The sequence below is a fragment of the Vombatus ursinus genome, unplaced genomic scaffold (genome assembly GCF_900497805.2).
Source record: "Vombatus ursinus unplaced genomic scaffold, bare-nosed wombat genome assembly UNPS02014886.1, whole genome shotgun sequence".
Lineage (NCBI taxonomy): Eukaryota > Metazoa > Chordata > Mammalia > Diprotodontia > Vombatidae > Vombatus > Vombatus ursinus.
This window is the reverse complement of record NW_020954664.1, coordinates 20,407-92,495: the sequence shown is the minus strand read 5'-3', so window position 1 is coordinate 92,495 and position 72,089 is coordinate 20,407. Positions and strand designations below refer to the sequence as shown.

General features: G+C 37.4%; 1 pseudogene; it reads left to right on the top strand.

The window, feature by feature from the left end:
- Positions 1–29,066: 29,066 nt before the first annotated feature.
- On the top strand, positions 29,067–59,954 carry LOC114028552 (annotated as a pseudogene).
- The last annotated feature ends 12,135 nt before the right edge of the window (positions 59,955–72,089 follow it).

Genomic DNA, 72,089 nt, shown 5'->3' with positions numbered 1-72,089 from the left:
AGACATGCGAGGGGGGCGCTGGGCCAATGGGGAGGGTCGGGGCCCAATCCCCGGGCCTGCCCAGGGCAATGGATACCTGGAGCCAGGGGCAGTCACCATAGAGACGGGACGCTACTGTACCTGGGCTGAGGAGCACGCATGCATAGCATCACTGGCCCTAGGTGCGCCCCCTCCAAGGTAGGTACACACCCACACCTTGTACCTGGCCTGTTCAGCTCCCTCAGAGCTTCCAGGTGTCCGTCGTGTCCTAGGAAATAGCCATCAATGGCCTTTCTGAGGGGTGTCTGAGCAAGCCCCGCCTCTCCCACAGTGACGGTGTGGTGACTAGAGATCACGCAGGAGGATTCGTGACCGCCTGGAAAAACTCCTTCAGAAGCACCCCATAGCAAGGCTGCCCCCCCCCCCCCCCGCATCCATCCTCAAAGCATCTATACCAAAGCATCTATCTATCTAAACTATAGATTCATGCATGGTCTAGAGTGAACAGGTCTTGTCCTGGACACCTTTCCTGCTGACTGACTGACTCCTCTCAGAGACTGTGTCAGAGAAATCAGGGACATCTGCTATGTTTTTTGGTTCTTCAGTCTTTTCAGTAAGGTCCCACTCTTCCTGATCTCATGTGGGGTTTTCTTGGTAGGGATACTGGAGTGGTTTGCCATTTCCTTCTCCACTTCATTTTACAGATGAGGAAAATGAGGAAAACAGGGTGAAGTGACTTGCCAGGGTCACACAGCTAGTAAGTGTCTGAGGCCACATTGGAACTCAGGTCTTCCTGACTCCAGGCCTGGCACTCTATCTACTGTGCCACCTAGCTGCCATCTTTTGGCCCACTAAGAATAAATAATAACGTTAAACCTTCTAATATATATTTTCCATTCTGTGGACCCTCCCAGACCTAATGATTTATCCTCTCAAGACCTCCCAGCAATGATATACCCTGGTATTGAGGACATACCTATTTCTGATATGTTGGATTCTAAGGGTTCTCCTTGCTCTGATATCCCTTCTCCTAAATGTTTTCCTAAATCTCTCCTTCTTTTCTCCATGGCTACCTTCTGTGTCCTAAAATCTTCCTGCTTCTGACAATTTCCATTCTCAACCTCTGAACATCTCCATCTCTCTCTGTTCTAGTCTCTCTCAAGACTGACATTCCAGCTTCTACAGCCTCATTCAGCTCAGGATTCTGGATCTGAAATTTCCTTCAAGCCCAGACATTCTGCATTCTAAGCACCTTCCTGGATCTCATCTTCTGGCTTTATTTTCCTTTTCAATTTGGGACATTCAGAGAGGAGACTTACTTCCCTAGTTAGGAAATTCTGTATTCTAAACTCTCAGCCCCCTCCAACATTCCCCCTTGAAAGGTAACTGGGAAGATTCCATAACATTCATTGTTTTAAGGACTTTCCTAACTCTGATATGTTTTGTTTGAAAGCCACACCTGGCTATGGTCAAGAAGGGTTTTTTTCCTTTAATTTTTCATTTATTTGTATATTACTACACTGTACATGTGTCTTCAAGATATAAGGATTTGAAATTTAAATTGAATCCCTTTTCAATCTTCCATATGGAACATCTGATTTATTTGCCATTACTAGTAATTACATTAGCAGCCTTTACCAAAGAAAGAACCTTTTGGTATTACATTTGTTGTAGAAAGAAGGCTTTTTTGTTTTTCTGGGGTTTTTTGGACAAAAAGTATGCAGTATTTTCATCATACCCTTTCTCTCTTTGTGACTGAGGATGTGATTATTTTTTAAAAGTGTCCCCACTGTGTAATATGACTTAGTTGGAATAAATGAGTGATATCAGACATAAAATCTATCTTCTTATTTTTTAAATTACCTAGATCTGGCCAATATTGGGGTCTATTTAATATATGTATGTATGTATGTATGTATATATATGTACATATATATATATACATATATGAAAAGAAGTCCTTGCCATTGATGCCATTTTCCATTCTAAGGACCCCTCCAGAGCAGAGGATTTATGTTTTCACAGCCATTCCAGGTATGGCATATGGAAGTATTTAGGATCCTGTAGGTCTGACCTGTGTTCTGAGACCTCTCCTTGCCCTGATATACCTTTTTCTTTTTTTTTCTCTATTTTTTTTTATTTTTTGGTGAGGCAATTGGGGTTAATGACTTGCCCAGAGTCATGCAGCTAATGAGTGTTATGTGTCTGAGACCAGATTTGAACTCAGGCCCTCCTGACTTCAGGGCCAGTGCTCTATCCACTGATATCCCTTCTTCTGAAAGCTCTCTCTCTCTCTCATTCTCTTTCCCAGTAGCTACTCCCAAGCTTGACATTCAGTGTGCTAAAATCCTCCTGCTTCTCATATTTTCTATTTTCAGCCTCTGAACATCTCCAGCTCTCTCTGTTCTTGATCAGATATCCCTTTTTCTAAAGTCCCCATTCTAGTCCCTCACAATTTTGACACTGCAGTTTCTAAAGCGTAATTCAGGTCAGGATTCTGGTTTCAAAATTTCTTTCAAACTCAGACACTTTAGGTTCTAAGCTCAGACTCTTTAGGTTCTAAGTCCCTTCCCTTCTTTGATATTCTGAATTCACTTTCCATTTTCATATTGGAACATTCAGAGCTGAGACTTCTGGTGTGAGGGCTGCTGAGCCCTTTTCAGGGCTGCTTTCCACCTTTGGTGTCCACCTGCCACGCAAATCTCCCCTGTGGCTCAATGAAGCTGTACCATGCTCAGTAGCCTCACCTGGCTAAACCTTTTTGGTAGATGGGCTAAACCAAGTGGAGGGTAACTGAAGAGCCTTAACACATTGGTGAGTATGAGGGGTGTCTACCCCAAGACTCCTCTAGCAGAATAGGCAGATGTGAACAATTAGTTCCAAGGGGCCGTGAGGGTGACCAGCCAGAACTGCACTATCCATATGTGGAACCATCGCTTACAGCAAATGGAGAAATTCTGAATGCTGTGGATAAGTTCACTTACCCTGGTAATGGACTTTTCAGGGATGTCCACATAGATGATGAAATTGACTCATGCATTGCCAGAGCTAGCTTAGTGCTTGGAAAGCTCTGAAGGAAAGTGTGGGAGAGAATAAGTGTTAGGTAAACTGAAGGTCTACAGAGTTGTTCTGTTGATCTCATTGTTGTATGCCTGTGAAACCTGGACAGTCTACCAGCACCATGCCAGAAAACTGAATCCATTTGAATTGTTTTAGGAAAATTCTGAAGATCACCTGGCAAGATAAGGTACCAGACAATGAGGTCCTTTCTCCAGCTGAACTGACAAGCATTCAAACTCTATTGCAGGGAGCAAAACTCCGATGAACTGACCACGTAGCCAGTACACCAAACGTGTTTGTCTAAAATGCTGTTTTACAGAGAACTCACAAAAGGCAAATGCTCACATGGAGATCAAAAGAAGTGAATGATACACTCAGGTTCTTTCTGAGGATCTTTGGAATCGATTGTGAGACATGGGACACATTGACACAAGACTTCTCAGAATGATGTACCCACATGAAAGATGATGCTTTGGTCTATGAGCAAAACAGAATTGCAGTAGTTCAAAGGAATCCTGACGTGCAAATTGAAAGACATCTCCACTCCAAATGTTCATATGGACTATTTGTACCTGATCTGTGGTAGAGCCTTCCGAGTTTGCATTGGTCTGATCAGCCACAATTGGACACACTGTATCTTGACCCCAACATAGCAATGTCATTTGTTCTTCTTCAAATGTGAAGGACAACAGCCAACCAACCAGTAACACCCTGTTTTTATGTCCTCCAAATACTCTACATTCCTTATCAGTAATAGTAATATCAATAGCAGTCTTTACAAAAAAACTAAACTTCATGGAATTGTATTTATTTTGGTGTGCAGGTGTTTTTTCGTTTGGTTTTTGTTTTGTGTTTTGCTAGCCAAAAAATAGAGAGTAATTTTACCCTTTTAGCTGTGTAGTTAAGTATCTGAGAATTTTTTTAGGCATCACCACTCTATAAAATAAATTACATTGGAATAAATGATTGATCTCATATGAAAAATCTAAATCCTTCTTATTTTTTAAATGACTAGAACAGGCTAATATTTGGATCTACTAAGAATACATATGAAAATAAATCTTTGTCATTTGCGATATTTTCCATTCTAAGGTGCCTTCAACAGCAGATGATTTATGTTCTCAGAGCCCTCCCAGGTCTCACATATGGTAATTTTTAGTACATTCCAAGGTCTGATCTCTCTCTGATGTCCCTTCTTCTAAGCGGTCTCCTACCTGTCTCATTGTCCTCTCCATGGCTACTCCAAAGGTTCACATTCTATGTGCTAAAATTCTCTTGCTCCTGAAAATTTCCATTCTCAGCCCCTAAACATCTCTGACTCTCACTGTTCTAGTCCTTCCCAACACTGACATTCCAGCTTCTCCAGCATCAATCAGCTCATGATTCTGGATTTGAAATTTCCTTCAAGTTCTAGGTTCTAGGTGTTCTCTCCAAAATAAAGTTATAGCTTCATCTTCCACTTCAAATTGGGACATTCAGAGAAAAGACTTCCTTTCTAGTTAGGAGATTATGTATTCTAAGCTTTTGGCAACTTCCACCTTTCCCCCCGAATGGTACCTAGAGGGCCTCACATTCAGTGTTCTATGGACCTTTCAAGAAAACACCCTCTGGCAAAAAATATAAGGTTTTCTCCACCTCCACACTCCCCTCGCCCCAGCCAAGTTTTTATTTATTGTATTATTATTACAATGCATAAGTCTTTCTGATATAACGTTTCTGAAAAACTAATCTTCTACTTTATAAGTCATCTGTATGTAACACCTTTTTTGTGGCCCAAAATAGTCTATATTCAGTATCATTAATAGTAATAGCAATAGTAGTCTTTACAAAGAAGGAACTACATGAAATTAGATTTATTTTGGTGTTCTAAATATTTTGGGGTTTTGGGGAGATTCTTTGAATATCTAAAAAATTGACCGTACTTTAACCTTACAATTTTGGCCGTTTGATTCAAGATAGGATTTTTTTAAAGCATCACTGCTGGACTAATATATATTAAATTTTATTAAAATATTAATGTCATAAAATCTATTTTCTTCCTGTTCCTTCAAATTAACTAGTTTTGGCCAATATTTTTCCCCACCAAGAATATATATGAAAACAAATCCTTAGCTTTTATGATATTTTCCATTCTAAGGGCCCTTTCAGAGGAGATGATTTATATTCTCAGATCCCACCCAGTTATAGCATATGGAAGTTTTTCAGACATACCCAGTCAGATCTTTTATATTCTCTCCTTTTTGTAAAGGCTCTCCTAAATCTCTCATTCTCTTCTCCATGGTTATTTCCATCCCTGACATTCTGAGTGTAAAATCCTATTACTTCTAACAATTTACATTCTTTGCCATTGAAAATTTCCCAATCTCTCTGTTCTGGTCTCTCTCAATACTGACATTCCTCTTTCTACAGTCTCATCCAGTTTAGGTTCTAGATGAGAAATTTCCATCAAGCTCAGATACTCTAGGTTCTCAGTCATCTACCTGTTCAAGAATTCTGGCTTCACATTCTCAACCAAATTGTTTCACTCACAGGCAGACCTTACTGCCAAGCTGGGAAATTCTGTATTCTAAGCTCTCACCCACCTCCATCTTGTCCCAGTCAACGGGAGCTGGAACCCCAGACGTTCAGCGTTTGAAGGACGTTCCCAGAGAGGACATTTAACAATCTAAAGGAACATCCTCCTGAGATCTCTAACATGTTTAGGGGTTGGTTTTTTTAACTTAGTTTTTAAATGATCTATTTTAACAGTGCATTTGACACTTCCTAATATACTGATTTTCAAACATAAGTCTTCTACTCTTATAAATCCTAAGTAGGTAAGACCATTTTTAGTGGCCAAAACCATTCATTATTCATTATGATTAATAGTCATAGCAACAGCAGTTTTTACCAAAGAGGAACTTCATGGAATTACAGTTCTTTGCATTGTACAGGTTTTTTGGGGTTTGGTGAGGTTTTAATGGCTGGCCAAAAAATAAACAGTATTTTCCCCATACATTTTTGTCTATGTGGTTTTGGATGTGAGATTTTTTAATGTATAATATACATTACGTTGGAACAAATGATTGATCTTACGGGAAAAAGTCCACCTTCTAGTTTTTTTAAATTACCTAGAAATGACCAATATAAGGGCCCACTAGGAATAGAAATAAAAATAATTCTTTGACATTAGTGATATTTTTCATTTTAAGGTCCCTTCCAGCAGAGATGATTTCCGTTCTCAGAGCTCTACCAGGTATCACACAGGGTGATTTCTGAGACATTCCGAGATTTGACCTTCTGTTGTAAGACCTCTCCTGTATCTGACATCCTTTCTTCTAAGAGCTCTCCTAACTCTCTCCTCTTCTCCATGGCTACAGATCCATGCCTGCCCTTCTGTGTAGTGAAATCCTTTTGCTTCTGACAGTTTCCATTCGCAGCCTCTGAAACATCTCTCACTTTTTCTGTTCCAATTCCTGCTAGGATTGACATTCCTGCTCATACAACCTCTTCTGTTCAGGACTCTGGATCCCAAACTTCCTGCAAGCTCAGACAGTCTTGGTTCTAAGTGTCCTCCCTGATCTAATATTCTAGCTTCCCTTTCCACTTCAAATTAGGATGCTCAAAGGCAGGAATTTACCCCCAGCTAGAAATTCTGAATGCTAAGCTCTTGGCCACTTCCAATGTTCCCCTTCAAGGTGCCTGGAAATCTTACAGAATTTTCAATGGTGTAAAGATTTCCACCCCGGAGACATTGCGTTCTAAGGCTGAACCTTGCTCTGATTGTGAAGATTCCCTTTTTCAATGTTTTATTTATTTGGATATCATTACAATGCACATATAACCTGAAGCTGTGATGCTTTGGAAATATCAGTATTATCCCATTCAAATACTCTATGTGGAACAATCTGATTTTACTAAAAAAAAAAGTCTTTACATTGATTTTAATGAATAGTAATAACAATTAAATTATATCCTGTGGGAAGTTTTATATATATAGCAATGGGGGATTATTTTGGAAGCCACAAAATAAATAAGACTTTCACCATACTTTTGGCTGAGTGGTTGAGGATGTCAGCTTTTTTTTTTTAAAGCTTTACCATTAGGCTAATATATAATAAACTGCAATAAATTATTCATCTCAGATAAAAATCCTCCTTTCTTCTGATTTTTTAAATTAAATAGAACTGGTCAAAATTTTGGTACAATAAGATTATAGATGAAAATGAATCCTTTCTTTTCACGATATTTTTTCATTCTAAAGCCTGTTCCAGAACAAATGATCTCTTCTCTCAGCCCTCCCAGCAATGTCCTGGGGCAGTTTTTAGGACACACCAGGTCTGATCATTTGTCTTCTAATGGCTCTCCTTGTTCTGATACCCCTTCTTCTAAGTCTTCTCCTAACTCTCTCTTTCTTATCCAGGGCTACTCTCAGGCCTGGCATTCTGTAGGCTTAAATCCCACTGGATCTATAAATTTTCATTCTCAGCCTCTGAATATCTGTCCCCCTCTTTGTTTTGGATCCTCTTAATACTGACATTCCAGCTTCTGCAGCCACTTCCCCCTCAGGATTCTGGGTTTGAAATCTACTTCAAGCCCATCCATTCTCAGTTCTAGGAGCCATCCCTGATCTAAAATTCTAGTTTCTTTCCTTTTTTTTGTGAGGCAATTGGGTTTAAGTGACTTGCCCAGAGTCACACAGCTAATGAGTGTTATGTATCTAAGGCCAGATTAGAACTCAGGTCCTCCTGACTGCAGGGCCAGTGCTCTATCCACTGCACCACCTAGCTGCCCCTAGTTTCACTTTTCATTCCAAATTAGGAAGTTTACCTCTTAGCTAGGAAGTTCTGTATTCTAAATTCTTGGCCACCTCCAAAGGAAGTCCCTGAAAGGTACCTGGAAGCCCACATAGTCAATGTTCCAAAGACTTTCTAAGACCTGAAATTTGTGGTTCAGGCTATCCCTTCCTATGATCTAAAAGGTTGGGTTTTTTTTTCTGTTTTGGGTAGTTATTATAAGATACATGTGTTTTACGGATATGCTAAAATTGAAAAAATAAGCAATGTCCCTTCAAATTCTTCAAAACCTAACAGCTTTTTTTCATTTGGTGAAATTATCATTATCATTAATTATCATTAATAATAATATGTATTTCAGCTTTCACTAAAGAAGAACCTGTTTGGAATAGTATTTGGTTTTTTTATTTGTTTTATTATTATTATTATTATTTTGAAGGGCTAGCTAAAAATAGCTACTATCACATTATCCTGTTGGAGCTGTGGTTGAGGATGTGAAAAAAAATTAAGCATCACTATTGTATATTATAAATTAATTTGGAATAAATGATTGACCTTATAGGAAAAATCAACTTATTTTTTAAATTAGTTCTAAATGGGCAATATTTGGGCCCAGGTGGTGTGTGCATGTAAATAAATTTTTTTTTTCCATTTCCAGTTTCCTACTCTAAGGCCCCTTCCCCAGCAGATGCTTTCTGTGCTCTGAACCTTCCCACCTATAGCCTTGGAGTATACTGCAAGAGCTGGTCTTTTCTGCCCTAAGCACTCTCTTTGTTCATACGTCCCCTTTTCTATGGGCACTGCCAGCTCTCGCAATTTTGTTTCCATGGCAACTCCCAGGCCTGACACTCGGTGTGCTCAAATCTTCCTGTTTCTGAAAATGTCCCTTCCCAGACCCTGTACGTCTCCCCCTCTCTCTTCTCTAGGCTGTCACAGTTATGGCCTTGCAGATTCAACAGTCTCATCCAGCTGATGATGCTGAATTCCAAATTTCTTCAAGTTCATACTTTCTATGTGCCATCAGCCATCCCACATCTCATAGACTCTCTAAGGTTTTCACTCAATATCTGGAGATTCAGGGGCAGAACTTATCCCCTAGCTTGGAAATTCTGTATTCTCAGCTTCAGGACCCCTCCAACATAGATCCTTGAAAGATCCAGGGAGCAGCCCCGATATTCAGTATTCCAAGGGGTTACCAAGAACTGAAACTTTTGGTTCTAAGGCCTCACACTGCAATGGTTGACAAAGTTATTTTTGAATTATTTTTTATTAATTGGATTATCATTACTATGCATGAGTCTGATATCCTGATTTTGAAACATCAGTCTCGTCCCTTCTATGTCTTAGCTTTGTAAATCTTATCTTATTGTCCAGAACTATCCTACATTCAATATCATGAATAATCATATCAATAGCAGTCTTTACCAAAGAAGGAACTGCAAAGAATTACATTTGTTTCAGTGTACAAGTTTTTTGGGGGCTTTTTCAGCTAGCTAATATATATATATATATATGTATATATATAGTACTCTCATTATGCCCTTTTCGCAGTGTATTTATAGATATGAGTGTAATATAAATTAAACTGGACTACACTATTGATCTCCTATGAAAAAATCTTGTTTAAATTACCTAGAAATGGCCCAATATTCAGGCCCATTAGGAATATAAATGAAAATAAATCCTTGCCATTTATGAGATTTTCCACTGTAAGACCTCTTCAGAGCCAATGATTTAGGTTCTCAGACACCTCCAAGCTATCCAATATCTTGGGTTTTCTGGGACCTCTGAAATATGACCCTTGTGCTACAATAGATCTCTTTGCTCTGTTATCCCTTCTTCCAAGGGCTTTCCTTCCTCTCTCATGCCTTTTTCCATGGCGTCTACAATTTTTGTCATTCTATGTCCTAAACTCCCCCTGCTTCTGACAATTTCCATTCTCAGCTCCTGAACACCTCCACTCTGTCTGCTCTAATCCCTCTCAGCACTGACATTCCAGCTTCTCCAGCCTCAACCAGCTCAGGATTCGGGATTTGAAATTTCCTTCAAGCTTAGCTAGACTAGGTCATATATGTCTTTTGTTGTTGTTGCTCAGTCATTGCAGACTCTTCATGACACCATTTGGGATTTTCATGGCAGAGATACTGGAATGACTTGCCACTTCCTTCTCCAATTTATCTTACAGATGAGGAAACTGAGGCAAACAGATTTAAGAGACTTGCTCAGGGTCACACAACTGGTGTCTCAAGCCAGATTTGAACTAAGGAACGTGAGTCTTCTCAACTCCAGGCTCTATCCACTGTGCCATCTAGTTGCTCATATATGTCTTACCCAATCTAATATGTCAGTTTTACTTTCCAGTTCAAATTGGGACATTCAGAAGTGGGACTCATCTCTTAGAAAGGGAATTCTGTATTTTGCTCTCAGCCACCTCCAACTTTGCCCCTTGAATGGTTCCTGGAAGCCAAGACATTCGGTCATCTAAGGACCTCCAAGAACTTACACCCTACTGGGAAGTATATGTTTTTTCCAGTTTTTTATCTATCAGATTATTAAAATGCAAATGAATATTATTGATAAAATGATTTAGAAACACAAGTCCCCTCCTTTATAAGTTCTCTGTATGTAACAGTTTGTTTTTGTAACCAAAAATACTCTATATTCAATATCACTAATTGTACTATCAATAGTAATCTTTACCCAAGAAGGAACTGCATAGAGATGAAATTATTTTCAAGTTCAGTTGTTTTGGTTTTGGGGGAATTCTTTAGATAGTCACATACTGTACCGGCCGCACGCCCACCTTCTGCCAGCCGTGCGCCAGTACCCACTCCTTCTATAAGGAGTACACTACCAGAGTCTTACCCACACCTGGGTCTTCGGTGCTCAGCCGGATCACCACACAGAGACGAGCCATCGGGAGGTGCCAACACCAGAGCTTTATTCAGAGGCCAACACAGCAAGCCATCATAGCAAGCCCAAGCAGCAAGGCCAGAGCAACAGGGCAGGAGCCAGGAGAGCGCACGTGTGATCTGACCACGCTTGTTCCTAAGTACCTACCTAGCCCCTCCTCCCCAGCCCGCTACTAGCCAATGATTGTAGGGTCAGATACCGGAAGGGGCTGTCTGAGTTTAGCACACCAAGGGGGAGGGAGTGATGTAGGAGGCTAGGATTGGATACAGGAAGGAGGCATCTGGGATTGACGCATAGACAAGAGTACGTGACCTAGGAAGTCAGGCTCAGACACTGGGAGGAGGGGTCTGGGTCAGTGCTGCACAAAGGGACCCAGGAAGTCAGGAAGGTCACAAGAGGCATCTGGGGATGACGTTGCATATAGGGAGGGGACTAAGCAGAGGGAACTCAGTCCTCTGCCATCCCACTCCCACGTGGCACCGCCCCTTGCCTCAGGAGCTCAAGCTCGGCTACTTCCTTGCACCCAGCTTATCTCATAGCACTGCCCAATTGCCTCAGGGCTTCTCCGATCCAGCCCATCCCAGTACACACGACTCTGCCTACCACAGCCCCTGCCTCGACTTCCAAAATACCCAGATCTTACCCTACTCTTGCCACAGCGCCCAACCTGGTAGCTGCCAACATCAGACAGTCCCTCACAACATACTCTTTTTGCTTTGTGATTTAAGATGTGAGTTTTTTTAAACCATCATGATAATATATATCAAATTTGAATAAATTACTATTCATATGAAAAATCTACTTCCTTCTTATTTTTCAAATTAACTAGAATTGGCCCTAAATTTGGCCTACTAAGAATGTATATGAAAATGAATCATTGACCTTTATGATGTTTTCCATTCCAAGGTCCCTCCAGATGATACATGTTCTCAGAGACTTCTTTTTAAAATTGAATTCTTATGATGAGCAAGATGCTCTCAGAAAAACCTGGAAAGACTTTCATGGACTGATACAAAGTGACATGTACTGTGTACAAAGTAACAGCAATATTGTAAGATGACAAATTGTGAATGACTTAGCTATTCTCAGTAATACAATGATCCAAGACGACTCTGAAGGACTCATGATATAAATGCTAGCCAGCCCCAGAGAAAGAACTGATGGTGTCTGAATACAAACTGAGGCATACTTTTTTAAACTTTCTTTATTTTTCTCGAGTTTTTTTTTTGGTTTATATTTTCTTTAACACCATTACTATTATGGAAATGTTTTGCATGACGACACATGTATAACCTATATCGAATTGCTTGCCTTCTCCATGGGTGTGGGGAGGGAGGGAGGGAGGGAGAGAATTTGGAACTCAAAGTTTTGAGATCGAATGTTAAAAATTGTTTTTGCATGTAACTGGAGAAAAATATTCAATAAGAAATTGTAAAAAGTTGTTGAAATTTAAAAAATAGATTCTTACTACAATGCATATGGTTCTGACTGATATGATTTTGAATTAGAAGTCATGTCCTTTATAAGTCTACAGAATGAAACACCTTTTTTCTTGTCAAAAAATTCTCTATATACATTTTCATTAAAATAACTTCATTAGCAATCTTTACCCAAGAAGGAACTCCCTGGAATTGTCTTTGTCATAATGAGCCAGGTTTTGTTTTGTTTTGTTTTGTTTTCATTTTTGTGGTGGTTTTTAGCAAAAAAAAAAATCAGTACTTTCACCACACCCTTTTGGATATATATGTATCTTTGAGATTTGAGGTTTTTTGTTTTTTAATTAATTTATTTTCATTTAGCAACAATCACTTCCATATGCTTTTGAGTTTAAAATTTTTCTCCCCCTCCCTCCCCACCACCCTTCCCAAGATGGCGCACAATCTGATATAGGCTATACACATACATTCCTATTAAACATATTTTCACATTAGTGATGTTGTAAGTAAGAATTAGAACCAATAGGAGGAACCACCAGAAAGAGGAAACAAAACTCAACAGAAGAAAAAAATAGCAAATAGTATGCTTCGATCTGCATTCAAACTCTATAGTTCTTTCTTTGGAGTGGATAGCATTTTCCATCATGAGGCCTTTGGAGATGTCTTAGATCCTTGTATTGCTGGGAAGGGTTAAGTTTATCAATATTAGTCATCTCACAGTGTAGCTGTTATTGTGTACAAAATTCTCCTGGTTCTGCTCACTTCACTCAGCATCAGACCATACAAGTCTTTCCAGGTTTTTCTGAAGTCAGTCTGTTCATCATTTCTTATAGCACAATAGTATTCCATTACATTCATATACCACAACTTGTTCAGCCATTCCCCAATTGATGGGCATCCTCTCAATTTCCAATTCTTTGCCACCACAAAAAGAGCTGCTATAAATGTTTTGTATATGTGGGTCCTTTTCCCATTTGTATGAAGTGCTATTGCTGGGTCAAAGGGTATGCACATTTTTGTTTTGTTTTGTTTTTTTGTTTTTGGCTAGGCAATGGGGTTAGGTGACTTGCCCAGGGTCACACAGCTAGTAAGTGTTATGTGTCTGAGGCCGGATTTGAACTCAGGTCCTCCTGAATCCAGGGCCGGTGCTCTATCCACTGAGCCACCAAGCTGCCCCCCAGTATGCACATTTTGATAACCCCTTTGGGCATAGTTCCAAATTGCTCTCCAAAATGGTTGGATCATTTCACAACTCCACCAACAATGCATTAGTGTTCCAATTTTCCCACATCTTCGCCAACATTTATCATTTTCTTGTTTTGTCATCTTGGCGAGTTTTTTTTGTTTTTAAAGCATCACCACTACGTTACTATATATTAAATTGGAATAAATTATCAATCTCATAAGAAAAATCTATTTTCTTATTGTGTTTTAAATTATTTAGAAATGGCCAATATTTTGCCCACTAAGAATTTATGTGAAAATAAATTCTTGCTATTTGTGAGATTTTCCATTCTAAGTTCCTTTCTAGAATAAATGATTTATATTCTCAGAGCCTTCCCAGCTATCAGATGTGGTTGTTTTACTGCAAGATCTTACCTGTTGTGTTCTAAAGGCTCTACTCAGTCTAATATCTTTTTTTTTCTCAGTGCTCTCCTGCCTCTCTCATTCTTTTCTCTATGGCCACATCTAGTCCTGTCCTGTTGTTTGGTCAAATCCTCCTGCTTCTGACAATTTTCATTCCCAGCCCCTGAACATCTCCCACTCTCTGCGTTCTAGTTCCTCCCAACACTGACATCCTAGCTCCTAAAACCTCATCCAGTTCCGGATTTTAGATTCCAAATTTCCTTCAAGCTTAGATATTATAGGTTCTAAGTGCCCTCCCTGATCCAATACTCTGGCTTCATTTTCCACTGCTAATTGGGACAGTCAGTGGCCAGACCTAACTTCTAGCTAGGAAAATCTGTGTTCTAAGCTCTAGGCTACCTCAAATATACCTCCTTGAAAGGCACCTGAAAGCCTAGACATGCAGTGTTCTAAAGACCATCTAATATTTGACAGTGAGATCTAAAGGAACACTCTCCAATTATCGATAAGGTTTTTTAAAAAAAAAGTTTTTTAAGTGGTTTTTTATTGTAATGCATAAGTCTTATTGATATGATGATTGCACAACATGTCATGTTTCTTATAAATTAGCAGAACATAACACCTTGTTTTTGAGGGCCAAAAATACTTTATATTCATTATCACTGATAGTAATTTCAATAACAGTCTTTACCAAAGAAGGATCTATAAGGAATTTCATTTTTTGATTGTGCAGTTTTTTGGGGATTTTGGGGGGTCATTTTGGCTAGCCAAAAAATAGTCAGCACTTTTACCAAACCCTTCTAGCTACGTGATTGAGGAGGTGAGTTTTTTTTTTAAAGCTTTGTCACTTTGTAATATTAAGGTCGAATTGATGAATATCATAGGAGAAATCTAAATTCTTCTTGTTTTTAAATTTACCTAGAACTGGTCAATATTTTGGCTCACACTAAATAGACATGAAAATAAATCCTTTCCATTTCTGACAATTTCTATTTTAAAGTCCCTTCCCAAACAGAGGATTTATATTCTCAGAGCCCTCCAAGTTATGGCACCTAGAAGTGTTTAGGATGCTCCCAGTCTGATCTTTCTTGTTCTTCAAGTGGTCCTTGATCTGATACCTCCTTTTCTAAATGCTCTACTAAATCTCTCTTTCTATTCTCCTTGGCTACTCCCAGGCCTAATTGCGCTCTATGCTAAAATCCACCTGCTTCTGACAATTTCCATTCTTAGTCTCTAATCATTTACCATTGTCTTGGTTCCAGGGTTTCTTAACACTAACAGTCCAGATTCTATAGCCTCATCCAGCTACAGGTTCATGATTAGAAATTTCCATCAGTATCAGATATTCTAGGCTCTAGGTGCCCTCCACAATCAATTATTTCAGCTTTATTTTCCACTCTAATTGGGGACATTCAGAGGCAGGACTACCTCTTATCTGGAAAATTTGGTATTCTTTACTCATGGCTACCTTCAACTCTCCCCCTTGAATGGTCTTTGGAAAGCAAGACATTCAGTGTTCTAAGGACCTTCCCAGCTCTGACATTTTTGGTTTTAAGGTCACTTCCTCCTGTGATCTATAAGGGTTTTTATTTATTGGATTATTATTACAATGTACATATCTTTTACTGTAATAATGATTTCAAAACCTAAGTCTTTTCCTTTATGAATCCTCAGTACATAACACCTTGGTGGTTTTTTTTTGCCAAAATACTCAATATTCATTATGATTAAAAGTAGTATTAATTGTAATTTTTTACCAAAGAAGGATTCATAGGGAATTATTTTTAATTCTTTATTTATTTGCTTATTATTATAATATACATGTCTTTCTGATATAATTTTGAAATATAAGTTGTATCCCTTTGAAATCCTCTGTACTGGATGCATTGTTTATTTCCCCAAAAGAGTCTCTAATGATTATCATTACTAGTAATAATACCAGTGATCTTTATTAAAGAACTGCATGGAATTACATCTGTTTGGTGTAAAGGCTTTTTTTTGGCGGGGGGAGCAGGTTGGAAGGCCAAACAATACACAGCACTTTTTCCAGACCCTTTAGGATGTGGGATGTGGTTTTTTTCATGCTTGAATACAGTGTAATAAAATTTAATTTATAATTAGTCTCCTATGAAGAATTAACATTCTTATTTTTTAAATTAACTAGAACTGGGTCAGATTTTTGCCTATTAAGATTTATGATTATAAATCCTTGCCATTTATGGTATTTTCCATTCTAAGGCTCATCCACAGCAGATGATTATGTTCTCAGAGCCTTCCCAGCAGACCTATAGAGGGGTTTCTAGGATCCTGCAAAGTCTGACCTTTGGTTCCAAGGACATCTCCTTGCCATTTATGAGATTTTCCATTCTAAGGCTCTTTCCAGAGCAAGTGATATATGTTCCCACAGCCCTCCTATCTATCACATTGGGTGGTTTTTAGCATATTCCATGATCTGAACTTTTCATTTGTAAGCTTTTTCTTTGCTCTGATATCCATTCTTCTAAGTACTCTCTTTGCTCTCTCATTCTCTTCTTCAAGGCAAATCCCAAGCCTGATGTGCTACGTGCTAAAATCCTTTTACCTCTGACAATTTTCATTCTCAGCCCCTGAATATCTCCCACTTTTTCTATTCTAATCCCTTCCAACACTGACATTCCAGCTTCTATAACTGAGGTCAGATTTAAACTTGGGTCTTCCTGACTCTAAGTGCCAGGCTCTATCCACTGCCCCATCTAGCTGCTTCCATAATATAAATTAAATTGGAATAAATAATTGATCTCCTGTGAAAAATCTATCTTCTTGCTTCTAAGACATGACATTTTGTGATCTAAAGAAAACCCTCCTATGATATATAAGGTTTTTTTCCCCCCTAAGTTCTTTTAAATTGATTCCTTATTACAATGCACAGAGGTGTTACTAAAACAATGATTTTGATGCTTAAGTTCTTGAGAGATATAACGAAAATGTTTGTTCCCATAAATTTGGAGCAAACAGCTAGAGAAGTAACTAAGTAAAACAGGATATAGTAAGTCTTCTCTCGTTTTGCTGATAGAAGTTAGTTAATCAGAACAAAAGATTCCATAAAATTGAAACAACTGCTAAAAGTAACTAGGTAAAATAGGATAAAGCTAGTCTTATCTTGTTTTGCTGATAGAAGTTAGTAAGTAGGAGGAAGGTTAAGCTTTGCTTAGAGTGTGCATGCTTAATAGGCTTATAAATATTAGCTTCTCCACCTCCAGGAGGGGCTAAGACACCATTTTCTGAACATGGGATGTATGAAGAAGGAGGGATGACATGTCAAGCAGTAGATGAGTAGATAGGCTTACCAGAAAGTTGTACACTCAGCCAATGAGGAAACAGAGGAGGGACTTGCGGCCAGGATTAGAGATAAACAGTGAAATCCTGCTTTGGTACAATGTGTGCTAGAACATAGGACCCTCGTGGTTGCAACTGTGTAATAAACTGGGCTTTTAACTTCATCCCTCCTGAGCCTGAATGCGTTATTTCTCACGTTCATGTTATTTAAATGACCTACAACAGTTCCATATCTGGACCAACCACGAATATATCGGAGAATACATCCTTGCCATTTATGATATTTACCGTTCCAAGGACCATTAAGAGGTAATCATTTACATTCTCAGACAATACATTGCAATCAAACATGGTGGTTTTCAGGACTTATAAGATTTGCCCTTTGGAGTCTCAGGGCATTCTCTGCTTCCTGATATTCATTCATATCTCTTCTTCAAAGTGCTCTCAACCTCCTTCCTTCTCTTGACCATGGTTACTCTATGCTATGTGCTGAAACTCTCCTGTTTCTGACAATGTCCATTCTCAGCCCTTGAACACTCACAGGCCCATTCCAGAGCAGTTGATTGATGTTCTTAGATCCCTCCCAGCTGTCCCTTACATTGGTTTCTAGGACACTCCAAGTTTTGACCTTTGGAATTCTAAGAAATCTTCTCTCTCTCTAAGATCTCTCCTTCTAAGTGTTTCCTACCTCTCACATTCTCTTCTCCATGGTTATACCAAGTCCTATCATTCTGTGTGGTCAAATCTCACTGCTTCTGACCATTTTATTTATCAACCTAGGAACAACTCCTTCTCTCTGTTCTAATAAGTCTGAACACTGACTTTCTGGCTTCTATACCACATCTGCTTCAGGATTCTGGATTCAGTACTCCTGCAAGCTCAGATATTCTAGATTCAAAGTCAAAGACCTGTTCAAGAATTCTGGTTTCACAATCCATTCCTAATTGTTCTATTCAAAGGTGAGAGTTATTTTTTTGCTGGGAAATTTTGTGTTCTCAGCTCTAGAATACCACCAACTTGTCTAATAATTTACCTTGTCCTTGTTTTTTTCAATGACCTACAACAGGGCAATATTTGGGCAAAGTAAGAATATATGTTTTTGCCATACATGATATTTTCCATTCATAGGCCCATTCAGAGCTAATCATTTCTGTTCTGAAGGATTGCCTAGCTATCGACCATGGTGATATTCAGGACATTCCAAGATCTGCCCTTTGGAATCTCAGGGCACTCTCTGCTCTTATATCCTATCTCCTAACTCCTTCCTTCTCTTCACCATGGCTGCACCATTCCATGTACTAAACATTTTTGTTTCTGACCATTTCCATTCTCAGCTCCTGAACATCTCCTAGTCTCCCACTTCTAGTCCCTCTGAACAATGTCATAATAGATTTCATAGCCAGGATTCTGGATTCAAAGTTTTCCTCAAGCCTACACAATCTGGGTTGCCACTTCCCTTAAAACATTCAGAGGCAGTTTTTAAATCCTGTCTCAGAAATTCTCTTTGCTCTCAACTATTTCCAACATTCCCACATGAAAGATAACTGGAATCCTAAACTTTAGTGCAGTACAGAACATTGAAGACATGAACCTTTTGGTTCTAAAGCCATATCATGATAATTTCTGTCAAGTTAGTATTTTAATTATATTAATTAGATTATTATTACAAAGTACATTGATGTTACTGTTATAACTTCCAAATAGAAATCTTCTTTGTAAAAAGCTTTCTATACTGAACATTTGCTTTTTTGTCCAAAATTGCTGAAAATACATTTTTTTCATAGTAATGGAAACAACAGTTATTACTAAAGAAAGGAATACACGCAACTGCACATGTTCTGCTGTTCAGGTTTTTTGTGATTTGGGGATTTTTTTTGCTACCCCCAAAATGTACAGTAATCACACCAAAAACTTTTGGTGATTTATTTAATATGTGTGGGGTTTTTGTTTATGGTTTTTGTTTTTGGCTTTTTGCTTCTAGTTTGCATCAAAAATGCATAACATATTTGATGTTGAAATAAATGAATGATCTCACATGAAAAATCTACCTTCTTACATTAAAAATTAATTAGTAATAGCCAATATTTGGGCTTATTAAGAATATTTGTTGTTCTGCAGTCCGTCAGTCACTTTTTACTCTTCCTGACTCTTTGTGACACCATGGATGGTATCATGCCAGGCCCTTCCCTTCTATTCATCACTTTCCTTCAAAGTCTCTCCAAGTTATATTAGTTGTTTCCATGACACTATCAATACATCTCTTCTTCTAAAGCTTCAGCTTTAGTATTTGGCCTTCCAGTGAATATCCCTAATTAATTTCTTTAAGTATTGGCTAATTTGATTCCCCTGCATTCCAATGGACTAAGAATAGAGATGAAAATTAATTCTTGGCAAGTGTGAGATATTTGACACTCAGGACCATTCCAGGGCAGGTGATTGATGGTCTTAGAGTTCTCCTAGCAATCACATACAGTTCTAGGACACTCTACATTCTGAACTTTGATGTTATAAGAGATCTCTTCTCCCTCCAATATCCCTTGTTCTTAATGTTCTGCCTCTCTCCTTCTCTTTTCCATGGCTCCTCCAAGTCCTGTCATTCTGGGTAGTCAAATCCCACTGCTTCCGACCATTTCCTTGATCCGTTGCAGAACTACTCCTTCTCTCTCTTTTCTAGTAAATCCAAACAATGACTTCCCGGGTTCTACACCTCATTTGTTTCAAGATTCCATTTTCAGTATTTCCTTTGACTCAGACACTCTAAGTTCAATTTGGGTGTTTTTCCTGATCTAATCCTTTGGTTTCACTTTCTATTCAAAATCAGGAACTCCAGAGGGAGGAATTGACCCTGAGAAAGAAAATTCTAGAGTCTAAGCTCTCAGCCACCTCCAACATACTTCCTTGAAAGATAATTGGGAGTCCAGGCATTAAGTGTTCTTAGGACCTTCCAAGACCTGAAATTTTGGGGTCAAAGGCCACACCCTCCAACGATCTTTAAGGTTTTTTAATTTTTCAAAAATGTTATCATGATTACTATACTGAACAGGAACATTATTAATATCCTGATTTTGCAATGTAAAATATTGTCCCTTATTGGTCCTCAGTGGATCACATTTTTTTTAGCATAAAAAAACTCTACATTCATTAGAATGAATAGTAATATCAATAATAGTCTTTACCAAATAAGGAAGGACTTAGAATTGCATTTGTTTCAATGTGCAGGTTTTTAGGGTTGTTGATGGTGTTTTTTTGGGCAGGAGGTAGTCATAAAATAGATATTACTTTCATGATATCCTTTGCTTTGTGTTTAAAGATGTGAGATTTTTCTTAAGCTTAATATAAATTCAATTAGAATAAAAGGCTGATCCCATATGAAAAATCTAAAATTACCTTGTTTCTTCATTTCCTTCAAACTGGCCAACATTTAAGCCAAAGGTATATATGATCATCAATCCTGGAATTAATGCTGTTTTCCATTCTAAGGCCCCCTTCAGACCACATGATTTGTTTTCTCAGAACCCTCCTATGTTTGGTGTATGGAAATTTTTAGGACACTCCAGATCTGACTTTTTATGTTTTAAGAGATCTCCTTGCTCTGATCTAGCTTCTTCCAAGTGGTCCTACTTCTCTCATTCTCTTCTCTCAAGCCTAACATTCTATGTACTAAAATTGCACTGTTTTGAAAAATTGCATTCTCAGCCTTTGAACGTCTTCCACTTTTTTTTTTGAGACAATCAGGGTTAAGTGACGTGCCTAAAATCATATATCTAGAAAGTATCTGAAATTGCATTTTAATTCAGGTCTTCCTGATTCCAGGGCTGGTGCTCTATCCACTGTGCCACATATCTGACTTTCGCTGTTCTAGTGTCTTTTAATACAGATTTTCCAATTTTGATAGCCCAAAAAAGCCTCACATTCAGGGTTTTAAAAGTCCAACAGTGTCAAATGTTCTAGGTATTAAGTGTCCTCTCATCACAAAATCTAACTTCTGTCTCCATTCCCTTGTTGTACATTCAGAGCTCAGACATTCTGTATCCATATTATCAACAACTTCCAATGTTCCTTCAGGAAGGGTACCTGGAAGCCTCAAGCTTTAGTATTACAGGGACCATCTAAGATACCACATTTTGGGTTCTAAAGCCATATCATGCTAAATTGGGTCAATTTTTTTTTATTTATTTGATTATGATTTCAATGTACATGGGTCTTACCAATATGATTTTGAAATACAAGTTGTCTTTCTTAGCAGTTCTTTATAGTTCAAATGATGTTTTCCTGTCAAAAATTTCTTGATGGTCATTTTTATTAATAGCCATAGAAACAAGAGTCTTTACTAAAGAAAGAAATACAAGAAACTGCATTTTTTTTATTTTTTGCTGTGCAAGAATTTTGGTTTGCAGGGGAGAGGAGAGCTTAATAGCCAAAAAATTGACAGTAATCTCATTCTGTTAAAAGTCTGATTGGAGATGCAAGGGCTTTTTGGTTTGGTTTTCTTTTCATTTTTCTATTTGTTTTTTCTTATCCATCTGAGTGGGATGCTGAAATAGTGAAGCCTCCTCAGGGAAGGATAGGACTTGGCCTTGCTGAGACAACATTCCTCCTAGAGTTCTCAGAAACTGCCTTGCTAAAAGAAACAGAATGTTACTCAAGATAAGGGAGTACATCAGGCGATGTCCCCCAAAGTATCTTCTTTGTCCAGGCTTTCCAGCTCTCCCTTCCTTTTATCTTACTTTCCTGCTGAACCAACAGTTCCTTGTTTTGCGCCTTCTTGCAACCTGGTTGCTGGGGGAAAGTTTCCTCACTTAGACTGTGAGCTCTGAAGCCCAGCCAATGGGAAGAGGAGCTGGTGGGTGGGTGGGGGTTCCGAGTTAGGGTCTATACAAACTGGCTTTGAGCTGCACTCCCTTGCACACCCTGGCTGGAGCCATCTTGAGCGATGCTGGATGTGTCCTTTCTCATGAGAAAGCAATAAAACTCCTTTTTTGCCTTTCTTAAGAAAAAGTCTCTGATTTGATTATTTTTGGGGTCACAAACACCCCACACACATCTTAGATTGGAATAAGTGAATGAGCTCCAATGAAAAATCTGCTTTCTTATTTTTTTAAATTAGTAAAAAATGGTCAATACTTGTGCCCACACAGTATATATTTGAAAATAAATCTTTGTGAGTTGTGACATTTTCCACTGGGAGGCCCCTTCCCCAGCAGATCATTTGTGTTTTCTGAACTCTGCCCCACCACCCCCCATCTATAGCATATCCTGTTTTCCTGGACACTGCAAGATTTGATCTTTGCTACCCTAAGGGCTCTCTTTGCTCTGAGCTCCCCTGATCTATGGGCATTGATAGCTCTCTCATTTTTGTCTCCATGGCAACTCCCAGGCCTGACACTCTATGTGCGCAAATCCTGTTTTTTCTGAAAATGTCCCTTCCCAGACCCCGTTCTTCTCCCTTTTTCTCTTCTCTAGGCCCTCACAATTCTGGTCTAGCAGATTCGACAGTCTCAGGCAGCTAATGATCCTGAATTCCAAATTTTTTTCAAGCTTGTACATTCCATCTTCCATTAGCCATTCCATATCTCACAGTTTTTCTAAGCTTTTCACTCCAAATCTCTACCTTTAGAGTCAGGACTGATCCCTTAGCTAGGAAATTCTGTATTCTCACCACTGGGACCCCAAAAACAAAGATCTTTGAAAGGGCTTGGAAAGCCCCAATAGTCAATGTTCCAAGGGTCTGATATTTGGGATTCTAAGGCTGGACCCATCTAGGATGCATAACTTTTTCTTTTTCTGTTTTTTATTGGAGCATTATTACAATGCACATGAATTTTTACTACATACAAACTTCTAAAATTAACCAATGTCTCTTCTAAGTTCTTAGTATGCTCCACCTTATTTACCTGCAAGTGGAAAATATTTTTGCCTTCTCAGAATTTATTTAAAGTAAGCCTTAAAACTGAGGACAGTTAGCATTTGAAAGCCCATTCCACAGCAGACCATGTGGGTTCTCAGAGCCCTCACAGCCATGACACATGGAAAATTGGAGGACAGTCCAGTGCTGACCTTTGGTGTCCTCTCCTTGTTATCTGTATCCCTTCTTCTAGAGGCTCTCCCCAATCTCTCATTTTTTCTATGGTTCCTCCCAAACCTGAAAGTGTCAGTTCTCAAAAAAACTAAAAAACCAAAAAAACCTAAAATTGCCTTGTTTACAAGTTTCCTTCAAACTGGACAATATTTTAGCCAAGAGTGTGTATGATCATAAATCCTGAAATGAATGATTTTTTTTTTCAATTCCAATACCCCTTCCAGACTACATGATTTCTATTCTTAGGATCCTTCTACATTTGCTATATGGAAGTTATTAGTGTTAAGGGCTGTTAAGGGGTCCCCTGAAGTCGTCTTTTTGAGTTTCCATGTTTTCCAGAAACACTGAACCCAGAGCATGCAGGAGGCCCTTTGATCTGACATAATTTGTTGAGTTTTTTTCCCCCACCTAATAGTATTTTATTTTTACCAATTACGTGTAAAGATAGTTTCCAACATTCACTTTTATAAGATTTTGAGTTCCAAATTTTTTTCTCCCTCACCTCCTTTCCCCTCCCCAAGAAGGCCTGCAATCTGATATAGGCTATGTATGTACAATCCTATTAGACATATTTCAACATTAGTCATGTTGTGAAGGAAGAATTAGAACAAAAGGGGAAAAAAACCTCAAGAAAGAAAAAGAGAGAGAGAGAGAGAGAGAGAGAGAGAGAAAATAGTATCTTTCGATCTGCATTGAGACTCCATGGTTGGTTCTTTCTCTGAATGTGGATAGCATTTTCCATCCTGACTCTTTTGGAATTGTCTTATATCATTGCATTGCTGAGAAGAGCTAAGTCTATCAAATCTGGTCATCACACAGTGTTGCTATTGCTGTGTAAAGTGTTCCCATGGTTCTGTTCACTTTACACAGCATCAGTTCATGTAAGTCTTACCAGGTTTTATTCTAAAATCTTCCTGTTCATCATTTCAATAGTATTCTATTATATTCATATACCATAGCTTGTTCAGTCATTCCCCAATTGAGGGGTATCCCCTCAATTTCAAATTCTTTGCCACTAGAAAAAGAGCTACTATAAATATTTTTGTACATATGGGTCCTTTTCCCTTTTTTAAGACCTCTTTGGGATACGGACTTAGTAGTGGTATTGCTGGATCAAAAGGTAGGCACAGTTTTATAGCCCTTTGGGCATAGTTCCAAATTGCTCTCCAGAATGGCTGGATAAGTTCACAACTCCACCAACAATGCATTAGTGTTCCAATTTTCCCACATATTCTCCAACATTTATTTTCATTTTTTGCCATATTAGCCAATGTGATAGGTGTGATGTGGAACCTCAAAGTTGTTTGAATTTCCATTTCCCTAATCAATAATGAGTTACAGCATTTTTTCATTTTATTATAAATAGTTTTAATTTCTTCATCTGAAAACTGCTGGTTCATATCCTTTGATCATTTATGGGGGAATGACTTGTGCTCTTATAGATTTGACACAGTTTTCTATATATTTTAGAAATGAGGCCTTTATCAGAGACACTTGCTGTGAAGGTTTTTTACAACCTTTCTGCTTTCCTTCTAATCTTGGTTGCATTGGTTTTATTTTTGCAAAAAACTTTTCAATGTAATATAATCAAAATTATCCACTTTGCATTTCATAATGTTCTTTATCTCTTCTTTGGTCATAAATTCTTCCCTTCTCTATAGATCTGACAGGTAAACTATTCGTTGCTCTCCTAATTTGCTTATGATATCACCTTTTATGTCTAAATTATGTACTCATTTTCACCTTATCTTCATATACGGTATAAGATGTTTGTCTATGGCTAGTTTCTGCTATACTATTTTCCAGTTTTCCCAGCAGTTTTTGTCAGATAGTGGGTTCTTAGCCCAGAAGCTACAGTCTTTGGGTTTATCCAACAGTACATTGACTGCTGTGTTTTGTACACCTAATCTATTCCACTGATCCACCACTCTATTTCTTTGCCAGTACCAAATATTTCTGATGACTACTCCTTGATAATATAGTTTTAGATCTGGTATGGTTAGGCTACCTTCCTTTGCATTTTTTTCATTAATTTCCTTGATATTCTTGACATTTTGTTCTTCCAGATGAATTTTATCATTTTTTCTACCTCTATAAAATAATTTTTGGTAGTTTGATAGGTATGGCACTGAATAAGAAAATTAATTTAGGTAGAATTGTCATATTTTATTATATTTGCTTGGCCTACCCATGAGCAAATGATATTTTTTCTAATTATTTAACTCTGACTGATTTGTGTGAAAAGTGTTTTGTAATTGTGTTCATATAGTTTCTGGGTTTGTCATGGCAGGTAGACTCCCAAATATTTTATATTGTCTACAGTTATTTTAAATGAAATTTCTCTTTCTATCTCTTGCCACTGGGCTTTGTTAGTAATATAAAGAAATGCCATGATTTATGTGGGTTTATTTTATGTCCTGCAACTTTGCTAAAGTTGTTAATTATTTCAAATAGTTTTTTAGTTGATTCTCTAGAATTCTCTAAGTATACCATCATATCATCTGCAAAGAATTATAGCTTTGTTTTTTCTTTGTCTATTCTAATTCCTTCAATTTCTTTTTCTTCTCTTATTGCTAAAGCTAATATTTCTAGTACCATATTGAATAAGTGGTGATAATGGACATTCTTGTTTCACATCTGTTCTTACTGGGAATGCTTCTAGTTCATCCCCTTTACATATAATGATTGCTGATGGTTTTAGGAAGATGCTATTTATCATTTTAAGGAAAACTCCTTTTTTCCTATGATCTCTAGTGTTTTTACTAGGAATGGGTGCTGTATTTTGTCAAAAGCTTTGTCTGCATCTATTGAGATAATCTTATGATTTCTGTGAATTTTGTTATTGATATGGTCAATTATGCTGGTAGTTTTCCTAATATTGAACCAGCTCTGTATTCCTGGTATATAGCCCACTTGGTCATAGTGGATTATCCTTGTGATAAGTTGCTGTAATCTCTTTGCTAATATTTTCTTTAAAATTTTTGCATCAATATTCCTTAGGGAAATTGATCTATAATTTTCTTTCTATGTTTTGACTCATCCTGGAACAGGTGTCAGCACCATATGGAAATCATAAAAAGAATTTTGTAGGAGTCCTGTTTTGCCTATTTTTCCAAATAGTTTATTTACTATTGGAATTAATTGTTCTTTAAATGTTTGGTAGAATTCACTTGTAAATCCAGCTGGCCCTGGAGGTTTTTACTTAGGGAGTTCATTGATGGCTTGTTCAATTTCTTTTTCTGTAATGGGGTTATTTAAGTATTTTATTTCGTCTTCTGTTAATCTGGGCAATTTATATTTTTGTAAATATTCATACATTTCATTTAGATTGTCAGATTTATTCATATACAACTGGTCAAAATAGCTCTTAATTCTTGTTATAATTTCCTCTTTGTTGGTGGTAAATTCACCCTTTTAATTTTTGATACTGGTAATTTGGTTTTCTTCTTTCTTCCTTGTAATCAATTAACCAAAGGTGTACCTATTTTATTGATTTTTTATAAAACCAGCTCTTAGTTTTATTTATTAGTTCAATAGGGTTTTTTTACTTTCAATTTTTTTGATCTCATGTTATATTATAATAATATTATAATCTTTATTTCATTAATCACTTATTAATCATTTATAGCAAGGCTACAACATGCTATGTGCCAAAACCCTTCTGTTTCTTCCATTTCCATTCTTAGCCCCTGAACATCTCCCAGGCTTCCTCTTCTACTACATCCCTACATTGATATTAGAGATTCTAAATCTGAAAACCTCAGAATTCTGGATTCAAGCCCAGACAGTGTGGGTTTCAATTGCTCTACATGATCTCATATTCTGGTTTCACATTCCACTCTCCACTGACACATTCAGAGGCAGGAATTAACTCCTAGCTCAGATATTCTAGATCTCTGCTCTCATCTACTTCCTATATTTCCACATGAAGGGTACCTTGAATCCTACACCTTTATCATTCTAGGGACCATGGAAGATATGATGTTTTTGGTTTTAAAGCCATATCATGATAATGTGTGTCAAGTTCTCATTTTTAATTTTATTCACTGATTATTATGATCAAAATTGGTCTTATTAATATGATGACTTTGAACTAGAAGTCTACTTCCTAAAAAAGCTTCTGATTCTGATCATCTTTTTTTGTCTCAAATTGTTCAATATTTCTTTTTATTAATAGTGATATAAAAAGCAATCTTTATGAAGGAAAGAAAACCATGCAACTGCATTTGTTTTGATATGCAGGTGTTGTGATTTTGTAGTATTTATTTAGCTAGCAAAAAAAAATTGACAGTAATCTCAGCAAACTTTTGGTAGTGGCGTTAAAGATAGGATTTTTTTTTTGTTTTTTGTTTCTTGGTTTATGTTTCTTATCCTTCTCTAATGCTCAATAAAAATTTTATTGTAATAAGTGAATGATCTGTGAAAAATCTACCTCTTATTTTTTGAATGAGTAGAAAATGACCAATATTGGGGCCCACACAGTAATAAAAAAGAAATTCTTGTGAGTTGTGAGATTTTCCACTGGGAGGCTCCTTCCCCAGCAGATGATTTCTGTTCTCTGAACCCTCTCACCTATAGCATCTACTATTTTCCAGGGCACTGCAAGATCTGACCTTTTCTGCCCAAAGGGCTCTCTTTGGTCTGAGGTCCCCTCCTCTATGGGCACTGCTACTCTCTCGTTTTCATTTCCATGGCAACTCCCAGGCTTGACACTCTGTGTGCTCAAATCCTCCTGTTTCTGAAAATGTCCCTTCCCAGACCCCATACATCTTCCCCCTCTCTCTTCTCTAGGCTGTCACAGTTCTGATCTAGCAGATTCGACAGTCTCAGGCAGCTGATGATCCTGAATTCCAATTTTTTTTCAAGCTCGCACATGCTATCTTCCATGAGTCATCCCATATCTCATAGTTTCTCTAAGCTTTTCACTCCAAATCTGGACCTTTAGAGTCAGGACTGACCTCCTAGTTAGGAAATTCTGTATTCTCAGGTCTAGGACGCCAGCAACACAGACCCTTGAAAGGTCCAGGAAAGCCCTATAATCAAGGTCCCAAGGGGAGATATTTTGGATTCTAAGGCCATACCCTCCTAGGATCCATAAAGATTTTTCTTTTTCATTTTTATTGGAGAATTATTATAATGGACGTGAATCTTACCACTTATGATGTTTTAAAACTAACCAGTGTCTCTTCTAATTCCTTAGCCTGCTACTCATTATTTTACCTGCAACTGGAAAATATTGTTGCCCGCTTGGAATGTATTAGAATGAGCCTTAAAATGTAGGACATTTAGCATTTGAAAGCCTATTCCACAGCAGACCATGTGGGTTCTCAGAGCCCCCACAGCTATGGCATATGTAAATTTGGAGGACATTCCATTCCTGACCTTTGAGGTCCTCTCCTGGATATCTGCATCCCTTCCTTTGGAGGCTCTCCTCAATCTCTCCTTCTCTTCTCCATGGCTCCTCCCAGACCTGAACTTGTCTGTTCTCAAAAAAAAAAAATCTAAAATTCCCTTGTTTCCACGTTTCCTTCAAACTGGACAATATTTTAGCCAAGAGTAACTGTGATCATAAATCCTGAAATGAATGATTTTTTTTCCCAATTCTAAGACCCCTTCCAGACCACATCATTTCCATTCTCAGGATCCTCCTATGTTTGCTATACGGAAGTTATTAGTGTTAGGGTCTAACGTTAAGAGGTCGCCTGAATTTGTCTTTTTGAGTTGCCATATTTCCCCAAAACACTGGAAGGGACATTTTCAGAGACAGGAGGATTTGAGCACACAGAGTGTCAGGCCTGGGAGTTGCCATGGAAATGAAAACGAGAGAGTTAGCAGTGCCCATAGAGGAGGGGACCTCAGACCAAAGAGAGCCCTTTGGGCAGTGTTTTTGCTAGCATGTAGGAGGCCCTGAATGTGTCAAGGATGCAGCTCCCCCCTGAGCTGACAGAATTTGTTGCTGCACCCCAAGCTGGACTCCCTGTGTGTCCTTGGGAGGCAAGACAGGTACCAGCCACTCTGTGCCAGGCTGGGATAATGCTTGTGCAGCTGGGGTCCTTTACAGATAAGCAGACCCTCCTATCTTCATGGTCTAGCAGTTTCCAAGGGAAAAGGAGGCTTTTGCCATCACCTTGCTCTTTCCTGTAGGGATGGCCTTGTCTTTTTTCCCCCTTTGCTGCACTGTTCCCCTCCCCCCATGTCACACCCTTCCTGGCATCCCCTGCTCCCTTTGTCCTGCTATTATAAATATGCAAACATCTGTAAAGACTGGGAATCCTTTCAGTTCCACATGCATATTCATTTCTCCTGTAATAAACTGGGTTTTCACATAAGTATTGTGATGTCGTGATTGACTGTTGTCATTAGCACATTCCAGGTCTGATCTTTTATGTTCTAAGAGCTCACCTTGCTCTGGTCTAGCTTCTTCCAAGTGCTCCTCCTTCTCTCCATCTCTTCCCCAAGGCTGCTCTCAGGCCTAACATTCTGTGGACTAAAATCCCACTGCTTTGATAAGTTGCATTCTCAGCCTCTGAATATCTTTCACTTGTTTATTTTTTGGGGGGGGTTGGGCAATGAGGGTTAAGTGACTTGCCTAGGGTCACACAGCTAGTAAGTGTCCGAGACCAGATTTGAACTCAGGTTCTCCTGACTCAAGGGATGGTGCTCTGGCCAGTGAGCCACATCTCCAACTTTCTCTGTTTTAGTGTCTTTAAATATTAATATTACAAATTTTTCAGCCTAAAATGCCCCAGATTCTGGATGTTCATCAGTGTTAGATGTTTTAGGGACCATCCAAGAAATGCCATTTTTATTTTTAAAACCATATCATGCTAAATTGGGCCAAGGTATGATTTTTTTTCTTAATTAGATTAGTATTACAATGTATGTAGGTCTTACTAATATGATGATCTTGAAATAGAAGTTGTCTTTCACAGTAGTTCTTTATACTTCATATGATGTTTTCCTTTCAAAAATTTCTTGATAGTCAGTTTAATTAGTATCCATTAGTAAAGGCAAGAACCTTTACTAATGAAAGAACTGCAAGGAATTACATTTCTTTAGCAGTGCAGGAATTTTGGTCTGCAAGGGGAGGAGAGCTTGCTAGCCAAAAAAATTGACAGTAATCTCTCTAAATTCTGTGAAAAGTCTGGTTGAAGATACAAGAGCTTGCTTTTTGGTTTTCTTTTCCTTTCTCTATTTCTTTTTCTTATCCATCATCCATCCAATCCATAGATTAGAAAAAAGTGAATGATCTCCAATGAAAAATCTGCTTTCTTATTTTTTAGATTAGTAAAAAAATGGCCTATACTATGGCCCACACAGTATAAATTTGAAAATAAATCTTTATGAGTTGTGAGATTTTCCACTGGGAGGCCCCTTCCCTAGTAGATCATTTCTGTTCTCTGAACTGTCCCACCTATAAAATATCCTGTTTTCCAGGACACTGCATGATCTGACCTTTGCTACCCTAAGGGCTCTCTTTGTTCTGAGGTCCTTTCTTATATGTGTGCTGCTAGCTCTCTCATTTTCATCTCCATGGCAACTCTAAGGCCTGACATTCTGTGTGCTCAAATCTTCCTGTTTCTGAAAATGTCCATTCCCAGACCCCGTACATTTCCCTCTCTCTCTTCTCTAGGCTGTCACAGTTCTGGCCTTGCAGATTCAACAGTCACATCCAACTTAACATCCTGAATTTTAAATTTCCTTAAAGTTTGTCTTTTTTTATGTTCTATGAGTCATCCCTCATCTAAGATTTTCAATCAAAATCTGGTCCTTATTCTCAGCTCCAGGACCCTAGCACCATAAATTCTTGCAAGGTCCCAGGAAGCCCCTATATTCAGTGTTTCAAGGACCTACCAAGAGCTGATATTTTGGAATGTAAGGCAGTACCTTCATATGATCCAAAAATATTTTTTTCTTTTTATTTTGTTACTGGATCGTTATTACAATGCACATGAATCTTACCACATACAACGTTTTAAAACTAATCACTTTTTCTTTTAATTCCTTAGCATGCTACACTTTATTTACCTCCAATAGGAAAATATTTTTTCCCAATACGCATATATTTAACGTAATCCTTGGAATTGATAATATCTTTCGTTTGAAGGCTCATTCCATAGCAGATCATGTAGGTTCTTAGAGTCCCACCCTTCTAAAATCTGTTTGTGTTCATTTTATTATTTTAACAACATACTGTAGTATTACCCATATGTGTGTGTGTGTATATATATATCTACATCTATCTATCTATCTATCTATCTATCTATCTATCTATCTATCTATCTATCTATCTATCATCTATCTATCTATCTATCTACATAGATATAGGTATAGATGTAGATATATAGAGATATATAGATATAGATATATACCCATATTGATTTCTAAACAGAATCCTTTTCCCTTTATACATAACTCCATGTTGTAATATCCCCAAATATTGATTATTCATTATCAAAAATACTACTATCAATAGCTGTTTTTATCAATGAAACAATTGCAGAGGATTGCACTGTTTTTTCCTGAACAGATATTTGGGGATTGGAGTGTTAATTTGTGGGTCCATAAAACTGATAGTATTTTCACTTTACCCTTAAGGCTCTGAGGTTAAGAACATCAGATTTAAAAATTTTTTCTATCACCAATGCATACTAAACAGTAAATTGGAATTTAGGTGTGATCCCACTAGAATAATCTATCTTCTTCATTGAGAGATACAATGAAAATGTGTATATCCATAAATTTGGAGCAAACAGCTAGAAAAATAACTAAGTAAAATGGGATAAAGCTGGTCTTATCTTGTTTTGCAATTGAGAGATATAATGAAAATGTGTATATCCATAAATTTGGAGCAAACAGCTAGAACAATAACTAAGTAAAACAGGATACAGCCAGTCTTATCTTGTTTTACTGTTGGAAGTTAGTAAGTAGGACAAAGGTTAAGCTTTGCTCAGAGTGCACATGCGTAACAGGCATATGAATATTAATTTCTCTACCTCCAGGAGGGGCTAAGATGCCATTTTCTGAACATGGGATATATGAAGAAGGAGGAAGGACATATCAAGGGGTAGATGTATAATAGATGTACTGGAAAGCTGTACACTCTGGAGTATTCAGCCAAGTCAGAAACAGAGGAAGGACTTTGTGGCAAGGATTAGAGATAAATAGTGAATTCCTGCTTTGGTACAATGTGTCATGGTCCATAGGGTACCCTCAGTTGCAACTGTGTAATAAACTGGGCTTATAACTTCATCTCTCCTAAGTCTGAATTAGTTATTTATCACAATTCCTTGGAAGGTGTCGGGTACACCAAGCATCAAGGTGGAGAGGCGATCATCACCAAAAGGTGGGGAGGTGCACCCCATTGTGAAGATCAGTGCCCTATCTGTCCAACTGCAGGGACCTGAGACTGATTGAAAAGGAATGCTGAATGGAAAAGTGGAAAACAGGCACACAGGGCCATGACCACTGAGTAAGCTCTTATATGGGGCAAGTTAAGAAAATGTGGACTATTAAATATTACCTTGTCAGTGGGGTAATTATCCTACAGGAGTCTGAGACTGAGAGTGTGATGTGTACTTTGGAAGTACAAGAATATGGGGCTTTGCTCTGCAGGTGCAAGCCTAGACCTGCAAATTTGAACACCTAATTAAGAGGTGGGTCTTTCATGCTCAAGATATCTCAGGAAGATAGGTACAATGAGAAATAAGGGAACTAAGGTGCCAGGCAAGGAGAAAGGGAGTTCTCCGGGAAACATCCCTCTAGATAGTCCTTTAGAGAGGATGTTGAAACATTGGAGTGATGATTCTTGTACAACAGGGGAGGATAAGAAGAAGATAATAAAGTATTGCTGTTTTACTTGGCCTTGAAAGAGTATTTTACCACTGGCAGTGTTTTGGCCAAAATACAGAGCAGATGAGGATTAGGTATGTCACATATTAAATGTTTTTGTGAATTAAAAAGATCCTTTCAGCCAGGAGGAGTCTGATTATGCCTCTGCTGGAAAGGAGAGAGTTCTGTTAAATTATTTCCACTTGTGACAAAGGAAAAAGGAAAACTCTGATGCAAAAAGGAGGAAGATTCTCAGAAATGGGACCCCCTTCTTGCCCTTCTGCCCCCTTATGCTCCTTCTACACCCAGAGTTCCAGATATGAATTTGATAGATCTAGGGGATAAGGGAAAGAAAGCTGAGAACTCGAAGAAAGATCCAAAAAGTTTGGGGGCATGTAGTGCTCCCACCTTTAGTAAATTAAGAAAATAACTTAAACAATGTCAGAAGGATATCCAGAATTACCCCTTTCCTTCTAAAGAGAAAGGGGAACCTAAATTATACCCCTTAAGGGAGGTCCCAGTGGGCCAAGGGGAGATTAGACATGTAAACACTCCTTTAACAAGTACTGAAGTTAGGAATTTTAAGAAAGAAATGAAATCTCTGATAGAGGACCCAATTAGCTTAGCATATCAATTAGACCAATTTTTAGACCCCAGTTTTTATACCTGGTCTAAAATGATGGTAATTATGAATATATTGTTCTCAGGGGAAGAAAGGGGAATGATTAAGAGGGCAGGAGTAATTGCTGTCTACAAATGGATGACAATGGGCAAATAGTTAAAAATCTGGCTACAAAAATTTGTAAAGTGGCACATGTGTCAGTTCAAAAGCGGAAAGGATGGTTTGACTCAAACTGGTTTAATTGGCTGACAGGGTCATGGTGGAAACAACTTGGAATGATAATTCTGTTAGGATTAGAGGGATTATTATTTATACCCAGCTTGATTCCTTGCCTGATAAGGCTTATTTCACATATGGTAGAGGGGATGCAAATTGTTACGTTGCCTAAAAAGACAAAGCAAAGTGTCTCAATTATGGTAGTAAGAAGAAAACCCAGTCCTAGAGAAGAATGGGAGGAAAAAGAATGTTTGAAACTTCTTGAAATTTTTGAGAAAAAGGGCTAAAAAGGAAAATAAGAAATTATGGAAACAAAACCCATATTGAGAGAGAAAGGGAGAAATGAAGATATATCGAAAATGTTTGTTACCAAAAATTTGGAGTAAACCGCTAGAGAAGTAACTAAGTAAAACAGGATACAGTAGGTCTTCTTTTGTTTTGCTGATAGAAGTTAGTTAATCAGAACAAAAGATTCCATAAAATTGAAACAACTGCTAAAAGTATCTAGGTAAAATAAGATAAAGCTGGTCTTATCTTGTTTTGCAGATAGAAGTTAGTAAGTAGAACAAAGATTAAGCTTTGCTTAGAGTGTGCATGCTTAATAGGCTTATAAATATTAGCTTCTCTACCTCCAGTAGGGGCTAAGATGCCATTTTCTGAAAATAGGATGTATGAAGAAGGAGGAATGACATGTCAAGGAGTAGATGTGTAATAGGCATACCAGAAAGTTGTATACTCTAGAGTACTCAGACAATGAGGAAACAGAGGAGGGACTTTGCAGCCAGGATTAGAGATAAATAGTGAACTCTTCCTTTGGTACAATGTGTCCTAGTCTATAGGACCCTCGTGGCTGCAACTATGTAATCAACTGGGCTTTTAACTTCATCCCTCCTGTGTCTGAATGAGATATTTCTCACAATTCCATCCCTTATGAGTCCCAAGAACATAATACCAAGTTGTTGGTTTTTGCCAAAATTACTCTATATTCATTGTCATTAATAGCAATATCAATAATAGTCTTGACTAAAGAAGAAACTGCAGGGAATTACATTTGTTTCCTTGTGCTAGTGTTTTTGTTTTGTTTTGTTTTGTTTTTGAGATAATCAAAAAACTGTCAGTACTTTCACATCAAATCCTTATGGATATGTGGTTGGGGATGTCAGATTTTTTTTAAGTTTCCTCACTGTCAAATATGAATTAAATTGGAATGATATCGTATAAAAAAATCTAAATTCTTATACTTTAATTTACCTAGAACTGCTCACTAAGAATATATATGAAAATAAATCCTTGCAATGAATGATCTCTTCCCTTCTAAGGCCACTTCATGAAGAGAAGATTTATGTTCTCAGGGGGCAGCTAGGTGGTACAGTGGATAGAGCACCAGCCCTGGAGTCAGGAGGACCTGAGTTCAAATCAGGCCTCAGACACATAATACTAGCTGTATGACTTGGGGCAAGTCACTTAACCCCCCAAATGACTCATATTTGTGAGTCCAAAAAATAAACAGTATTTTCCCCATACATTTTTGTCTGTGTGGTTTTGGATGTGAGATTTTTTTTAGAGCATCACCAATGTGTAATATAAATTAAATTGGAATAAATGATTAATTTTATGGGAAAAAGTCCACCTTCTAGTTTTTTTAAATTACCTAGAAATGACCAATATAAGGGCCTACTAGGAATAGAAATGAAAATAAATCTTTGACATTAGTGATAGTTTTCATTTTAAGGTCCATTCCAGCAGAGAATGATTTCTGTTCTCAGAGCTCTACCAGTTATCACACAGGGTGAGTTCTGAGACATTCTGAGATCAGACCTTTTGTGTTTTAGGTCATATCCCCCCACTGATATTCCTTCTGCTAAGTGCTCTCTGACCTCCCACATTCTCTTTTCCATGGCCACTCCCAAGGCTGGCATATTGGGTTATCAAACCCACTGCTTCTGAGAATTTCCATTCTCAGCCCCTGAACATTTCCCACTGTCTGTGTTGTAATTCTTCCCAACTCTGACATTCCAGTTTCTAAAGTCTCATCCAGCTTAGGATTCTGGTTTCAAAGTTTCCTTCAAGCTTGGACAGTTGAGGTTCCAAGTGCCATTTCCAGATATAAAATTCTGGCTTCACTGGGACATTTAAAAGTTGGATGCCTAGCTAGGAAATTCTATATTTTAAGCTCTCAGCCACCACCAACTATCCCCCTGTAATGGTACCTTGAAGTCAAGATAGAGTGCTTTAATGACCTGCCATGTCATGACATTTTTGGATCTAAAGAGAGTCTCCCATGATCAACATGATCCCTTGTTTGTTGATTATGCAGTTGCAGCCACGAGTGTCCTATAGACTAGGACACATTGTACCAAAGGAAGAATTCACTATTTATCTCTAAATATTTCTCTCTAAAACCTTTATTTTAAGGTTTTATTTAATCAGTTTATTAATACAATGCTCATACCTCTTATTGATATAATGATTTTGAAACATAAGTGATGTCCCTTATAAGTAGAAATATAACACTGTTTTTCTGAAGGAAAATATATTAATTATCATCACATATTTAATTATTATTAATATTAATGCCAATAGCAATCTTTACCAAGGAAAGAAATGCATGGAATTGCATATGTTTTGGTGTGCCAGTGTTGTGGGGTTTTAAGGTATTCTTAGTTAACTAAAAATTAGTACTTTTACCATACCCTTTTGACTGGGTGGTTGGAAAGTTGAGTTTTGTTTTTAAACTTCAGGACTGTGTAGCATGAACTAAATTGGAATAGATGACTGATATAATATGAAAAATCTAGATGATTTCTTTTTAATTTACTTAGAACTGGTCAATATTTTGGATCACTAAGAATAGATATGAAAATAAATCTGTGCCATTTAAGATGGTTCCTACTCTAAGGCCCCTTCCAGAACAGAGGATTTATGTTTTCGGAGCCCTCCCAGCTGTGGCCTATGGACATTTTTAGCACACTCCAGGTTTGCCCTTTTGAGTTCTAAGGCCTCTCTTCTCTCTGATATGTCTTTAAGTAATCTCCTACCTCTCACATTCTCTTCTCTATGGCAACTCCCAGGCCTGACATTCTTCTGTGCTGAAATCCTCCTCCTTCAGACAATTTCCATTCTCAGCCTCTGAACATCTCCCACTGTCTCTGATCTAGTTCCTCTCAACACTGACATTGTAGATTCTATAGCCAAATGACTCTTTGTAACCCTATTTGGGGTTTTCTTGGTAAAGATGCTGGAGTAGTTTGCCATTTCTTTCTCCACTTCATTTTATAAATGAGGAAACTGAGGCATACAGAGTTAAGTGTTTTGCCCAGAGTCAAACAATTAATAAGTGTCTGAGACCACATTTGAACTCAGGAAGAGGAGTCTTCCAAAATCTAGTACCAGCACTTTATCCACTGCAGTGCCACCTAGCTGACCTATGAAAATTTTATTTTCTTCATATTTTAAAAAATCACAGCACTGGCCAATATTTTGGCCCACTAAGAATATATGTTGAAATAATTCCTTGTCATTTAGGTTATGTTCCATTCTAAGATTCTTTCTAGAGTAGATGATTTATGTTCTCAAAGTGTTGCCAGCTATGGCATATGGTGGCCTTTGTGACATTTTGGGCTCTAAGGGCTCTTCTCAATCTGATATCCTTTCTCCTAAGTGCTCTCCTAACTCTCCTTCTCTTCTCCATGGCTACAGACCCAAGCCTGACCTTCTGTGTGGCGAAATCCTCTTGCTTCTGACAATTTCCATTCCCAACCCCTGAAACATCTCTCACTTTCTCTGTCTTATCCCTCCCAATACTGACATTTCAGCTCCTACACCCTCTTCTATTCAGGATTCTGGATTCCAAACTTCCTTCAAGCTCAGATAGTCTTGGTTCTAAGTGTCCTCCCTGATCTAATATTCTAGCTTCCCTTTCCACTTCAAATTAGAATGCTCAAAGGCAGGGATTACCCTCCAGCTAGAAATTCTGAATACTAAGCTCTTGGCCACTTCCAATGTTCCCTTTCAAGGTGCTTGGAAGTCTTACAGAAATTTCAATGGTGTAAAGTTTCCCAGCCCTGAGACATTTTGTTTGATGGCTGGACCCTGCTCTGATCATGAACACTCCCTTTTTAAATGTTTTATTTATTTGGATATTAATGCAATGCATATGTACCCTGAAGCTGTGATGCTTTGAAAGTATTAGTGTTGTCCCATTCAGATACTCTATGTGGAACAACCTAATTTTGATAAAAAGTCTTTATATTGATTTTAATGAATAGTAATAACTATCCAATCTTTCCCATGGAAGGAACCACCTGAGATTGCATTGGATCTCATAGGAAGTTTTGTAATAATGGGGGGATTATTTTGGTAGCCACAAAATAAGTAAGACTTTCACCATACTTTTGGCTGAGTGGTTGAGGATGTTAGCTTTTTTTTTTTTGGAAGCTTCACCATTAGGCTAATATATAATAAACTACAATAAATTATTCATCTCACATGAAAAGTATGTTTTCTTCTGATTTTTTAAATTAAACAGAACTGGTCAATATTTTGGCTTAATAAGATGCTTTTCATGATGTTTTTTCATTCTAAAGCCCCTTCCAGAGCAGATGATCTGTGTTCTCTAAGCTCTCCCAGCAATGGTCTACGACAGTTTTTGGGACACACCAGGTCTGAGCTTTTGTCTTCTAATTGCTCTCTCTGCTCTCATACCCCTTCTTCTAAGTGCACTCCTAACTTTTCATTCTCTTCTCCAGGGTTACTCTCAGGCCTGGCATTCTGTTGGCTAAAATTCCACTGGATCTGTAAATTTACAATCTCAATCTCTGAATATCTGCCCTTTCTCTGTTCTAGACCCTCTTAACACTGACATTCCAGCTTCTGCAGCCACTTCCAGCTCAGGATTCTGGGTCCTTCAAGCTCAGCCGTTCTCAGTTCTAGGAGCCATCCCTGATCTAAAATTCTAGTTTCACTTTCCATTACAAATTGGGACATTTAGAAGCGAATCTTCTCTCTTAGCCTGGAAGTTTTGTGTTCTAAGCTCTTGGCTACCTCCAAAATAAGTCCTCAAAAGGTACCTGGAAGCCCACATAGTGTTCCAAGGACTTTCTGAGACCCTTCCCATGATCTATAAGGGTGGTTTGTTCTTGTTTTCTCTTTTGGATAGTTATTACAAGGCAATATGTTTTACAGATACGGTAAAAATAAAAAAAATAAGCAATGGCCCTTCAAATTCTTCAAAATCTAACACCTTTTTTTCATTTGGTGAAAAATTCCCTATATTCATGATCATAAATAGTAACATGTATTTCAGTTTTCATTAAAGAAGAACCTGTATGGAATTGTATTTGTTTAGGAGTACAGGTTTTGGAATTTTTTATTATTTTGAGGGGCTAGCCAAATATAAATAGTACTTTCACCTTATTCTTTTGGAGCTATGGTTGAGGATTTGAAAAAAATTAAGTATCACTACTGTATATTATAACTTAAATTAGAATAAATGATGCATTTTATATGAAAAATCTACTTATTTTTAAAATTAGTTCTAAAAGGGAAATATTTGTACCCACTCAGTATATGTATATATCTATACCTATCTATCTGAAAATAAATCCTTGCCATTTCTGAGGTTTCCCACTCTAAGGCCTCTTCCCCAGCAGATGATTTCTATTCTTTGACCTCTCCCACCTATAGCATACCGTGGTTTGGAATACACAGTAAGATCTGATCTCTTCTCCACTAGGGCTTGTTTTTCTCATATCCTTTTTCTATGGGCACTGATAGGTCTGTCATTTTTGTCTCCATGGCAACTCCCAGGCCTGACATTCTGTGTGCTCAGATCTTCCTGTTTCTGAAAATGTCCATTTCCAGACCCCATATGGTCTCCCTCATCTCTTTTCTAGGCTGTCACAGTTCTGGCCTTGCAGATTCGACAGTCTCATCCAGCTGATGATGCTGAATTCCAAATTTCTTTAAGTTCATACTTTCTATGTGCCATGAGCCATCCCACATCTCATAGACTCTTTAAGGTTTTCATTCATTATCTAGGGATTCTGGGGCAGGACTTATCCCCCAGCTTGGACATTCTGTATTTTCAGCTTCAGGACCCCTCCAGCATAGATCCTTGAAAGATCCTGGGAGCAGCCCCGATATTCAGTATTCCAAGGGGTTACCAAGAACTGAAAATTTTGGTTCTAAGGCCTCACTCTCCAATGGTTGACAAAGTTGGGTTTTCTATTTTTTATTAATTGGATTATCAATACAATGTCCTTGAGTCTAAATGATATCCTGATTTTGAAACATAAGTCTTGTCCCTTCTATGTCTTAGCTTTATAAAATCTTGTTTTATTGTCCAAAAATATTCTATATCCAATATCATTAATAATCATATCTATAGCAATCTTTACCAAAGAAGGAACTACAGAGAATCGCATCTGTTTCAATGTACAGGTTCTGGGGGTTGTTAGGGATTCTTTTGGCTAGGCAAAATATTGACAGGACGTTCACTATGCCCTTCTTGAAATATGTTTATAGATATGGGATTTTAAAAAAAGCATTGCCAATGTGTAATATAAATAAACTGGACTAACCTATTGATCTCATATGAAAAATCTGGTTTAAATTACCTAGAAATGGCCAATATTCAGGCCCTATATTCGGTATACATATGAAAATAAATCATTGCCATTTATGAAATTTTCCTTTCTATGGCGCCTTCAGAGCAGATGATTTGTGATCTCAGATATCTCCAAGCTATCCAATATCTTTTTTCTCAGTCCCTCTCAAATCTGACCTTTGTGTTATAATGGATTTCTTTGCTCTGTTATGACTTCTTCTAAGTGCTTTCTGGCCTCTCTCATTCTCTTCCCATGGCTCTTCTCCAAACCTGCCATTTTGTGTACTAAAACCCCACTGCTTCTGACAATGTCCATTCCCAGCCTCTGAACTTATTTCACTTTGTCTGTTCTAAACCCTCCCAATACTGACATTCCAGCTTCTACAGCCTCATCCAGCTCAAGATTCTGGATTTGAAATTTCCTTCAAGCTGAGACATTTTCAATTCTATATGTTCTCCCTGATCTAGCTTTGTGGCTGTACTTTCCACTAGAAACTGGAACTTTTCAGAGGAGAGACTTGCCACTCAGCTGAGCAATTCCGTATTTTAAGCTCTCAGACATCTCCAAACTCCCCCTTCAAGGATATGAGAAGTCTAGATATTCATTTTTTAAAAGACCTTGTAAGAGAAGACATTTCTGGAACTAAAGAAACACAATGCCATACTCTATAAGCTTTTTTTTGTTTTGTTTTAATTGACAATTTAACCTTTCCAGGTCTGACATCTTGGTTCTAAGGCCAAACCTTCCTAAGATTTAAATGCGTTTCCCCCCTACTTTTTATATTTATTGGATTATTATTATGATATACCTAGGTTTTACTGATACATTGGTTTTGAAAATGAGCCATGTCCCTTATAGGTCTGCTTTATGTAACACCTTTTTTGATGACCAAAGAGACTCCATATTCATTATCATTAATAGTAATATTAATAATAGTTTTTAGCAAAGAAGGAAGTGCATTGGATTGCATTTGTTTCATCAGGCCAGTGCTTTGGGTGTTTGGGGGCTAGCCAAAAAACAGTCAGTACTTTAAAAATACTTTTTTGGCTCTGTGCTTGAGGATGTGAATTTTTTTTTAAGCTTCATAAATGTTTGATACAAATTAAGTGGAAATCAATGACAGTTCTCACAAAAAACTCTAACTTCTTGTTTTTTTAATTTACTTAAAATTGGCTAATATTATGACTCACTAAGAATATATATGAAAATGAACCTTTGGCTTTTATGATCTTTTCCATTCTAGGCGTCTTCCAGAGTAGATGATTGATGTTCTTAGAGCCCTTCTAGCTACTGAATATACAGTAGTTTTGAATACAATCTGGGTTCTGATTTCTATGTTCTAAGGGCTCTTTGCTCTGTTATGCCTTCTTCTAAGGGCTCTCCTACCTCTCTCATGCCATTTTCCACAGCTTCTACAATTCCTGTCATTCTGTGTCTTAAACTCCCTTTGCTTCTGACAATTTCCATTCTCAGCCCCTGAACATCTCCCACTCTGTCTGCTCTAGTGCCTCTAAGCATTGACATTATAGCTTTTCCAACTGCATCCAGCTCAGGATTCTGGATTAGAAATTTCCTTCAAGCTTAGATAGACTAGGTTATACATCTCTTTTGTTGTTGGTGGTGTTGTTTTGTTCAATGGTTTCAGTTGTGTCTGACTCTTAGTGACCCCATTCAGGTTTTCTTAGCAGAGATACTAGAATGGCTTGCCATTTCCTTAACTTCAATTTACAGATGAGGGAACTGAGGCAAACAAGTTTAAGTGACTTGCCCAAGGCCACACAGCTGGGAAATGTCTAAGGCCAGATTTGAACTCAGGAAGATAAGGCTTCTTGAGCTCTATCTGCTGTACCACCTAGCTGTCCATATATGTCTCACCCAATCTAATATTTCAGCTTTACATTCCAATCCAATATGGGACATTCAGAAGTGGATCTCACCTCTTAGCTAGGGAATTCTGTAATTGGAGCTCTCAGCCACCTCCAACTTTGCCCCTTGAGTAGCACCTGGAAGCCAAGATACTCAACTATCTAAGGACCTCTAAGAAACCACACCCTTCTGGGAAGTATATGTTTTTTTCCCATAGTATTTTAATTTATCGATTATTAAAATGCAAATGATATTACTGATATAATGATTTTGAAACAGAAGTCCTCTCCCTTATAAGCCTTCTGTATGTAACAGTTTCTGTGGACAAAAATACTCTATATTCAAGATCATTAATAGAAATATCAATAGTAATCTTTACCAAAGAAGGAACTACATAAAATTGAATTTGTTTTCGAGTTCAGTTGTTTTGGTTTTAAGGGGAATTCTTTGGTTCTCCAGAAAATAGAAATAATTTCCTCTTAAACTTTTTGTTTTGTGATTGAAAGTGTTTTTTTTTTGTTAAATCACCATTGGGATAATATAGATTAAATTGGAATAAATTGTTATTCACATGAAAAACCTACTTTTTTCTTCTTTTTCAAATTAACTGGAATTGGCCCTAAATTTGACCCACTAAGAATGCATATGAAAGTAAATCCTGGCCCTTCATGATGGTTTCCATTCTAAGGTCCTCCAGAACAGATGTTTATGTGTTCTCAGAGCCCTCTCTACTATGCCAGATGGAAGATTTTAAGACAATCCAGGCCTAACCTCTCATGTTCTAAGAGCTCTCCTCATTCTGCTATGCCTTCTTCTTCTAAGGGCTCTCCTATTCTCTCATCTCCTTCTCCATGACTCCTCCCAGGTCTGATATTCTGTGTGCCCAAATCCTCCCACTTCTGACATTTCCTAATCCTAGCCTCTCCATATCTCCTACTCTCTCTGTTCTAGTCCCCTGCAATGCTGATATTCCAGCTTCTAAAGCCTTATTCAGCTCTGGATTCAGGATCTGATATTTCCTTCATGCTCATAAATTCTAGGTTCTAAGTGCCCTCCTTCTTTTAATATGTGATCTTCACTGTCCACCATCAATCGTGATAATGAAGCAAGACTTATCCCATTGCTAGGAAATTCTAGATTCTAAGCTCTCAACTTCCTCTGACTTTCCCTCTTGAACGTTATTTAAAAGCCCAGACATACAGTGTTCTAACAAATTCCAAGACATGAGATTTTTAGACTTAAAGGAACACCCTCCTTTGATCTATCAGGGTTTTTTGAAGGTTTTAAAAATTGGATTCTTATTACAATACACATGGTTCTGACTGATATGATTTTGAATCATAAATCATGTCCCTCATAAGTAGACAGAATGAAATAACTTTTTTGGTCCAAAAATACTCCATATACATTTTCATTAAAACAATTTCACTAGCAGTGTTGACCAAAGAAGGAACTCCTTGGAAATGTCTTTGTTATAACATGCTGGTTTTTTTTCTTTTCTGGGGTGGTTTTTAGCCAGCCAAAAAGCAACCAGTACTTTCACCATGCTCTTTTAGATGTATTTTTGAGATTGTGAGGTTTTTTGTTTTTAAAGAATTACCAGGCTCAGATTCTTAAAATCTATACACTGCTCAGATTCTCAAGATCTGGCCTGCTTGCATTAGCGATACAAATGATTAAGCAATACAAATTATTAGATTCCTTAAGAGTCTGCCCAATATGATGGATGTTCTAATAAACCTTGTCTTTGGCTGAAAGAAGGTTTGTGTCAAATTCATTCAGGCAGGACCCGAGTGTTGTGATTTTGGGGTCCCAACACCCCTAAACCTCAAAAATTTGGTGGTCTCTATGGGGAAAACTACCTAACCCCAAGTTCTTCTCTAGCCAAGACTGGAAGGTATGTAAGCCTCTCCCCACTTCTTTCTTGCCCTGCAGTTGGGGTCACTGTCCAAGCACCTAGGAAGGCTTGGAGGTGCTTTTTGGGCAGATAGTTATGAGGCTGTCTACACTTGGCCTGACGCTCTCAGGCTCTCAGTCCACTGGGTCGGTTCAAGGCCATGGATCTGGATACACCTTCCACAGCATAGAGGACAAGGACAGACGCCCTATCGAAAAATGCATGCCCAATTCTGTCAATTCTCTTGGCGCTAGGTAATTGGGAAAACTGCAGGTGCATTTTGGTTCCCTGAGGCTTACTTACTCCCTTCTTTCTACATCCCTGAATCCTCCTTCACGGAGGCTACAGGGAAAAGTTACAACAGCTAAAAACATCTTAGCAGATTCTGGAAGTTTTGTGATCAATCATTAAGGAATTTTGAAACACCTCCTTACAACCCTGGTCACTCCCTTCTCCCACTCCCTTCCCTTGAGTCCCTCCCACAGTCTTTCTGTATATAAGGTCCATCTTGTCTCCATTAAGGTGCTCAGATTCTTAAAATCTAGCCACCGCTCAGATTCTTAAGATCTGGCCCACTTGCATTAGCGATACATATGCTTAGATTCCTCAATAATCTGCCCAATATGATGGATGTTCTAATAAACCTTGTCTTTGGCTGAAAAAAAAATTACCATTGGGTTACTATATAAGAAATGGGAATAAATTATTAATCTCATAAGAAAAATCTATTCTCTTAGTGCTTTTTAAATTATTTAGAAATGGCCAACATTTGGGCCCACTAAGAATTTGTGTGAAAATAAATTCTTGCTATTTGTGGGATTTTCCATTCTAAGTTCCTTTCTAGAATGGATGATTGATGTTCTCAGAGCCTTCCCAGCTATCAGATACGGTTGGTTGTTTTTAGGACACTCCAAGATCTGACCTGTTGTGTTCTAAAGGCTCTACTCAGTCTAATATCTTTTTTCTCAGTATTCTCCTGCCTCTCTCATTCTCTTCTCCATGGCTACACATAGTCCTGGCCTCTTGTTTAGTCAAATCTTCCTGCTTCTGACAATTCTCATTCTGAGCCTCTGAACATCTCTCTGTTCTATTCCCTCCCAAAATTGACATTCCAGCTTCTACTTCTTTAATCCATTTAGGATTCTGGATAGACATTCTAGGTTCTAAGTGCCCTTCTAGATCTCAAATTCTGGCTTCACTTGCCACTCTAAACTGGAACATTTAGATGTGGAAATAATTGCCTAGCATGGAAATTCTTGATTTTAAGCACTCAGCCACCTCCAAATTTGCCCCTGGAATGGTAACTGGAAGTTGAGACATTTAGTGTTCTAAGACCCTCCAAGACATGACACTTTTGGATCTAAAGAAACACTCTACTATGATCTGAGTTTAAAATTTTGGAGAAAATACTCAGTATTCATTAACATTAATAGTATTATCAATAGCAGTCTTTACCAAAGAAAGAAATGCAAGGTATTGTATTTCAGTGTGCTGGTACTTTGAGTTTGTGAACTTTTTTTGGTTTTGTTTTAGCTAGCCAAAAAATAATCACTACTTTCACTTTTTGTTATGTGTGGTTGAGAATGTGAGATTTTTTAAAAAACATAATCACTGGGTTAATCTATAATACATCACAATAAAATTATTAAACTTATAGGAAAAGTCTACTTTCTTCTTCATTTTTTAAATTAAAATTAACTATAACCAGCCAATATTTTTGGCTAAGAATATATTTTTAAATAAGTTATTGCCGTTTATGATCTTTTCCATTAGAAGCTCCTTTCAGTGCTTATAATTTATGTTCTCAGACCTCAGACCTCTCACTCCTGTCACATATGGTATTTTTCAGACATTCCAAGTTCTGACCTTTTGTGTTCGAAGGTTTCTCCTCTCTCTGATATCCCATCTTCTTCTTTTTTCTTTTCTTTCTTTCTTTCTTCTTCTTCTTTTTTTTTTTTTGCTAGGCAATGGGGTTAAGTGACTTGCCCATGGTCACACAGCTAGTAAGTGTTAAGTATCTGAGGCCAGATTTGAACTCAGGTCTTCCTGACTCTAGGGCTGGTGCTCTATCCACTGTGCCACCTAGCTGATCCAATATCCCTTCTTCTAAGAACTCTCCTCCTTCTCTCATTCTCTTTTCCATAGCAACTCCCAAGCCTGACATTGGATGTGCTAAAATCCTATTTTTTCTGGCAATTTATTTCTCAGTCTCTGAACATCTCCCACTTTCTCAGTTCTAACCTCCCTCCTAATCCGATATTGGAGGTTAGAAGGACTTGTCCACCTCAGAATTCTGGATTCAAGTTTCCCTGAAGCTCAGATATTCTAGGCTCTAATGTCCTTCTAGATCTGTTGTTCTGATTTCTCTGTCCAGTCCACCTTTTCACATTCAGAGCCTCGACTTCCATCCTACCTAGGAAAATCTGTATTCTAAGTTCTCTGAGACCTCCAATATTCTTCCCTGAAAATCATCTTGAAGTCCAGACATGCCAGGTTCTAAGAACATTTCCAGACCTGGCTTTCTCCTTACCAAGGCCACAACCTCCTCCTTGGACCTACGAGGATTTGTTTATTCGTTTCATTTTTTAATTCTATTGATTTCAGCACACTTCACTTATTCCTGATCATTACCCTGATTTCAAAGCACAATCATTTTCCTTTTAATTCCGTAGACAAAACTACCCTAAATTTTGTCCGAAAGTCCACCACAATCATTGTCATGGGGAGGAACATTAATACTTGTCTTACCTGATGAAGGGACTACAGGGTATTAAAAGTCTTTGTTTTCTCCTTGTGGATTTCCACTAAATAAGGCGCTGTCCTTGTACCTTGACCCTTTGTTTGAAGATCTGGGTTTTCATTTAAAGCATCACTACTGTGCTAATATAAATGATATTGAGATGAATGGTTCATCTCTTCACCTTACCCTTCTTTTGGGGCTGTAGTTCAGGATGTGAGATTTTTTTTAACCACCACTATTGAGTATACAAATTAAATTTGAATAAATGTTTATTCTCAAAAGAACAATTTAGATCCTTCTTGGGTTTTTGTTTTTGTTTTTTAATTACCTACAACTGGCCAAACCCACACAGTCTATTCCAGGTGAGGCTTGGGTTGGGACCTCTTATTGGCCAGTCAGTAAGAGCCACAGTGATTTGGGTTTAAAGGGATAGTCAAGTAGCTCTATTTGAATGCCAATGGGCTTTATCAAAGCCTGGTTCACCAGAGCTCTACTTCAAGAAATCATAAATGAAATTACATGAGAAAAAAGAGTTAATTGTCCCAGTTTTTGGAAGAAAAAACCCAGCATAAATAAGTAGGGAGGAGAAAAAAATCTAGCCCCCAAACCCCAAGGTATCTAGCAAGGAGACTAAACTGTTAGTGTTCGAGGGACCATCCAAGACTTGACATTTTTGGTTTTAAAGCCACACCATTCTGTGATTTATAAAGTCTATTTTAAAAATTTTTATTAATTGGATTATTATTACAATGCACGCTGTTGTTAGCAACATACTGATTTGAAACGTCTTCTCCCTTGAAAACAGAAAAAAGAAATAAGTTCATTTTTTTTGGCTAGGCAATGGGGTTAAGTGACTTGCCCAGGGTCACACAGCTAGTAAATGTTATGTGTCTGAGGCCGGATTTGAACTCAGGTCCTCCAGAATCCAGGGCCGGTGCTCTATCCACTGAGCCACCTACCTGCCTTTATGTGAAATACCTTGTTTTTTTTTGTCCAAAATTACAATAGCAGTCTTTACCAAAGAAAGAACGGCAGGGCATTGCTTTTGTTGTGGTCAGCAGCTTTTGTGGATTTTTTTGGCTCCCCAAAGAATCGATAGTAATCTCACCAAACACTTTTGGAAATGTAGCTGAAGAAGTGAGGTTTTTGTTTGCTTGCTTTATGCATCACTGATATGTAATATAAATTATATTAGAATAAATGATCTCATAGGAAAAAATCTAGCTTCTTATTTTTAAAGTTAGTTAGAAATGGCCAATATTTGGGTCCACTCAGTATGTATATGTGTGTGTGTGTTATGTGTGTGTAAAATGTACATATGAAAGTATTTACTTTCATATAAATATTTCATATAAATGCTCTCCATTTGTGAGGTTTTGAACTCTAAGGCCCCTTCCAGAACAGATGATTGATGTTTTCAGAGCCCTACCAGCAGTCATATAGAAGAATTTCTAGGACACTGAAAGGTCTGACCTTTGGTGTTCCAAGGACTCTCTTTACTCTAGTTCTTGTCCGTCTCAACACTGACAATCTTACTTCTAGAGCCTCATCCAGCTCTAGATTATGGACTTGAAATTTTCATCAAGGTCAGACATTCTAGGTTCTAAGTGCCGTCCCTCATCAGATATTCTGTCTTCATACTGCCCTCCACATTGGGACATTTAGAGGAGGAACTTGCCTCCTAGCTAGGACATTTTGTATCCCAAGCTCTCAGCCTCCTTCAACTTTCTGCCTTGAGTGGTACCTGGAAGGCCAGGCATTCAGTGTGCTAAGGACCTTCCAAGATATGACATGTATTGTTCTAAAGTCACACCATCCTCTGTTGTACAAAGTTTTTTTTTTCCCTTTTTCTTCTTGATTGGATTATTATGACAATGCACATGGGACTTACCCATATTACTGATTTAGAAACAGAAGCCATGATTCTAACAAGTCCTCAGTATGTGAGACCTTTTTTTTCCCCTCACAAATACTCTATAGTGTTAAAAATTATTTCTCTTGGTAATCTCTGTCTTAGAGACTCAGAGCACCACTTGCAGACTTCTGCTTCAAAGTTCTTCAGAAGGACATCACTGATAATGAGAATTCATTGAATCTTCTTATCCTGGTCAAACCCAACCCAAACCTGAATTGATTTTATCTTACTCAGGCTTGGGTGGAAACAGATACTACTGCCCAGACAGATGGATACTGGGAATGGTCTGGTGGAATGATGGCAGGTTGATATGAACCCTTGTTGAAAGGGTATATAATGCTGTACCCCTAAAATCCCTGTTGAGCCAGTTCTGAACTAGCCCCCTTAGGGGGGCCCAGTTTTGGACTAAACTCCCATGCAATGCATGTCAAGCCAGCTTGAGAGAAATTAACCCATGGATACACACACCCAATTTTGTATGTCTCTTTCTTAGAATAAATAAATTGGTGTTCACATTAAAGGTGCCACAACTTGGATTTGGACTTTGATTTTTGAGATACACTTTCACCCCAACAGGGCTGGGGCTCAGCACCCATAGGACTTTTTTTCCTGAAGTCCCAGCCCTGAAGGGTGGGTAAGTCTTATCCCCAAAATCCCTGCTTCTTATCTATCAGATCTCCCGTTTTTAGGTTGCAGTCTGTTTTCTTTTTTTCTCCAAGTGGCTCTGGGGTTGGGACTTCAAAGAAAAACAAAAAAGGGTCTCCTCTGATGGATATCCTCTGTAATTGGCTAGAGGTCAGTCAGAGTAAACTGGCATGTGATAACTCTGAATTTTGACCAGTACCAGTCTAATTTTAATTCTGAATTGGTTTAAAAACAAACTGAGACTTAAAAGTCAACAAGGAAATTAGATTTGTGCACACTTTGTGTTGTCAAGCTGTTTCTATCTCTGTGTGTGTTTATAAAATGTTTTATATTTGTGGTGAAAGACTTAAAATGCAGCCAGAAAAACTTCTAAGGAATATCTAAGGTCTGTAATTAGAGAGAGAATATTAGGAAAGAACTCCCACCTTAGGCTTTCAGTGGGAGATTAAGATTTTTTTTGGGAGGAGTAATGGAATCAAAAAGCAGGGAGACACTCTCCCAGAAGTTAGTGGAAGGTGAAATCAGAGCAGCAAGCAGCCTTTACTGATAAGGATCTAGAGCATACAGCCAAGACAGCAAGGGCTGAGAAAGGGAAAAGCTAAGGGTTTGAATTCAGGTTTAATCAGATCCCAAAGCTAGAGTTTGTACTTTGTGTTTAAATTAAATCTAGAGAACTGACTTGCACCCCCTCCCACCAATATGTCAGGTATCAAGGCAATGTGTTTAAAACTGCAAAAAGAAGGGTTTTTCTGTCTTTTAAGCATTAATATTATAAAAGCTGTTTGTGAAGGGTGTGGTGAAAAAAATAGCTCTCTTGATTTGTAAAGTGTTAGGCATTAACTCCCTCCAGATTCTAACAGGTGAAGAGAAGCAGGACCAAAAGTGGGGTGAGTATAATTTTTAGTTTGGAATATAAAAGAAAGTGGAGGTAGTCTGAGTAATGGGTTTGAAAGATTAGTAAAGAGGAATAAAGGTTTGAGCGAAAACATGATGGGAAGAAAAAAATGGTTTGGGAATAGTTTGGGGTGGCATGATCTGCAGCAAGCCCATGTGCTGTAAGCCTCCCCCCACCCCCATCCTGTTCAATTAATTATTGGAACTCTGGAAGTTTATGCCTGGGGAAACTGACCACACCCTGTCAGCATTAATTCAGATTCCTCTGGTCTCATTGCCTGGGACAAACTCTTAACTAACCTGAATGATTATAGGTGAATTTAAACTGTTTGTAAAACTTATATGCATCAGCCTGAAACTCCCTGGAGGATGAAATGCTTAAGGTAGTTTTTTTTTTTTTATCTGATAAGCTTCAAAAAGGGAGACTAGACTTGAGCTCTCTTAAGGAAGTAGAGGGAACAAAAGGGGGGGTATTCAGAGCTGGGAATACACAGCCATGTGTCTTTTTTTTTTTAAGGGAATATATGAATTTGTGGATAATATTTCCTCTTAAAGGGCCAAGAGTATTGGATTTTAAAAAAAATTCTTAAATGTTTATCGTTAGCTATTATAAATACAGATTTGATTTGATTTAAGTCTATTTACCTCAGTTTACTTTTTTGTAAGGGAATAATAATGGAACTCACTTCCCAGGGATGTTGTGAGGATCATATGATTGTAAAGTCCTTAACACAATGACTGGCATATGCTAGACAAATGTAATTGTTTTATACCTGATAATTTGAAGTAGTTTTAAAGTACCAAAAGTAATAAGAGCAATAATTTCTATATGTGATAATCTGAAAGTGCAATTGATGTCATCTGAAGTATATTATTTGTGTTATTACTGTATTTCTCAATTTTTAATCTGGATTTTGTTGCATATGAATTGGGCCTTTAAAAAAAAGGATGTGATAAAATCTTTTTGAAAACTGTTAATATTTAATGAGGTATATTTGGTTATAAATAAGTAATAATAATAATACTGATATTTACTATGAGACCAGATTTTTCATTTGAAATCTTGGCTATTATGAAAATATATAAGATGGTTTCAGGTTGTAATTTCAACATATTAATGATGAGATGAATGATTCTCTGTGCAAGGTGATTTAGAAATGCATTTACCTAAATTGATAATGGGTTGTTTCAAATTTTAAACACATTATAATGAGTAGGGTACTGTTACATTTCTAAATTGTGCAATTTGGTAAACAATTGTATCACCTATGTTGTTAGAAAAGCCATTTCTCTTGTAATCTAGATGTTGTTAGATTAAGAATTGTACTGTCAGAGGAAAATAAGAATGGGTTAGGAAGATGTTAGGTCATTCTATCTGACCATGTGTCGTAATACCTTTCATAATTTAAGAAAATATAAACTTCCAAATTTGGTCTATATTTAAAAGGAAGTTTCAGCTCTCACTTAGTAAATTATGATTGTTAACTGAGCTATTTGGAGTTTTTGTTTAAGTCAAATATTTACAAAGGTATTTTTGTGAAAGGAAACTTGGTAATTATGCAAAGAAAGGACCTTGTAAAATCTCCTTGTCATTAATTTATTTTGTTACAGTAACAGAATAAAGTGTAAGCTGTTTTTAGGAAAGGAATGCTTTTATGAAGAAATGTTTTGACGGGGCAGCTAGGTGACTCAGTGGATAGAGCACCAGCCCTGAAGTCAGGAAGACTTGAGTTTAAATCCGGCCTCAGACCAAACACTTGACATTTACTAGCTGTGTGACCCCGGGCAAGTCACTTAACCTCAATTGCCAAAAAAAATGTTTTGTAAAATCTTTTGTGTGATTTCTAGAAGGCTTACTAAATTTCCATTTGCACTAATTTGTTGCAAGTAATAATTTGATATTGATGAGAATTATGTCCAAACCTACTGTGAATTTTGAGTTTCATTATGTTATTTAATCAGGAACTAGAACATGTGTAGGAATGCATGCAAACAACTTAAGGTTCACTTTAAAGATGTTCCCTAACCAATGTGAGATTATAGTCACATCTGAAACCCTGATTATGGGAATTTGCTATTCAAGACCTTATGGAACTGTTAATGGACTGTTTTCCTGAGTCTAACTCCAGGTATAGTTATCAAGGAACTGATTGAGTCGCTGACCCATGAGGCCAGCAACCCTGTGGGGGTAACTGCAGAGGGTGTTCTCATGGGAAGGTCAGGAGAACAGCTATTCTGCATGAGCTGAGAGGTAGGATTCTCCTGACTCAATTTTCCCCAATATGACACCTGCCAGACTTTAAGCCTGGCTCAACACAGTTGGCCATTATATAACTTCTGCCTGGAATTGACATGAAGTTAGGGAAACATTGTTGCCTTACTTCGGTTATGTCCCTATTCTTTTATGGCAAATTTCTATAATCAAAAGTTGTATAAGCACAATATTAAATCTATTAAATAATAGATTGATACTGGAACATCTGAGGTTATTATAGTAAGATGCAAGCATAAGATTGAGCTATTTGGCTTAGAATTTTAGAAGTAAATATTTAGCCTTGACATCTGTTCTACTAAAGCTTGAGTGGAGACAGATTTCTTTTTGTCTAGATAGCCCAGACTGGGGCAGGGGTCTGATAGAAGGGTATTTCCATGGAATGACCTCAGCTCCTGTGGGAAGGGTTTAAAAACTGTGTACCCCAACTCCAAAGGGATCTCAGACTTTTGCTTGTAGCTCCCCATGCTTGCAAGCCAGCTTGAGAGAAAATAAATGGGCAGACAAACCTAATTCATTTGTCTTTCTTAGATCAAACTCTGTTGGTTGACACTGCAGATTTTGGGAGTTTGGGATGGTTTTCTTTGCAGGTCAAAACTAGACAGTAGTCTCACCAAATCTTTTTGGCTGTTGGGTTGAAAATGTGAGGTTTGTTTGTTTGTTTTTTAAACATCACCGATGTACAATATAAAATAAATTGGAAAAAATAAATGATCTCAAATGAAATATTTATATTTTTCTTCTTTTTTAAATTACCTATAACTGGCCAATATTTGGGCCCACTACTAAGATAAGTGAAGTAAATCCTTATCATTTATGATATTTTCCATTCTAAGACCCCTTCCAGAACAGATGATTTAGGTTCTCAGAACTCTTCTAGCTATCAAATAAGATGATTTTTAGGAAACTCTAAGATCTGCCCTTTTGTGTTCTAAGGGCTCTCTTTGCTCTGATATCCCTTCTTCTGAGTGCTCACTGATCTCTAGCATTCTCTTCTCCATGGCTACTCCCAAGCCTGACATTCCATGTGCTAAAATCCTCTGGCTTCTGACAATTTCCATTCTCATCCTCTGAGCATCTCTAGTCTCTCCCATATTTGATATCCAGCCTAGGATTCTGGATTCAAAATTTCCTTCACACTCAGATATTCTACACTCTCAGTACTTCTTGGCCAATTTCAGGTTCTGACATTGAGTGCAATGTCAATCCTAGCTAGGAAAGTCTGTATTCTATGTTCCTTGAGACCTCCAATATTCTTCCCTGAAAATCATCCTGAAGGCTAGACACGCCAGGTTCTAAGGACACTTCCAGAACTGGAGTTCTAGTTTCTCAGGCCACAACTTCCTAGAACCTAAAAGGGCCTTTTCTTCCTTTAACTCTTTTAATTCTATTGATCTCAGTAACTTCTCTTCTGCCTTATCCTTGTAGTGACTTCAAAGTACACACCTTCTTTTTAATTCCTAGGACTCAATACCTACTTTCCCCCTCAAAAAATACTCCATAATCGTTATTATTAAGAGGAATATCAATACATATCTTACCTGATGAAGAGACTATTACATGTTTTTCTTTTCTTGCTTTTTTTTCTTATTGTTTTCAGGTAAATGAGGCATAGTCCTGGTACCTTGCAAGATTATCTTGGGTATTTGAAGACTTCAGTTTTCATTCAAAGCATCACTGTTGTGCCTGATATAAAATATATTGATATGAATGAATAAACATCCTAAAAATTACAATGGCTTCTTATTTTTTAAATTATCTGGTCCTTCCCCAAACTTTGGCCCACTGAGCACATAACCAAGCATCCTCCTTCCCAGCAACAATATTTTGTGTTCCAGAGCTGACGATTTACCATCTCCTGGCACTCCCAGCTAAGACATTCTTTGCCTTCAAGGCCCCTCTGACTTCTGACATTCTGTGTTCTAAGGGCTCTCCTGGCTCTAATGTCCCTTGGGTTAAGTGATCTCCTGCCTCTGTCTTTCTCTGCTCTATGGCTCCTCTCAGTCCAGACCTTCTCTGTTCCAGGGTCCCACTGGCTCTGGAAATTTCTTATCTCAGGCTTTGGACATCTCTCACTTGCTGTCTTCTAAGGTCCATCCCTATGCTGTTAGGACAGGTTCTAGTGCCCTATCTTGGTTTAGAAATTTTATACAACTCAAAAATTCCAGTTCTAAGTGACCTCCCAGTTCTGATATTCTAACTTCTATGTATATTCCAAGTTCTGACATTCAGAACCCACACTGCCCTACCAGCTCTACCATGCTATATAGTCTAAGTCCCCTTCCACCTCCAAACTATTTCTCTAAAGGGATCCTCAAAGCTCAGAACTCTCAGTGTTCTGACAGTTCTGACTCCAGTTCTAACATTTTATGTTCTAAGGCCTCACTCTGCTACAACCAGCCAGGTTATTTTTCCCCTTTTTTATAACAATATTCACATGCTTAACAAATACTAAGTTTGCAAAGTAGATAGGGCATCCCTTTAATGCTAGTGTATATAACACCTTATTTTTCCCCCAAAATACATTATAATCATTATGATTATTATTAATACCAAAAGCAGTTTTTATCAATGAAAACATTCATGGAATTGTATTGTTCCAAAAACAAACAAAAACTGTCACCCAGCCAACCCCTTGGTTCTATGGTTTTGGATGTGAGATTTCTTTTTTTTAAGGTATCAACAGTGGGCTGTTATGTTAAATTGGAATAAATTATTTATCCTATAATAAAAAATTTAATTTCTCATTATTTTTGAAAAAAATAATTTGAATTGGTCAATATTTTGGCCTACTAAGGATACATATTAAAATAATCCTTACCACTAAGACCCCTGCCAGAGCTGAGGATTGATGTTGCTGGACTGTTATAGCTATTTCAGGACACTTCAAGATTTGACCTTTTGTGTTTCCTTAGCCTAATATCTCTACTTCTAAATGCTCTACTAACTCTCTTATTCGCTTTTCCCTGGTTACACCATATCCTGACATTCTGTGTGCCAAAATTCCACTACTTCTCATTATTTCCATTCTCAGCCCCTGAACATCTCCCACTCTCTCTGCTCTAGTCCCTCCCAAAACTGACATTCCAGATTTCACAGTCTCATCCAGTTCTGGATTCTGGATTTGAAATTTCCTTCATGCTCAGATGTTCTTGGTTCTATATGACTTCTCCAATATAATATATGTGCCACACTTTCCAATCCAAAATGGCATATCCAGAGGTGAGCCTCACCCCTTAGCTGGGAAATTCAGTATTCTGACCTCTCAGTCATATCCAAATTTCTTCCTTATATGGTACCTGGAACACTAGACATTCAGTGTTGTAAGGAGCTTCCCAGCTCTGACATTTTTGGTTCTAAGGTCACACCTTCCTGTGATCTATAACTTTTTTTTCAGTTTTTTAATTAAAAAATTATAAATAAAATGCAAACATAATGACTATTAAATTACTAATATAATGATTTTGAAATATAAGTTATCTCATTTATGACTCCTTAGTATCTAATACTTTGTTTTGTGGGAAAAAATACTTGATATTCATTATCATTAATAGGAATATCAATAGGTGTCTTTACCAAAGAAGGGACTGCAGGGAATTGTATTTTGGTGTGCACAAGCTTTGTTTTTTCCAGGTTTTTTTTGGTTATCTAAAGAAGAGAGTACTTTCCCCCATACACATGTGACTATGGGGTTGAGAATTGAAGAATTTTTTAAAGCATGAAGACCAGGCTAATATATATTAAATTCAAATAAATCATCAATGTCATGTGAAAAATCTTCTCTCCTATTTTTTTAAAATTTCCTTGAACCAGCCAATATTTTGGTCCACTAAGAATATGTGTGAATCCAATCCTTTCCATGTATGAGATTTTGCATTCTAAGACCATTCCAGAGCAGATGATTTATGTTCTCAAAGCCCTCCCAGCTATCACATGTCGTGGTTTTCAGGACACTCCAAAATCTGCCCTTTCATGTTCCAGGGGCTCTCCTTACTCTGATGGCCTTTGTTCTTGGTACTCTCCTCATTCTCACATTGTCTTCTCCTTGGCTGCTCCCAGGCCTGACATTCTGTCTGGGAAAATCCTTCTGACAATTTCCATTCTCATCCTTGGCAAATCTACTCTCTTCTTTTGTAGTCCTTCCCAACACTGACATGCCAGCTTCTACAAATGCATTCAGCTCAGGACTCTGGATTCAAAATTCTTTCATCTCAGACATTCTAGCTTCTAAATGCCCTTCCCAATCTAAAATTATGGCTCCACTTTTCAATCCAGATTGGGATTTTTAGAATCAGGACATACAACCAAGCTAGGAAATTCCATATTCTACATTCTCAAGCACCTCCCATTTTCCCCCAGAATGGTACCTGGAAGAACGGAAATTCAGTATTCTAAGGACATTCCAAGATACTATATTTTTGGCGCTAAAGGCACAACTCCTGCAATCTATATGGTTATTTGTTCAGTTTTTGATTTCTTGATTATTACAATGCACATGTGTCTTATTGTTATATGGATTTTGAAACCTAAATCTACTCTCTTCTAAGTCCTCTGTATGGAATACTTTGTTTTTGTGGCCAAAAGTAATCTACATTCGTTATCATGCATAGTAATATTGAACCAGTCTTTACCAGGGAAGAAACTATATGGAATTGCATTTGTTTTCATGTACAACTTTTGGTGACTTTGGGAATTATTTTTGGCTGGCCAAAAAATCAGCAGTATTATAACTATACCTTGGTGGCTATGTGGATAAAGATGTGAATTTTGTTTTAAAGCATCAGCAATGGAAAAATTAAATTGTAAGAAATGCACTCTTACACAAAATCTGCATTTTTCTTGTTTTTCAAATCTTCAGGATTGGCCAGTATTTTGCCTGACTCAATATATAATCCTGGCCATTGATGGTATTTTCCATTCTGAGGACCCTCCAAAGCTGTTGATTTACTTTCTCAGAGTCCTCCCAGCAATCACATGCCATGGTATTGAGGACACTCCTATTTCTATATGCTGGGTTCTAAGGCCTCTCCTTGCTTTGATATCCCTTCTTCTAAGGGCTCTTCTATTCCTCTCCTGTCTTAGAGGGGGATTATTTTGACTCACCAAAAAGTAGATAATATGCTCACTATACTCCTTTGGCAGTGTGGTGGAGGGTGTAAGAATGTCTTTTAAGGCTCACCAAATGTGTTCTATAAATTCAGTTACTGTAAATGATTGACCTCATATGAAATATCTACCATCTTGTTTCTTAAATTCCCTAAAACTGGCTAATATTGTGATCACTAGGAATGTGTGTGTGGGTGTGGGTGTATGTGTGTGTATGAAAAGAAATCCTTGCCATTTATGCTATTTTCCATTCTAAGGTCCCTACCAGAGCAGATGATTTATGTTTTCACAGCCCTCCCAGCTATGGCACACAGCTAGGGCATACCAGGTCTGATCTTTAGTTTCTGAGAGCTCTCTTTGTCCCAGTATCCCTTCTTCTAAAGATTCTTCTGACTCTCATCCTCTTCTCCATGACTATTCCCAGGCCTGACATTCTGTTTGCCAAAATCCTACTACTTCCAACAATTCCCCTTCTCAGCCTCTGAATTTCTCCCACTTGTTCTGTTCTAATACTTCCAAACACTGACATTCTAGCTCCACAGCCTCATCTGGCTCAGGATTCTGGATTTGACATTTCATTCAAGCTCAGACATTCTAGGTTCTAAATACCCTCCCAAATTTCATATTCTGGCTTTACTTTCTATTCCAAATTGAGACATTTAGAATTAGGACTTAACCTCTGACCTAGGATGTTCTATAATCTAAGCTTTCAGTCACCTCCAACTTTCTTCCTTGTACCTAGTACCTGGAAGGCCAGACACTCAATATTTTAAGTACCTCCCAAGATCTGCTATTTTTGGTTCTAAGGCTGCACCCTCCTATAATATAGAAGGTGTTTTTTCCTTAATTGGATTATTATTACAATGCACATGGGTCTTACAGATATACTGATTTCAAAACAAATTGTATTCTTTGTAAGTCCTATGTTATAACTTGGGGGGGTTTGTTTGTTTTTATTTTTTATCCAAAAATATTGCACATTCATTAGCATTAACAGTAACATCAATAGCAGTCTTTACCAAAGGAGGAACTGCATGTAACTGCATTTGTTTGGGTGGGTTGGTGGTTGTCATGGGATTTTTTTATCTAGCCAAAAATCAGTCAGTACTTTTACCAAATACCTTTGGTTGTGTGGTTGAGGAAGTGAGACTTTTTTTTAAAGCTTCACCACTATGTAAAATTATTTTATACCACACTGTAAATTAAATTGAAATAAAGGACTGATCTCCCATGGAAAAATCTGTATTCTCTGTCTTTCTTAATTTACCAAGAACTGGCCAATATGTTTTTTGCCCATTAAGGGTATATTTGAACAAATATTCTTGAAATGTATGATATTTTGCATTCTAAGGCCCATTCCAGAGCAGATGGTTTATGTTCTCTTAGCCCTCCCAGCAATGGTCTATGGGAGTTTTGGGGACACTCTAGGTCTGACCTTTTGTGTTCTCTCCTTAATCTGATATCTCTGGTTCTAAATGTTCTCCTAATTCTCTCATTCTCTTCTCCATGGCTGCTCCCAGGCCTGTCATTCTCTATTGAGTGGCCCCAATAATTTGCTATGACCTATTTATAAAACTTTTCTTTAAAAAAAGTCATTCTCCCACTGCTTCTCACCATTTCTGTTCTCAGCCTCTGAACATCTCCCACTTTCTCCCTCTAGTCCTTCCCAACACTGACATTCTAGCTTCTACAACTTCATCCAGCTCTGGATTCTGGATTAGAAATTTCCTTCAAGCTGCTACCTCTACCTTGAGCAGCAGCCAGAAGCATGGTGGGCCAGGGTGCAGACCCTCTTCATTGCCTACTGTATTTACTTTGACCACAGGAGACAGAGCGACCCCAATTTTAAGAACAGGCTCCGAGAGCGAAGAAAGAAACAGAAGCTTGCTAAAGAGAGAGCGAGGCTTTCCAAGTTACCTGACCTTAAAGATGCAGAAGCTGTTCAGAAGTTCTTTCTTGAAGAAATACAGCTTGGTGAGGAATTACTAGCCCAAGGTGAATATGGAAAGGGTGTTTACCACTTGACAAATGCCATTGCTGTCTGTGGGCAGCCACAACAGTTGTTGCAAGTTTTACAACAAACTCTCCCATCACAGTGGTCCAGATGCTTCTGACTAAGCTGCCAACAATTAGCCAGAGAATTGTGAGTGTACAGAGCTTGACTGAAGATGATGTGGAATGAGAAACATGTCAACATAATAAAATCTTAATAAAAAGAATTTTAAATAGTTCTTAGCTCAGAAGATGAGCAGCAATGGGGGGAAAGGGCAAACATGCTAGTTATGGACTATGTATTACACTGAAATCTACCAAAGTTGATTCAAACTTTGCGTAGGTAGGTTTGCTTGGATTTTATTTATTTATCTTAGTGAGAAGTGTGTTTTGAGAAAAAATTCATTTTACAAATACACTATGAATTATCTAAATATTACTAATTTCATTTGTTATTAAAACATGCACTTGTAAGACACATGACACATATATGTTACATATTTGTTAAATATATTTATTATTATATTATTACATGTATATGTGTTTTATATATATAATATATAAATGTTACATATATGCATGTTAAAAATACCCAGTGATCATTTTTGAAAAATATATTTAAGGCAATAAAAAGAATTCTGCACTCCATGTTAGAGAGCTAATGGGTGGATTTGATTTATCCTAATAAATTTTGTAGTATAGTAGAAAACTAATAACTTTTTTTTTTAATTTATCAAAGCTAACAAGCTGTGAAAGTCACTGGATGTGAAGTATTTCCTATTCATAAAGATGATCACGGATACATTTATGAGAAATTTTTGGTGTGTAAGACAACAGCTATCAACAACCAACAACAACAACAACAAAAAAAAAACCTTGAAAAGTATTTTATTTAAAACAAGCTTATAAGTCCTGGATATTTATATTGCAAATCAGAGTTATTAGGAAGAGCACTGAACTAGTAACAGTAAAGAAACGTGTTCTAGTTCTGTTCTGCCACTAACAGCTGTGATTGATATAGGACAGACTACTTTATTGCAGAACCGCTGTAAAATGAGAGATTTGTATTAAGTAATCTGAGTTCTTTTCAGCTCTATGATTATCTGCCTCCTCATCAAAGCCACTTAGTTATGGTGTATTTTCCATACATGTTTGTTTTACTAGTCACAAATATTAATTACATATTCCAAAATGGTTTCCTTGGCCTATTACTATTACCCTGATGAGTTTTTCTTTTTAGTTTAAAAATCAGTAGTGAAGAAAAATTTTCTGACAGTTGGCTATCCAAAAGTAGAGTAGTAGGTTATCTTAGGATACTGTGCATTCCCCATCATTGAAGGGCTTTAAATTGGAAATTGTACATCCTTCTTGGAATTCCTTTCCAGGCATGTGTTGTGTTAGATGATTTCTAAGGTGAAGTCTCTTCCAACTCTGATACTGTGTCATTTTAGAGTAAGTTTAACTTACCCTTTACTTCCTTGCACCTATCTCCATGATCTTCATTCATTTCTCCTCCTCTATACCTTCAAATCTTTGTGGGGTTTTTTTTTTTTTTTTTTTTTTTTACTTTCTTGAACATTGAAACACCAGTGTTTGACATCATGGATGAAGGCTTTTTCTGAGAGGGATTGGGCTGATCAAGCTTCTTTTCTATAGGCAAACTAGTTTGAAAACTAAAGCCTAGCATCAGGTACATATTGGGACATTCTAGACTGAACACTGTCTTAAGTCTTTCTGAACTATAGAGTAACCCCAATAATTTGCTATGACCTATTTATAAAACTTTTCTTTAAAAAAGTCATATGTTCTCTTCAGTAACGTTGAAATCTTATTCTATAATCTCTTCTAGTTTTGTAATCTTAAGGACTGAGAACCTTAAAATGATGATTTGGTGACTAAAAGTGGGGGTGAAGGGGAGGCCATTCTGCCAAGGGGAATAAGGCTTTTTTGGAGCTCCTCCAGCTTGCTGATCTGAGCATGTTAAAGAAGTGTTGTAAATAGGCTGCAGATAATTAGGGGAAGAGGGTTGCTACTGAGAGCTAAGACAAGGAAATAGCAAAGTGCAAGCTTCTTTGGAAGAAATGAAGCATAATAGATTTTTTTTTTTTTAGGCAATTGGGGTTAAGTGACTTGCCCAAGGTCACACAGCTAGTAAGTGTCAAGTGTTTGGTCTGAGGCCAGATTTGAACTCAGGTCCTCCTGACTTCAGAGCTGGTGCTCTATCCACTGCGCCACCTAGCTGCCCCTTATAGAAATATACAGTGGAGCAGACCACTTAAACAATGAAGGGAAAGGAAAAAAATCTTGGAGAAATTCTAAGTTATAGAAAAGTTGCTGATCCATAGTGGTGGAGTTTCTGTAGCAGGAGTTTCCTACACTGATGGAATCAGAGATCTGGACTAAAAAAACAATCCTATATTACAAACTATCCAAATGCCCATAAGTGAAAGGAAGAAGGCAAGAATGGGATAAACTTGGATACAGGAAAGTAAAGGATTATCCCTGTGACATCAAGGCCTGCCCAGTAAAAATAGTCATTTGCACTTGACTATTTCTGATCCTAAAAGGTATATGTTAAATTGGGCTCTTGTGAGCCCAATTTTTTAGTGAACTGATATGGCAGTATTTTCCTTTTCTTGTTTATTGTTCATCAAAAGAATGAAAAGTGAATTTTTTAGCCAATTATAATTGTATTTTGGGGGGCAAGTACAAATTTAATGCTAGTCACATATGGCATCAGAAAGCTAAATATCTTCTAAAAATAATTGATCTTGAAAGTAGAGAATGGTGTTCTGATTTTTTTTTGATGTCTACCTGTAGGACTGGTCCATGTTCTCTTCCTAAAGGATTTTATCTTTTACGAAACCCCCGTCCATTTTGGTAATGTCAAAGCCTGCTACATTCAAGTGAATTAAATGTGCCCCTTTCCTATCCCCCAGCAATCCCCTTTAAGAAAAGAAACAAAAAAGAACAAATTGTGTACACACTTGCATAAAACCTTTGGAAATGGAAAGTCATGAGCTTTCAGAGGTGGACAGGTTTCTTTGCATGGACAAAAGTGTTTGATCTGTTTTATAATTTCATACTTGGTTAAGCATACTTGGAAGTAGCAGAGTTATTCTATCAGATGATTTTAGCAATTATCCAAATGGAGTATAATATTTTCACCATCATCATGCCTGCTTTTGTTACATTATTAATTCAACCTGTGGACAAGGGTATTGCTCAGAATAGAAAACGTTACAGAAATTTCAAGAATGTTGGTTTATTATATAAGCAAGCACTATACAGAACTTTCAATCTTATAAAAATGGAATTTTTTAATGTTCCTTGTGCCTCAAGCTGTTAAAAAGTCAAACATTAAAGGGCTTGGAGAAAAAAAAAAGAAATTTCCTTCAAGCTCAGACTTTCTAACTTCTAAGTGCCCTCTCAGATATAAAATTGAGGATTCACGTTCCCTTCCCAAATGGGACATTCAGAGGCAGGACTTACTGAATAGCTGGGAAGTTCTGTATTCTGAGCTCTCAGCCACCTCCAACTTTCATCCTTGAATGGTTCCTGAAAGCCCAGACACTCAGTGCTCTAAGGACTATCCAAGATAAGACATTTTTAGATTAGAAAAACACTCTCTTATGATTTATAAGAGGTTTTTTTGGTTAGGTTATTTTTAATTGAATTATTATTACACTGCACATAAGTCTAACTAATGCAGTGATTTGGAAGCATATGTCCTGTATCTTATGAATCCTAAGAACATAATGCTTCATTGTTTTTTTTGGCCAAAAATATTCTACATTCAGTATCATTAATAGTAATATCAATAGCAGTCTTTACCAAAGAAGGATCTACATGGAATTACATTTGTTTTCATGTACAGATTTTGGCTGACCAAAAAATAGGCAGTATATTCACTATACCCTTTTGGTTATGTGGTTAAGTATGTTAGACTTTTTAAAAAAAGTATCACTAACGCATGATATTAATTGAATTGGAATATATGATTTACCTTATGTGAAAAATCTACCTTCTTCTTGTTTTCAAATTACCAAAAACAGGTCAATATTTGGGTCCACTAAGAATACATAAATAGAAATCCTTGCCATTTATGAAATTTTCCATTCTAAGGCCTTTTCTTGACCAAATGATTTATGTTCTCAGAGTCTTCCTAGCTATCAAATGTGGATTTGTAGAACATTCCAACTTCTAAGGGCTCTCTTTACTCTGATATCTCTTCTTCAAAGTACTCTCCATCTCTCACTCTCTTTTCCATGGCTTCTCCAAAGGTTCCCATTCTATGTGCTTCACTTTCCATTTTCAGCCCCTGAACATCTCCCACTGTCTCTATTCTAGCCTCTCACAATGTGGATATTGCAGCTTCTTAACCCTAATCCAGGTCAAATTTATGGATTTGAAATTTCCTTCAAGTTTAGCTATTCTAGATTGTAAATCCTTTCCCCAAACAGATTTTCTGGATTCATTTCATTTCCATTCCACATTTGGACTTTGAGAGGTGTGACTTCGCTCCTAGATAAGAAATTTTGCATTCCAAGTTCTCAACTAGCTCCACTGCAAGTAAATGGAAGTACTCAATAATATTCAATGTTCTAAGGATTTACCATTCCTGACATATTTTGTTTGAAAGCTGCAATAAGTTATATCCTAAAAGTTTTGTTTTCTTTTTACTTTTTGATTTATTGAATATTATTACACTCCACAAGAGTCTTGCCAATATATCATTTCAAGTATGTGTCTTGGACCTTTGAAACATTCTGTAAGGAACACTATGTTTACTTGTCAAACAGACTCTATATTAATGATCACTCATTGAAATAACAATAGCAATCTTTACAAAAAAAAATGCCCTGCATGGAACTGCATTTGTTTCCAGTGAAGGTTTTTTGTTTTTCTGGAGTTTTCTGGCTAGCCATTAAATAGACGTCACTTTCAACCATACTCTTTTGGCAATATTGCCCAGGTGTGAGATTTCTTTTTGAAAGTATCGCCACTGGGCTAACATGACTTAGGAAAATGTACTCTCTTTTTGATTTTTAATTTAATTCAAACTGGTCAATATTTTGGCCCACTAAGAATATATAATAGAATCAAACCATCTAATTTATGATAGTATTGATCCTCAGCCCTTCCAGGGCTGATGATTCATCTTTTCAGAGACCTGCCAGCAATCCCATGCCATGGTATTGAGGACATTCCTAGGTCTGATATGATGCTGGGTTATAAGGCCTCTCCTCCCTCTGCTATCCCTTTTTCTAAGTACTCTCCTGAATCTCTCATTCTCTTCTCCAAGTCTGTTCCCCAGCCTGATACTCTGTGTGCTCAAATCCTACCACTTCTGACAATTTCCATCCTTGGCATCTGAACATCTCCCACTCTCTCACTTCCAGTACCTAGAATTCTGACATTCTAGTTTCTTTCTTTTTTTTCTTTCTTTCTTTCTTCTTCTTCTTCCTTTTTTTTTAGTGAGGCAATTGGGGTTAAGTGACTTGCCCAGAATCATACAACTATTGAGTGTTATGTGTCTGAGGTCTGATTTGAACTCAGGTCCTCCTGACTCCAGGGCCAGTGCTCTACCCACTGCGCCACCTAGCTGCCCCTGACATTCTAGTTTATAAAGCCTTATTTAGCTTGAGTCTGGCTTTGAAATTCCCTTCAGGCTCAGACATTCAAGGTTCTAAGTGCCTACCCTGATCTGAAATTCTGGCTTTATTTCCATTCCAAATTCAGACATTCAAACTCAGGGATCACACCCCACCCAGGAAATCCTGAATTCTAACCTCTCAACAAATGTCAACATTCCTCCCTGAAAGGTACCTGGAAGTATTACATAATGTTCAAAATCCTAAGGACCTGCCCAGCCCTGACATATTTTATTCTACTTCTGTACTCTGCTATGATTCTGATAGTTTTTTTTTTTCATTTTTTACTTATTGGATATTGTTACAATGTACATGTGCCTTACCGGTATCATGTTTTCAAAGTATAAGTATTATACCATTATATATTCTATATGGAACAACTTAATTCTGCCAAAAATACTTTATATTGATTATCATTAATATTCATCACAGTGGCAATCTTTCCCCTAGAAGGAACTTCATGGAATAACATTTGAGTGGGAAGGTTTTATTTTATGTGGTGATTACTTTGAGTAGTCAAAAAATAGACAGTACTTTCACTGTACCCTTTTGGCTCTATGGCTGAGGATGTGAGATTTTTTTTTTAAAGGCTCATCACTCCATAACATAAATTAAATTTGAATAAATCATAAATCACAAATAAATCATAAATAATAAAAGAAAATCTACCTTATCGATTTTTAAATGATCTAGAACTGGTCAATATTTTGGCAGCTAAGAATATATATATAAAAATAAATCCTTGCCATTTATGCTGCTTTCCATTCTAAGGCCTTTCCAGAGCAGATGGTTTGTGTTCTCAGAGCCCTCCCAGCCATGGCCAATGGCAATTTGTAGGATACATCAGGTCTGACCTTTTGTCTTCCAATTGCTCTCTTTGCTTGGATATCCCTTCTTCTAAATGCTTTCCTATATCTCTCATGCTCTTCTCCATGGCTACTCCCAGGCTTGACATAAAGTGTACTAAAATCTCACTGTGTCAGACAATTTCTGCTCTAAGCCTCTGAACATCTCCCATTCTCTCTGCTCTATTCTCTTCAACAGGGACCTTCCAGCTTCTACAACCTCATCCAGCTTGTGCTTCTGGATTCCACATTTCCTTTGAGCTCCCTATCTTAAATTTTGACTTCACATTCCACTCCAAATGGAGAGATTTAGAAGCAAAACTTACCTCCTAGCTAGGAAATTCTGTATTCTAAGGTCTAGGCCACCTCCAATGTTACTGCTTGAAATGTACTTGGAAGCCCAGATATTCAGTGTTCCAAAGACCTTCCAAGATCTTATCTTTTTGGTAAGGCTATACTCTTTTGTGATCTATGTTTTTTTTTTCTTTTTTAAGTTTTTCTTTTATTTGTGCATTATAAGAATGTGCAGAGGTCTTACTAACATAATGATTTTGAAAAATAAGTGATGAATTATATATGTACTCTTTATGTAACACTTTTTTTTTGTCCAAAAGTACTCTATATTCATTATCATTAATAGTAATATCAATAATAGTCTTTACCAAAGAAGGAATTCCATGGAATTTCTTTTCTTTTGGTTGAAAGATAATAATGAAAATGTTTGTTTCCATAAAATTAAAACCACTGCTAGAAAAAGTAACTAAGTAAAACCGGATACAGCTGGTCTTACCTTGTTTTGCTGGTAGAAGTTAGTAAGTAGGACAAAGGTTAAGCTTTGCTGAGAGTACACATGCTTAATAGGCTCATGAATACTAACTTCTCCACCTCCAGGCATGGCTAACATGCCATTTATGTAGAAGGAGGAAGACATATCAAGGGGTAGATATGTAATAGGCATACTGGAATGTTGTACACTCTGGATTACTCAGCCAATGAAAAAACAGAGGAGGGACTTTGTGGCCGGGATTAGAGAGAAATAGTGAACTTGTGCTTTGATACAGTGTGTCTTAGTCCATAAGACACCCGAGGTTGCAACTGTGTAATAAGCTGGGCTTTTAACTTCATCCCTCCGGAGTCTGAATGAGTTACTTTTCACATTAGTGTGCACAGATTTTGTGTTTTTGTGGTTTTATTTAGCTAACCAAAAATTAGATTGTACTTTCATCAAAATCTTTTAGCTGTGTAGTTGAGGATTTGAGATGTTTTCAAAAAGCATCACCATTACATAATATAAATTAAAATTGAAATAAAAGATGGATCCTCTGAATATTTCGCATTCTCTCTGTTCTGATCTCTCCTTGCACCAACATTTATGCATCTACATCCTCATCCAGATCTGAATTCTGGATATTCATGTTCTGATATTCTAGGTTCTATATGCCCTTCCTGATCTAAAATTCTGGCTTCACATTTCAGTGCAAATTTAGACATAGAGAGGCAGGGTTTACTGCCTAGCCAAGAAATTTTGTAAGCTCTAAGGCACCTCAAACTTTCTCCTTTAAATGGCATCTGAAAGGCCAGAAATTCAATGGTTGAAGGACCTTCCAAGACATGACAATTTTGGTTCTGAAGCCACATCATTTTATGATGTATCAGGTTTTTGTTTTTGAATTTTTAAAAGGAGTATTATTATTTATCATTATGTTATTCTTTAATATATTATTATTATTATTATGCACATAGGCCTTACTGATATAATGGTTTTTAAATATAAATTGTTATCTAATGAGTCTTTGAAATATAACATCTAATTTTTTGAGGTGAAAAATACTATATATTCATGTTCATTAATAGTAATATCATCAGCAGTCTCTACCAAAGAAAGAGCTGCATGGAACTACATTTGTTTTCTTGTGTTGGGGTTTGGGTTTTTGGGGAGTACTTAGCTAGCCAAAAAAGAGTCAGAACTTTCACAAAACCCTTCTGGCAATATGGTTGAGGATATGAATTTGTTTTTTAAAGCTCTGTGTAATGTGTATTAAATTAGAATAAATGACTTACTGTTGTTGTTTAGTCATTTCAATTGTGTCTGATTCTTCATGCCCCCAGCAGTGGTTTTTAAATTCTTCTTGTTTTGGAATTTACCTAGAAGTGCTCAATATTGTGGCTCATGAAGAATAGATATGAAAATAAGTACTTGTCACTTATGACATTTTCTTTGCTAAGGCCACTTCCAGAAGAGATGACTTCTGTTCTCAGAGCCCTCCCAGCAATGGCTTATGGTAGTATGTAGGAGACTCCAGGTCTGACCTTTAATGTTCTAAGAGTTCTCTGGGATCCAGTATCCCTTTTTCAAAATGCTTGCTGAACTCTCTCATTCTCTTCCCCAGGGCTACTGCCAGGGCTGGCATTGTGTGTGCTCAAATCCCACTCTTCTGACAATTTCCCTTCTCAGCCTCTGAACACCTCCCACTTTCTCTGTTCCACTCTCTCCCTACACTGAAATTCCAGCTTCTATAGCCTCGGAGCTCTGGATTCTGGATTCAAAATTTCCTTCCAGATTATATATTCTAGGTTCTAAGAGCCCTCCCCAACCTAATGGTTTGGCTTAACTTTCTGCTCCAAATTGGGATATTTAAAGGCAGGACTTACTTCTTAGCTGGGAAATTTTGTTTTCTGAGCTGTGGGGAATCTCCAGTGTTCCCACTGGAACCTGAAAGGACAGACATTCAGTGATTTAAGGACCTTCACCAGCTTTGACATTTTTGGTCCTATGGTCACACTTTCCTGTGATCTATAATAGTTTTTCCCCCTAGTTTTTAAAAATTGGATTATTATAAAAATGCACATGTGCCTCACTGGTATAATGATTTGGAAACATCAGAATTCTTTTTTATGAGTCCTCAGTACCAAATTCCTTATTTTTTTTGTCCAAAAATACTCTAAATTCATAATTATTATTAATAGAAAAGTTAATAGCAGTCTTTAAGAAAGAAAGAACTACAGGGAAACTGCATTTGTTTCCTTGTGCAGGTATGTTCCTTTTGGGGGGAATATTTTGTCCAGTCACAAAAGAGAGAGAACTTTCAGCATACTCTTGGGGATGTGAGGTTGACAATGTGAGAATTTTTTTAAACATCACTACTGGACTACTTATATATTAAACTGAAATAAATTATTAATGTCATTCAAAAAAAATCTACCTTCTTGTTTTTTAAATTACCTGACATTGGCCAATCTTTTGGTCAATTAAGAATCTATATGAAAAGAAATTGGTCCTATTTATGGTATTTTTCATTCTAAGGCCCTTTCCAGAATAGATGGTTGATGTTCTCTGAGCCTTACCAGCTATCACATTTAGAGTTTTTCAGGATATTCTAAGATCAGATCTTTTGTGTTCTAAGGCCTTTCCTCAATCTGACATATCTTTGTATAAGAGTTGTCCTCTCCCACTCATTCTCCTCTCCATGGCAGCTCTCAAACCTGATGTTCGGTGGGCTAAAATTGTATTAATTCTGACAACCTTCATTCTCAGCCACTTAACAAATCACACTCTCTTTGTTCTTGTTCCTCCCAACATTGACATTTTAGCTCCTACAGCTTCATCTTTCCCTGGATCCCAGATTTGAATTTTCCTTCAAACTCAGACAGTATAGGTTCTAAGTTGCCCTGTCATATCTAAATTTCTGATTTTATTTTCCATCACAAGTTGGAACATTTCTTTTTTTTTTTTTAGGCAATTGGGGTTAAGTGACTTGCCTAGGGTAACACAGCTAGTAAGTGACAAAAATTGGAACATTTCAAGGCAAGGCTTACCACTTACCTCAGGAATTCTTTATTCTAACCTCTCGGCTACCTCCAACGTTCCCCCAGAATGATACCCAGAAGCCCAACGAACTTCTAAGACATGACCATTTGGGATGTAAAGAAACACTTTCCTATCATATATAAGGTTATGATGACTGACAGAAATCTTGTTAAGATAAAATAATATTACTTATTATCTCCCACTCATCTTACTAATCCTAATAATGTCAGGATTCTAGTAATGTCCTTGCATCCCTACTATGAAGATATTACTCTCCATTAGGTTGAACTGAACCACACCCTAAGTCCCCACCATGGGATCTTACCTTGTAAAGGAACTAAACTTGAGCTGGATCTCAGCTCCTAATGTCCTTGTCCTGTATACTTAAATCTATGGCGTGTTAGATCATGAAGGGTAAATGAACCAAGAATGAGTGGGTATTCTTGCACAGATTGCCAAGGGTGACTGGGATCTCATGACCAGGCCTTGTTATCTTATACTACCTACTCCTCCTTTTCTCTTCAAAGTATAAGAACGTTTTACTGTGAATTTCCTGGTGGGACATTCTCCCAGGATGGTAGGTTTGCTACCCTATTACCTCAATTAAAGATGCTTTATTCCTCCACTCATGTGTTTGATTTATTTCAGGACTTGACACGACCTTCTCAACTATGACACTCTTGGTTCTAAGCTTTCTGCCTCCTATGATTTATAAAATTTCCCCTAGCCCACTTTTTATTGATTGTATTATTTTTACAATGTATAATGGTATTTTGGATATACCAATTTTGAATCATAAGTCATGTGTTTTTAAATTCCTCTTTATGTAATACTTTGATTTTTTGGCTAAAAAGACTCTATATTCATTATTATTATTAAAAGTAATAGCAATAGCAGTCTTTCCCAAAGAAGGAAATGCATGGAATTACATTTCTTTCTAGGTAATAGTCTTTGGGGATTTAGGATTTGTTTTTTTAAGCTAGTCATAACATAGTAAGTACTATGACCACACCCTTTTGCTTGTGTGGTTGGGTATCTGAGATTTTTTTTTTTAAGATTCACCACTGGATAATAAAAATCAAATTGGAATAAATGACTGATATCATACCAACAGTCTACCTTCTTCTGTTTTTTTTTATTTTAACTAGAATATTAATTGAATATTTTGTTTACATATATATGAAAATAAATCTTTATCATTTATGATATTTTCCATTCAAAGGCCCCTTCTAGAGCAGATAATTTAGGTTCTCAGAGCTCTTCCAGCTCTCACATAGGATGATTTTTGGGACACTCCAAGTTCTGATCTTTTGTGTTCTAAGGCCTCTCTTTGCTCTGTTTGAAGCTCAGAAATTCTGGGTTCTAAGTGTCCTCCCAGATCTGATATTCTAGCTTCTCTGTCCTACCCAGTTTCTGACATTCAGACTGTGACTTCTGTCTTAACAAGGAAAGTCTTTATTCCAGATTCCCTGCCACCTCCAATATTCTGCCCCAAATGTCATCTTGAAGGTTAGAAGTGTGAGGTTCTAAGGCCACTTCCAAACCTGGAGTTCAAGGTTCTAAGGCCACAGCTTCCTCAGATATATGATGGTCCTTTTATTCCTTTAAATTTTCAGTTCATTGATTTCAATACACTTCGCTTCTGCCTTATCATTATAATGACTTCAAAGCACACATCTTCCTTTTAATTGCAAAAACTTAATATCTACTCTTTTCCCCAAAATACACCACCATCATTATCATTAAGAGGAATATCAATACCTGTCTTACCTGATGAAAGGACTGTAGGCTACTACAAGATTTTCTTTTTTGATTTTTTTCCTTATTGTTTTCAGGTATGGCACCTTGCAAGATTATCTGGGTATTTGAAGACCTCAGTTTTCATTCAAAGCATCACTGCTGTGCCTGATATAAAATTCATTGATATGAATGAATAAACTCATCACCAAAATACAATGGCTTCTTGTTTTTTAAATTATCTGGTTCTTCCCCATACTTTCCCCACTGAGCACATAACCAAGCAACCTCTTTCCC